The sequence below is a fragment of the Eulemur rufifrons genome, chromosome 1 (genome assembly GCF_041146395.1).
Source record: "Eulemur rufifrons isolate Redbay chromosome 1, OSU_ERuf_1, whole genome shotgun sequence".
Classification (NCBI taxonomy): Eukaryota; Metazoa; Chordata; class Mammalia; order Primates; family Lemuridae; genus Eulemur; species Eulemur rufifrons.
The window spans coordinates 90,971,592-91,043,680 of NC_090983.1; positions in this window are offsets into that span (position 1 = coordinate 90,971,592).

Here is a 72,089-nt window from a genome sequence, read left to right on the forward strand (position 1 = left end):
AATTTTGATGCCCTCACTGCTTAGCCGTGTGGTCATAGCCAAGAACGCATTGTACCCGTGAGTACATTTTCCTCCTCTGTAAAATGTGGAATCAGAGCCTACTTCATTGATTTTGTGAGATTAGAGAAAACATGCAGGTATGGTGGAAGGGAGCTGAAAAAAGGAGTCCATAGTTAGTAGCCATTAATGTCACTAATATTTTTTAGCAACCTGTTTTGTTGAAAATGGAAAATAAAATTTCTTTCCTTTCTGAAATAACAATTATGAATTAAACATAATTTTATTATGCTATTGTTTTAAAACATGTCAAAACTGCAAAAAAGTAATTCCGTGAAAAACACAGTAAAAGAAATAAAAAGGTACATTGGCGGTCTCTTCAAGTGATTTATCCAGACTTTAAAAGTTTCCTGTTAGCCTAGGCTGTCACTTTGGTATACAGGACTCATTTTAATATTTGTCATGCTGTCAGTGTTCCAGAATGAATTTACACTCTGAAAATAGATATCTCATTTCTATTTTGTTGAAGTTAGAAATTATATTTTCAAAACCTGTGAACATAAGGTTCTATCCTGACATATGCATTACACAACATCTAACTTGTATGTGATATTTCCGTGACAACATACTGAAAAATATTTGCCAGCAATCATTCTACAGTGTTCAGAATAATGTGATTTTTAAATCTCAGACAGTTTGTATTATTCGTAGATCACACATGCATTAAAAAAAAAGTTGAAAGGATGATAACTATGTGGCAATACTAGAATAGTAAAGGAAAAGAGTAAAAGTTTGATTGTTTGCTAGAAAGGATATAATTTGAAAAGGTACTTCATTTTTTTCCCTAGTATTTTCAAAATAAGAGAAAAGAAATAAAATGCCAATTCTCATTGCCTCAATTCCTCAATGAATGGCACAGAGATCCTGTCTACACACACACAGAAGTCATTTGTGAAATAAAGATAACTAGAATCCGATATGAAAATATAAAAAATGCAGTTTAGTCTTTCCTATGTCATGAAGTTAGGATTGACAAAATTAAGTTAGAGGAAAAGAAGGAGAGGGAACTCTTGAGAAAAGGACATAGAAGGAAAGAGAACAATAAAAACAACAACAGAAAATTTAGTTTTGTTCATCTTTCATAACTCTAAAATATTCATGAAGGATCTGGATAGAATATTGTCTAGAGTTGCCAATAAAAAAGGGTCATTCTATGGAGTGTGTGTTGAGGGATATAGTCTTGGGTCTTTGCTAGCACTATATTAAATTCAGGGGTATTCTGAACCTAGATTATTTCTGAAGTCTCCTGTCTTTCCTAGAATGAAGATGGGGACCCAGCCTTTGGACATCAGCTCTTAGTCTCCCAGCACCTATGTTATCATTTGGAAGTCCTGTCTACTCAAGAAAACTGATGAATGTTACACAGTCTTGCTTCCTACTCCCCTCATCCCCATACCCACTCCATGAAATTTTTGCTGCTGTTCCCAAAAAGCATTCAAGAAAGCCCTTTGCATTTTGTGAATTTCATTCTGAATGGGAAAATAGAGAGGTAATAAAGAAAAATGAAGCATTTAAATGTTCTGGAAAACATACAGAGTTCTCACCATGATGGTCTCTGGTTTGGAGTTTCACTTTGTTAGTGGATTTCGATAATTTTTATTTAAAATAAGTAATTAAATAGATTTTTTGATACTGTGGACTAAACTTTCTGGGTATTTGATTTTTCTCTCCTATCATCGTTAGCTTTGTATAATCACCTCTAAAGCAAATAAAAAGGAAGGAATAAATGTGCCCTTACTCTGTACATTTCTTGAAATCTTTCTGTGAGATTTTAGAACATAGAGGATTGCCTTTTATATTTAAAAATATAATACTTTAAAAAATAATCTGCATAGAATTCATAAAAAAAAAAAAATCCAGCCAGAGTTCGTCCTTCTAAAACATGGCTGTTAGGGCTTATATTTGTTCTTTTACATTTTTTTCATTTCTGGACTCTACTTTGATTCCCCTTTCACCAACTTTCCAAAGGAATGCAAGTGTTTGCCCCTTCCTCTAGAACTCACTAAGCCTTATTCAGCAGCAGGACAGGAATGGACTCAGAAATGTAGTTTAAAACAGAATTCCAGAGTCCAGACAGGTCTGGATGGACTGTTGAGTATAACATGCCCCAGCAGCAATGAGGTTAGGTATGGGGAAACCTCCTCGGACAGAAAGAGTCACGCAGGTTCTACAGATCTGGAAAGTGGTTTCATGAGTTGTGAGAGGGAATAAGGACAGCATTTGTATCTAGGAGATAATAAATATTCATTCGGATTCCTGGGAAGACCTGGGAGGCTCTAAGTGTCCCAGTGTATCCTTCAGTGATGGCTACAAAGATGCTCAAGGTTATTTTGCAGCTAAATAGAGAGGCAATGCCTGGAAGTTCAACTTACTTCTGTGAAAGTTATAGGCAGATAGGCCTCATTGCACTTTCTGACAAAATAAGAACAGGATTGGTTTGTAAAATTCGATTTAGCTGAGCAAAAGGAGCATGGCAACAAAACCACCCTGAAATCACATTTATTTCCACCCCACTACTAAGTCTTTTTTAAAAAATGCATTCAGTTTGTTAATAGATTTCACATATGCCTTGGGGTGCAGGACATACCATCCCAAAACATGACTAGAAGAGACTAGAAATGCCACTCCAAAACATGCTTCTTTGGAATATTTTGAGCTGAGTTATTCAGAGAAACTGTAGACATAGGAGTAGCTCTGAAAAGCTGTGCTTGTGCTTTTGTGAAAGGAATTTACATCTATAAAGGAAATCTACTTTAGTAAAAGTGTCACACCATAATTTGGATGTTTACCCTCAAAATCTCATGTTGAAATTTGATCCCAATGTGGAAAGTGAGACCTAATGGGAGGTGTTTGGGTCATGATGGAGGATTTCTCGTGAATAGATTAATGCCCTCCCTGGGTGAGGGAGGAGGGGGCGATGAGTAGTTCTCACTCTATTGGTTCCTGTGAGAGATGTTTATTAACACATTAACTGCCATGAGAATTGTGTTTAACTCACTCTAGTTTTGACCCTGGGGCTGCATGAAGCATATATAAAATCTTAGTTGTTGATGTTCTTATTGTTACAATTAATATTGACAATTTAATTCTAAAAAGATGGATTAAATGAATAGAAGGCAATAAATTTCATTTCTCTGTTTATATTTACCTTTAAATTATATTCAAAGTTTTTATTCTATTTTCCTACAAAAACACTGTGGTCTCAAGGAAAAGTTTCTGTTTTATTTTGTGTAGCAGTCAATGTCTTAAAAAGACTCTGGCAACTCCCCTCTCTCTCTTGTTTCCTCTCTCACCTTGTGATCTCTGCACACACCAGCTCCTCCTCACCTTCCACCATGAGTGGAAACAGCTTTAGCTCTTCACCAGAAGCAGGTGCTAGTGCCACACTTCTTGTACAGTATGCGGAATTGTGAGCCAATAAACTTCTTTTCTTTATAAATTACCCAGTCTCAAGTATTCCCTTAAGCAGCCAAATAAAACAGCCTAGCACATATCTGTATCAGGAAGTGGGCTGCTTCAAGACAGCTCTTACTACTTGAGAGAGGTGATTAAGCAAAACAAAGTGTTAGGTAATTCATATGGTTAATACAGGTGAGTAGGAAGTTGTCTGGAATAGCTCTTATTCTTTATTGATCTTTCCTTTGGACCTTGAAGCAAATCTCCATACAGACTAGCTCCTTGTAAAGAGCCATGTGTAAAACAGATATCTCTACTATTCCATGTCTAGGATTCCTGGTTTTGACCTTTGCCAAATCATTGCAATTCCTTAAATTGGCCACATTGCATTTACCTCCACGTTTTGCATATCCTATTTCCTTTCCTGCAATGACCTTTCTCATCTCATCATATGACGAAATTCTATATAAAACCCTTAAAATGTAGCTCATGCCCTCTCTACTCTGCCAAGTCTTTCTGTATGCTTCCTGTGGATGCTGCAACAAATTATGACAAACTGTGTGACTTAAAAACAACAGAAATTTATTTAGGCAGAAATCTAAAATCAAGGTGTAGGCAGGGCCACACTCCCTCCAGAGTCTCTACGGGAGAATGCTCCCTTGCTCCTCCCAGTTTCTGGTAGTTCCCTGCATTCCAAGGCTTGTGGCAGCTTAACTCCAATGTCTGCCTCATCTTCACGTGGCCTTCTCCTCTCTGTGTCTCTGTGTCTTGATGATGCTTCTAATATGGACACTATTGATTGGTTTTAGGGCCCATCCTAATACCTTACATCTTAATTACACCTGCAGAGATTCTATTTTCAAATAAGGCCACAATCACAAGTTCTCAGTAGACATTGATTTGAGGGGGCACTATTCAACCCACTGCATCTTCCTATCAAAGTTTGCCTGCTTTTGTGAAAGAATTGCATACCCTTTCCTTTGTGTCCCAGCATAATTTGGTATAACTCCTTTTGAAACTGTTACACTGTATCATATTTTTTATGTCTTCCCCCCCACCAGCTTGATAGTTCCTTAAATACAGAATATATATATTATGCATCATCGTAACCCTAGCATCCCACACAGAGTCTAGTTCACAGTTGGTGCCAGATAAATGTTTAATTGATTGTAAGTTCTTAAAGTCCCCCAAAATGGAGATGTCACAATGTACTCTCACCTTTACTGAGGATCATTATTCCTCAGGGCTACACCAATATATCCTGTCAAAAGATATGCGCATTTTCTCAGCGAATGTTCGTTTTGACAGCAATGATATTTCCACCTCTCTCCCATTTGTATCTTCATATGTTGCTACATATGCAGCATTTCCAGCAAAATTAAGCAGTGAGCTATCCTGTATAAGTTATCGTTTTTCAGAGGAATTCAATGTATCTCAAGAATGAACAAAGTGTTTCTTATTTATGTTTCTCCTCTGAAAAACTATTTCTAAATTAGTTTCTAAAATAACCAAATTAAACTGTATTAAACAGAGTATACTATGCATTATTTAATATGCTCTTGATTCTCAAAATCTTTATTGTGAGCATAAACTATTTTACTGAACTAAGATAAAGTGACACACTTCAAACTTTGAATATGTTTTCATGTTTAATAGCTTCATATGGTAAAATAAGACAGCATTGATACAGACCTAACTTTATGCCAAATGTTGAGCATTTTTTATAATTTAATCTTCACAGTAAAGGGATAAAGTTGGCACTATTAACCCTATTTCGCAGATTAAGAAATTGAGGTACAACGTCACTGAATGGCTTGCCCAAGGTCATATAGCTAATAAATAGTAGAGCAAGAATTCAATGCAGCACTATGGTGCAAGAGTCAGTACTTTAATAACTCAGCAATATTGCCTTTTTGTGCTTTCCTCAGCACACTGTCAGCCAGCTGGTTCTTGCGTTGACTACTATCTTTCACATAAAAACTTTACTTTCCCTCGTCATTTACTACTTCTGATTTTAAACGTGCTTGTATGCCAGGAGAGCATCAAGGTAGCAAGACCCGAGAAGCTGTGACCATGCACCTGTTGCTGACTCTGGTGCATGTGTAACATGTCGCATGCCACCTTTCTCGTGGGAGGGTCCTACGATGGAAGCTGTGTGCAGCAGCATCTTTCTTTACTTTCATAGGCAGATGGGCTCTGCTCAATTTAGTAAGTGTCACATAAAATTCCTAAATGGGTTACTCAGTCAATGCTTTATGAAGAGAATAAAAGGATGTGTACACACAGCCAGTGAATATGAACTATTCACTATTTTTATAGTATTTTTTTACCATATTTCTTTACAGGTTTCACTGTCTCAATTTTATTTTATTTTTCTAATCTTTTCAGTGTTCCTTCTATTGCTGAGGAAGAACAACAGAAAATAATTAAAAGTAGTATTCAAATGCAATTCTGATAAGGCAGAAGAGAGAGAGAGAGAGAGAAGGAGAAGCTAAAGTTAGAATCTATGAAGAACTGAAAGATTAAGATGGCCAAGTTAGGTTTAAACAAGTTCTATATGCCTTTGCTGTCTCTGTAGGTTGTCAATTATATGGTGGAATACAGATGGATCAGACCAACTGAAAAATAAAGACTGTAATATTATCTACATTTGGGGTTCATTCCAGCTAATTGAGGTTTCCTGGCAGGTTGTTTCCAGATACTCCTTGGGGAAAATAAATATGTCTCCATGTGTCACTTTTCCTCTTGATTAAATCACTTATATTTTTTTTTTATGTTTTATGGTAGAAATTTTGCTTCATTACATTTCTAGTCTTGTTTTCTTAATTATAATTATAAGAGCTTAATCTAGAAAAGAAAAAATATTTCCTAATTTGGCATGTCACATTAGTTTTAATATTAACCTTAATTTTCCTAAAGGACACTTAATAAAAGGCTAATTTTTACCTAGGAGGCTAAACATGCACCATAATGTGCCCCAAGCCTCAAGCATGTCAATTGTGGGTGTTCAGGAAATACTTGCTGAGTGGTTGACTAGTTTGAGCAGATGTCTGGAACTTGAGGCCCTCTTTTACTGTCCCCTTCACATTCTTTGTCACATGCCTTCTCTCTGGCAGTCGGCACTGCTGCCTTCATGTTCAGTAGCTGTAGCCTTATCTCTGTGGTAGTAGCTTCTCTTTTTCTTCACTTCCACTCTCGGTCATTAAGATTGCAGTGATCTGCCTATCTGGGCATTTTTAACCACAAATAACTGCGCTAGAGAAAACTGTTTGAGCTTAGAAACCAGCATATACAGAAAATGGTTTAGTCGTGCCTAGAAACGTCCAGGCTTTCAAGGTCATCTATGACACTCATCAAGGTGGAGGGACCATGAAATAACAGGGATGTGAAGGGCATGTAGGTGACAGTTATTAATATTGGAAAGATTGATTTCATATCCTTGAAATGTACCAAACTTTAATTCCAGGTTCAGCAAGTCCATAATTTACATAAGTACAGTCAGTGTCAGTTCATTAGCACGTCATTAGTAAGTCTGGGAAATATGTTTCAAAATGTTCTCAGGAAAATCATGGGGGAATGTACCAAAAAATAACTAAGATTATGTTCAAAGCCTACTTTTAGAGAAAAGAGTGTGTGTGTGTGCATGTGCATGTGTTCTTTTACATTTAATCTACCTTCATTTTTAGCAGTGGTTTTGGCCAGGTCTGTGTGGGTCAGCACATACCTAGGAGGCAACAAGGAGGTTATTGTTCATCCATTTTTGTTCCAGTCTTTTGTGGACTTTATGGGTACTGGACATTTCCACCATTCCTGGACTCATAGTTGCTTTAGGCTTATTCAAAAAATTTTTAAATCAGCTTGCTGAGTCCATGTTAACTACTACCTTTACAATATTTCCAAAGATTTCTAAGACTTCACATTTTTTAGACCTGAGTCCTTTCTGGTCATTTACTTCTCCCTATTCTAACCAAATTACTGGTTATTTGTTCATTATTGCCCATATCTTGGGGCATCCACCTCTACCCTTCTCACTGAAGTTGCCATCTCGGGTCAGGGTCTCTCATTCTGTGGGTCACCAGCCTGCAGAGACACCTCACTCTTGGCTGGCTGAGTGCTATCTTCTTGTCCTCTGTAAATATTTGTTGTATGAATGCACAAATTATGACCAAAGGCCAAGGAAAATCTGACTGGTAAATAAAATTTATATTTTAGCAAGCCTAAAAACATGTATTCAAGCATTCCTAAGCACTTATTTTATTTTGTAATTTTTGAAATGGAATATATACTTTTCTGATTAAATATATTTATACTTGACTGTTTTAATAAAAATAGATCATATAAATCATAAGGGTCATTCAGGCTAACTTGCTTCCTAAAGCAAAAATCCCTTTACAAGACCCTTCTCAGCATGAAAATATAGTTAAATAGAAAACGCGGTTAATACACCTCTTCATAGCTTAGCTTTGCCTAGCCTACCTTAAGCGTGCTCCAAACACTTCCATTAGTCTGCCGCTGGGCAACATTATCTGGCAACACATTTAGTACATTGGAGAGCATTAGTTGTTTACCCATGATTGCATGGCTTCCTGCTTCTACCTAGCATTGTGAGAGAATATTATACCACATATTGCTAGTCTGGGGAAAAAAAATCACAATTCAAACTTTGAAGTACGGTTCTGAATGATGTACATGGCCTTCACATCGTCATGAAGTCGAAATATAGTAAGCCAAACCATGGTTAAGTCAGAAAATGTCTGTACTCCCTCTCCATGTAGTAAAAGTTGGTATTGATTTTCACATTAATTTTAGAGCTTAAATTTTTAAATCTTTGATTTGAGAACTGCTGTTTAATTTGGAGAGCTTGGGCACAAAGTTTTTTGGGGAAGGGCTTTTCAAAGACAACTTTGACCTTTAATGGATTAGATCAAATGTCCACTGTCCTAAGGCTTCTTCTGTCTCTTAGGATTGGTGTGGTGTCTCTACTCCCACGTCTGTCATAAGTGAGCATCTGTTAAACATATATATATTATTTTATTATTAATATATTACAGTTAGGGAATTAAAAATAAAAAAAATTTTCATAAACGGGAAATTTAATGGCAGATGTGAGGAAGAGGACTGGGTTGAGAACTGCTGCTTCATTAGGCGACATGAAGGTCCTTGGCGAGACAAAGTGATTATAGAGTGGGTGAGGTAAGGAAGAAAGACTGTAAACGTGCTTCTCTGCCTCCTGGCTTTCAGGTAGACTAGTCCCACTTGGAATGTCAGTCTTGAAAAAAATATGACTTTACAGTATCTGTATTTGTGATGAAGCAATAGGATTTTATGTGATGACTCTTACCTTTTTTCTATAAAAATCCATAAAGCCAACCCTGTGCCTTCTGCTTAGGAATTAGTAAATTGCCTCACTCCTGGGCTCTTTCCAGGGGCTGTGCCACAGAATTGATCTGAGTACTGTCTGAGGCAGGAGCAAGCTGATGCCTGCTCCTGCCTCAAATCAGCTCCCCAGGGGACCAAACCAATAAAAGTCTACACCTTCCTGCTGTGACCATTTTTTTCTCCCTTTTTTTCTTTTTACAAGCATAAAAGTAGTCTGCAATTACCTGTGAAAGATTCTAACCAAACTGTGTCCACAAGGGTTTCTTTTGTTTGTTTGCTCATTAGGCTACATTTCTTTCTTCTTGATGTTTGTGGAATAGAAACCAACTAAGAATGCCTTACATTTCCTTCTTATTCAAACACTGCACAGAAAGAAGGACAAACAATAGCAAGATCTTATTTGATATTGTCCTATATTCTGATCTGATACAAATATGTTTATTTCTTAATGACTTAGAAATGCACTAAGTGAATGAATGCCACTTTTAAATACATAAGAATATCTGATGGAAATTCCAAGTTTATGCAGTTCTACCTCGATGCACACCACAGCTCTCGGAGGTGCCATGCACATTGTATGCTATGTGACGGCCCCTCGGGCATTACTCCAGGGGATGGTGTTGACATAGGATCTCGTATAAATAAATGCTCTTTCCCCATGATACTCTAAATTGTGGGAACTTATGTTCTAATCAGAGGCAGTACAGCACTAGTTAAGGCAATAGTGGTAGGTAGACAGCCTTGGTTAGCAAACTAACTGCCTGACTCCTATAGGTTGTATTACCTGGGATAAGTTATCCAACTTCTCTTCCCTCATCATAACATGGATTGATATTATCATTTTCTGCATAATATTTTTGTGATGATCAAACAACATAATGTATCTTAAGAATTTAGTATATTGATTTACATAAACACATTATTAAAATGTATTTATCTCATAAAATTATTCATGGTAACAGTGCATAGTTAGCTCATTGAGATAAATATTATGGGGACACTATTGTTAAAGTCATTATATTACAGAGACACAAACTAAATTTCCACATGAGCCAAAAAAGCTAAATTTTGAGAATGGGTGAATGCTTTGTGGTTGTTGCTTTTAATCTCTGAAAATATTTTGAAATTATTACCAATTTCATGACCTTAGAAGAATAAGTCATTATCATTTTGAAAATATAAATAATGTGTCCAATAGCACCTACATTCCATCTGTAAAAGGTAACTAATCATCCCTGAGCTTCATTCCACTCCTAATAATCCCATCCCCTAAGCTTAGTTGTGAATTTCAGTTTTAACCTAATTAGCTGGCAACGTAGATGCCTTGAGATTGTTATAAAATAAAAGAGTATGCAATGGTCTCATATCTCATATTATGAAAGCAGTGGAGTTTGTTGGTAAAGAGCAGGTTTCTATTGTTAGTCTGAAAGGATTTGAATTTTGGTTCTCCCATTACAAGTTATATCCATTTAGACAAATCATTTAACCCTAAATGTAAGTCATTTATTATTGCTTATGTGATACAATGCATTCCTGTATAACAGGGCAAAACCTCTCCTAGTAGAATACAGTGATTTTCTCATTTAAACCACCCACTAAACTCTATTTTATCAAGATGTAGTGCAAGTTGGTAGCAATTAGTCAAGGTACGGTTCATTAATATAAATAACTTAAAAATAACTAGGTAAAGTCCTGAATATAATCATCTACATCAATCCAATCTGAAATTTAAATCCACATTATCTATAATAGCCATTGATAATAGCCAGTTAAAAATAATATAATTGACACTGGCAACTCATTTGTTGTGGAGGTTAGGATGGGGTGAGGATCAAATGGGGTCTTGTCAAATGCTTTATAATAAACATGCTGAGGAGGCAAATTTTTTAAAATCAAGTGCCCATTGTTTAAAATGACTATACCTGAATAAACCCTTGTACTAGCTAGTACATGTGATAGTGACTATATTGATCAGGCAAAACTGTGTTTTTGGAGCAGTTCAAAAAGCATCACTGCAGAAAAAATCAATCTGAGAGCTTTTAGAGTCAATTAACGTGAATTCTGACCTGACTCACTGGGCTTGGCTCCAGGTTCAAGGTTGGGTCCTGGTTTCCCCAGGTTATACCCTCCTTGGATCATTGAGCCACGTCTCATAGCAATTGTAGAAGAACAAGAGGATGGAACAGAAACATGCAATGCCACTGAAGGCATAGGATAGACTCTAAACCAGCTCATTGTCACATTCACCCAAACTCCATTGGCCAAAGTGTTATGGCAAGTGTTACAGCGGGTGGTCCCGAGGACAAACCGAGCTGCACATGAGAGTTGGAGAACCAAGGTTTATTCGCCAGCGGGCTCAGAGGGGTCTCGCCACCAAATTCTGAGCCCCATCTCCCTAATTTTTCCCATTTTTATTAAGTTGGGGTGATCCAAGGGGAGGGGGTCTCAGGTGACAGTGCCCGCCAGGTAATGTTTAGTGTCTGCACCAGGCAATAGGATTAGTGTTATGCTGATGTGCCAAATGTTAGGTCAGTGATATGTTAATGTACCAGGTGTTAGGTTAGTGACATGGAATGTGGGTCCTCCGTGAGGGGTGGGGGTCTCAGGTGGCTGCTGTGCCAAGTAATAGATGGGAGTTTTCCTTATCAAAAGAGCTCAAAATCAACGAGGCAGGGAAATACACTCTGCCTCCAGTGACAGGAATTGCCAGGTCACATGACAAAGTGTGAGTATATATTAAGGAATGAAGAACTGAAACAAAAATTGAATCTACCACACACACTGTGAGTTGAAAGCTATCATTTCTGCCCAACTTTTGATGTTCTTATTTGTGAAGCAAAATTGAACAAACACACAGGCAGCCATCAAATGCTAGAAGACGGTTGTTAAAATTACCTTAACTCTTTTTTACATTGGTTGTCACAAGCTCTTACGTAAGTTTGCTTTCTTTCTTTAAGTGTTCCCTGCTATAATGATTAGATCGCCCTATCATCTCGAGCACCCTTCTCTGCATTTGTGAATATAGTCTGGGTTGCCTGGTTTGCTCTTAATACATTTCTCCAGCTACTGAACAGAAACTTTCAATTAATGTGGATGCCCTAGAGCTCTAGTTCCCTTCTTGCAGCTGAGGATACCTCTAGCCATTTAAAAGCCATAACTATTATTTGTTCAGACTGATCGTATGTTAATTAAAAATTTCAAACTTTTTTTATGAGATATGTTGCCAAAGCAAGTTTCTTTTAAGCATTATTTGACAGGCTGATTTTGTTTTTGTATCTATTGAAATTCATAGTGATTCTTGTAATCATACCTAGAAAACAAGAGACAGGAGTATAGAATGGTGTGAATAACAAAGAAAGCATTCTTTTGTGTTTTATTCCAAAGGCATTTGTTTTCCATCATTGTAAGATGATGAACTATCTTAACCTATTCATGCTCCATTTCTGCTGTCTATGACTTAAAGTTTGAATCATTTTACTCTAATAAAATCTGCTGAACTTTTTGCTTTTGATATGTTAGGGTAGTTACATTTATTATTTAAATTCCAGTTCTCTTTCATCCTGACACAAATTACATTTTAAAAAGTGTCATAATTTATATTGCATTAGATTTTATTTGATTAGCGTATAAAGACACAAATTCATGATCAATCCACGATTATTTATTGAAAACTACTATATTTGCAGAATTACACTACATGGTCTACTCATAACATACTTTGAGAATGCATAGAAACATTGATAAAGATACAGAAATTATTTGATTAAATATAGTGAGTGATAAATGAAACCTAGTGCTCAGAGCTAGGTAAATTCTAAAGTTTAATTTAAAAAGTTACAATTCAAGATATGATGTAATAATTTCTACCATATTAAAAAAATATGTTTGAGAAATATCAGCTGGTATATTTGCCTGCCCTCTTTTAACTCAAAAAAGTTATTTATGTTCTTTATTACTTTGTAAACATTTATTTGACCCATCTACTTAGTACTATGCAAAATACCAGTAAAAGAGTTGACTATGCACTTACAGATGACAATCTTTATATCAAACTATATATGAATTTAGGAGCACCTCTCTCACCTTGACTCTTCCATGGGAAGTACTTAAAATATTTTAAAAATATGAAAATATTATTAAATATATGTAGATTTATGAATAGATATTTAAATCTATCTTTCTCTGTATAGACATACACACAGTATGATTTTGCATATGTTTAAACTTTACATAAATGTATTGCAATGTGTATTTTATGGATTAAAGTCTGCATTTATGTATACAATAAAATATGTAGTTTCTATAATATATTATTCTACATATTTTTAAATTCTATATAAATGGTATCAAGCTCTATAAAACTTTTTAACTCAATTTCTATTTCACTCAATATTGTATTTGTAAGTCAGTCATCTATATTGATGTATGTGCTTTAATTCACTTATTTCACATCTGTTTTTTGTTCTATTATATGAATATATCACAATTTAGCCTTTCTCCTGTTCACTGACAAACAGATTGCTTCTAATTTTTGGCTGTTACAATGGCTCCTTGGATATTGTAATATATGATGTCTATGCATATATATGTGTAAGAATTTTTTCAGGGTATATAACTAAAAGTGGAATTCCTGGATTATATATAGGATATATTTAACAACTTTTAATCCATAAACCTCTTAAAGCAGGAGCACATCAAGATGGCAGCTAATATTTGAATAGTGATGTAACTGATTTTATCATATCTTTTTTTGAGTGTAGGGTTTGGTTGAGTAAAAATTCCTAAGTTTATCAGAGACCTGGTTGTCTCAGGGACATGGAAGGAAGAGACATAGAATGAAGAAAAAGAAAGAGGATGGACTGGGGTCTTTTAAGCTAATGTTACAGATTTTATAATTTTTTATGCTCTGGATTCATTTTTGCCTGAGCTTATAGCTACAATTTTTTTTTTATTTTTTATATGTGAATATATCAAGATACCAATAAATTTACCAATGAATGTTTATTATAATAATTGTTTCCTACAGTTATTCCTCTGTAGTTCTAGAAACCAGTGTCATTTACCAGACGTCACCTAACAGACAGATGCTTCTCACTGCATTAGAAACTGCTGTCATTAGCTCACCATTATCATGAGGGTCACACTAACACATACTCAGGACTATAAGCCAATGCCTTATGGAATTATAGACCGTTAAAATTAGAAAAACTTTATGAGTAATACGCTTCAATTCCTATGTTACAAATGAGAAATATTAATGCTCAACGATGATAAAATAATTAGCTCGGTGTTCCATCACTAGTGAGCCTCAGAGGAAGGACTAGGATTAGTATGCAGAGCACTGTTCGTCAGGTGTCCTAGTCCTTACTCTACTCTGGTATATTAAAACCTTCGCTATCTGCAGGGTGGTGTCAATTATCACTGCATGCCAATTTTTCCTGTTCATATTTTGGTCTCTCCTTAGATTATCACCAACATTTTGGTTGACTTAAATATTTTGGGGAAGATTTTTATTTTTATTTTTTATTTTTTTGAGACAGAGTCTCACTCTGTCACCCGGGCTAGAGTGCCGTGGCGTCAGCCTCGCTCACAGCAACCTCAAACTCCTGGGCTTAAGCAATCCTCCTGCCTCAGCCTCCCAAGTAGCTGGGACTATAGGCATGTGCCACCATGCTCGGCTAATTTTTTCTATATATATATTTTAGTTGGCCAGATAATTTCTTTCTATTTTTAGTAGAGACGGGGTCTCGCTCTTGCTCAGGCTGGTCTCGAACTGCTGACCTTGAGCGATCCACCTGCCTTGGCCTCCCAGAGTGCTAGGATTATAGGCGTGAGCCACCGCGCCCGGCCTGGGGAGATTTTTAATCTTAAAAATTAAATTGTTTTAAATCTACAACAGATGCTATTGAGAATACAGTCACATTCTCCAAATGAGCTATCATAATTGGAATATATGTCAAAATTAGATATATCAGGAAAATAGTTCAATTTTTTGATGGAAAAATAAAATCATAAAGAATATTCAAGTGATGGGAAAAGAAAAAGTTTATCGGAACACCTACCTAGATCTGACCTCTACCTGCGCGAGCAAAGGCTGCCTTAGCCAATACTGGGGTGTGATCTCTATGCCTGAAGCTGGTGCATCCTGCAGGCAGGAGCCCTGGGGAAGTGCAGACCATGTCCCTGGGGACACTGGAGAGAAAACCAGGGTAGATGAGCTCTGTTTTCATGTCTAAGGGATAAATGTGGAGGTAAAAGAGAAGATAAAGCCACGAGATTCAGAAGCCTAAAGTAGATGGAGTGAAAAGCAAAGGCAGGAATTTTGTTTTTGAAATATTGTTGTATTCATAATAATCGGGGGACATTTTTGGCACTCTGAGAATTATCGCCAATGGTTATAACAAAGACAAAACAAAATGAACAAAAGCACAATGAGAACAGCAACAATAAACCCAGCAGCTAAAAACCTAAAGTGTTCTTTGTTTGGGTTCCTTCTAGTGTTCAATAACTTGGTATACAGGTTGCGGGCCTCAGTACAGTGGTCGTTTCTGCAGGTTTCATTCTGAAAGACTCAATAATTGGAAGGTTTTTTTTTTTTTTTTTTTTTTTGCAGTATCTAATATAAATTCTGGAGGAATATGAACAACAAATTGCAGATGCTAGCACACTGGGAGGAGGAAATGGATCACAGTCCTCCTAGGACTATCATTACTATTTCAAAAAGACAAGACTCTGCTGTGCTGAAATGCACTTGAAAAAATATAGGTCAATAAACTGAGATGTTTGGGTCATTAGAAATCATTGTTCTTCAACAATTAAGCCGCATGCCAGATAATATTAAGACTGTGCCCTGAAACTTAATAATAATATTAAGACTGTTCCTGGAACTTAATAAAATGTACTTTCAGAAATTGAATTTCTCCTAAGTCATTGGGTGTGTTCCACGGCTGTTTTTCTCTGGTAGAGAACATCTGTGATGATTTTAAAAGACGAAACTTATCCTAGACAACACCTCTCAAGGTGCAGCAAATTTCATGCCTGAAATCTGGAGCCATCTGGATTTCTTAATTAAAGTAGTGATTCTAGCAACTTTTTCTTAATTAAACTGAAAGTTATAAATTTCCTACTTTCTATGTCTTTTATTGTTATTAGATATTAAATATTAACAGCATATTCAACTGAACCAAGACTGAGACTTCTTTGCTAAAAGAGAAGGTTTGGGTTTTACTGAGTTTTATGGTAATAACTAAGTTGATTTTGAAGTCTTTATACTTAATTTTATTTTTCTCTAAATGAATTTTGATTGATAAATCTAGTATACATTTAGAATATGGTCATCAATTTCCTGAACAATTTGTTGACTTATTTATATTTACAACACTTGTAATTCATTTCAGATACTATCTGAGTAGTTAAAAGTGATTTTAAAATGGTTTAAAGAATAGACAGAATTAGAAATGTTTAGATCACGGGCTTTTAGTGTCTCCACTATTAAAAGCTAGTTTCAGGTTAAAAAAAAATCCAGAATTTTTCTTAGAAAGTCTGTCAAACATTACAGGTTTAAAACATTTGTTTGAATAGAAATACAGGGCACTTATAAAAACAATGGCTTTTATTTAACCAAGAGTGATAGTGTTTAGGAGACCTTAAGGGCAATGTAGATGGTAAATGGGTGTAAACTTTAACCCTCAAAATTCAGTTTTTCTAGTTAGTCAAAACCCAACAAAGATAACACAGGGATTATTTTGACAAAGCATAAAATCTTGTCTCTGAGGCCACCAAAGAGGCAAAGAAAATTTTCTATAGCATGAATTATCAGTGGCCATCTTGATGTAGTTACTTTCATTGATGTAGTAATTATGATCTTAAACATTTAAACTTTAATAACAATTTTAAAACTAGTTTCATTTATCAAAGGTTACCAAGGTCAGATGAACTAAAAGGCATTTTGAGTTCTTATGCTCTGAATAAAATTTGATGTAAGTTTACTTTTTCTTAAAGCCAAGTAATTAGAGCTCTTTTACATATTTTGGTATCGAAACATTACATACACATGACATATATGGACAAGCAAACACAGAGACATTTTAGGTGAAGCAACACAGAAAGTTCTATAGTTTGAAAGATCAGAGTACAGCAAGGAAAGGAAAAAGGTGCAAGTTTCTGTTAAGCTTCTCCCAGAAGTCAGAAAGGAAGCCATTAAGATCTTTTCCCAGTGCGGGTAATTGAGAAGCACAAAAAGGGGTGGGAAAAGACCTTATCTCCCAGCAGACAGAGAAGCTTTGGAATGCACAGGGGGGTTGTATTTTACCTTTCAGAGGTAAACAGAGGCCCTGAAAATGTAGATATATTAAACCATACAGAAAAGCATTGCCAACTATAAAATGTTATTTAACTTTCTTTGAGTTATAGTTATATGAATACATTATAAATATCTGCCCCAAGGCTATGTGAGATTCCTAAAGTTCAAGTAGGCCTTGATATACATCATCAATAATAATTATATATACTGATATTGAGTGTCACAAAAATAACCAAATCTCCTTTACGTCTATAACCATGACTATCGTGCGATCTTTACCGTTCACGGATGATTATTATTTTACTTTAATTCTTCTTAAATAACAGCTTGTGGTAACTGTGGTCCAAGATTTGCTTCTTTAAAAATATCATGGAAAGAACTAAATTTTTTTTATAACTCTTATTTAAAATATTACTAATTCTCTTGCTTTGTTTCCCAAAGCCATGAAAATATTAAGTAAATAACAAAGTTATCTCCAGGATTCAAAATTATTAAATTCTGCCGGGCTAACCTTCTTTATCCTCTCTAGACATAAGGACTGTCACAAAAGGGACAGGCATATAAAATTGTAAAAAGCAATTTCAAGAAATGGAATTAATAAGTTCAGTTCCATTCCCTTGTAGTCTTGTATTCCACCCCCACCTGGCGCCTGTCAGCAATAGAATTCACTGGGTGACTTCTTAAAGGGACCGCAACACTTAACAGCCTAGAGACTAGATTTTATTCAAGAATTTCCCAGGACAAACTGGGTCCCCTTCAACCTTAAAAAAAAGTCCTTTTAAATAATTCTTGTGGCTTCCATCACTACTGTTGAGCTTCTAGGAATCCTGTTCTAGATTCATCTGTCCTAGAGTCATCTCTCCGGACTCAAACATATAGACCCTCCAGAACCTGCTCTCACCCATGGCAAACTCCCTGAAAGTCCTTTTCCATCATAGATACAGGCTCTGGTAATATGCTGTGGTATATATGGCTCTTTATCACCCTTTGCTTCCTCTATATACTTCTTGTGTCACTCTATGAATGCCACCACAGCCCAGCTTACATGCCAGGCTGGTCAGTCCTTTGCTGGGAACCCTAATAATAATAACCTTACTTTCCATTCCCCACTATGGGTGCTCTATGATGGCTCTATCTGCCTACAGCCCAAGAGGTTCTCTACCTTCTCAAAATTGTGAACTCTTCTCACCATGTGTTATCTTAAGTTTCTTGTCTAAGACCCCTAGCAGCTCTACTTTTAGCTCCAATTTCTAGACTCTACATTCTCCACTACCTAGTAACATTCATAGGCAACCACTCAGGCCCAAACTATTTCTCTCCAGTGAAACCCTCACCTCCCCTCTAACCTAACTTTCAAGACCCTCTGTTTTCAATCCCTCCCCATTAATGACCCAAATGAACTCAATCAAGTAGAGACATTGCATCACTCCTGATCAGCAGGAAGCAGTTACAGAAGAAAAGAGACCTCCATCCATGACCCCCAGTTTCCTGAGTTCATTTTTTTAATAGAAATTTAATTTAACCAAAGGAAGGTGGCAGTGAAAGGACGGTGGGTCTTGTGAGCAAATAAATCAGCCTTCTGCTCTTTCTCTGCTATCTCTCTGCTCTCTCCCTCCCTCTCTACCTAGCTAACAGGTGCCAAACTGAGCTCTGTTTTCACAAATTCTCAAAGGAGCCCGGGAGACAAAAGGAAATGTAAATTTTTTTTTACAGTTGCTAGGCCTAGTGACTAAAACTGCCTTTTAGCATCTGTTTCGATTAGCCCAGAGTAGTTCCTGAGAAGTTCCTGGATGACAGCAAGGCAGACGACCTCTAGACATCAAATCCAATCCAAAATCATATCTTGAGGGCAAGGTTATTTTATCCCTAAAGCAAAGGGAACTGATGCAGCAATTTCACACAGCAGACTCCATCATCTGCTTGCAGTTAAGAAGAGGAGAACCAGAGGATAGGGCACGTCACAACAAGTAACTATTCACAACAATTAACTATTTTTCCTTTCCTCCCCATAAAAGCAGCAAGCCAATTGGCCTAGCTGCTGGCATCTCCCTTCTCTGTCTTTGGGATGCCATACCGTCTCCCTGCTCTATCCCCCCCTTCTCTCTCTCTCTCTCTCATTCCCTCTGTTCTTCTAAAGGATAAAATAAAGTTTACTTATATATCTTTAAAAAAAAAAAAGAAATGTTTAGATCAGTGATCCTATCATTATCCTATGTAGAATCTGCAATTCTGGTACAGGCCCTAAATGACGCTATTTAAATTACAGTCACGCCACATAAACTTTGGTCAAGGATGGACTGCATATATGACAGCGGTCCCATAAGATTTTAATGAAGCTGAAAAATTCCTATCACCTAGTGGTATTGTAGCCACTGAAATGTCATAACACAACACATTACTCATGCGTTTGTGTTGATGCTGGTGTAAACAAACCTACTGCGTTGTCAGTTGTATAAAGTACAGCACATACAATCATGTATAGTACATGATACTTGATAATAAACGACTGTTACTGGTTTATGCATTTACTACACCTTTTGTTATTTTAGAGCATATTCCTCATACTTAAAAAAAAAAGAACAAACTGTAAAACAGCATCAGGCAGGTCCCTTGGGAGGTCTTTCAGAAGAAGGCACTGCTATTATAGGAGATGACAGCTTCATCATGCCTGTTACTGTCCCTGAAAACCTTCCAGTGGGACAAGCTGTGGAGGTGGAAGACAGTGATAATGATGATTCTTATCCTGTATAAGCCTAGACTAATGTGTGTGTGTCCTAGTTTTTATTAAAAAAAAAAGAAACAAAAAGTTTAAAAAATTTAAAAATAAATAAGCTTATAGAATAAAGATGTAAAGAAAGAAAATATTTTTGTACAATTGTACAATGTGTGTTTAAAGCTATGTCCTATTACAGGAGAGTCAAAAAGTTTATAAAAAAGGTTATAAAGTAAAAATGTTACAGTAAGCTAAGGTTAATTTATTATTGAAGACTTTTAAAAATAAATTTAGTGTAGCCTGAGTACACAATATTTTTAAATTCTGAGGAAGTGCACAGTGATGTCCTAGCACTCACCATCCACTCACTCACTTACTCAGAGCAACTTCCTGTCCTGCAAACTCCGTTCATGGTAAGTGCCCTATATAGGGTGTATATATTTTTAAATCTTTTATACCACATTTTAATTGCACCTTTTCTATGTTTAGAAACATAAATACTTACCATAGTGTTAACATTTTCTGTAATATTCAGTACAGTGATATGCTATACAAGTTTGTAGCATAGGAGTAATAGGCTGTACTCTATAGTACTGTATAGCTTAGGTGCATAGTAGGCTGCACCGTCTGGGTATGTGTCAGTGTACTCTAGGATGTCCACACAACAATGAAATCACCTAATGAAACATGACTTAGAGCATTTCCGTACCGTTAAGTGACACATGGCTGTATTTACCCAGTATATCTCCAAGGTGGAAAAGTTCATATTAGACTAGAATTAATGAACTCTTTCAACTTTTAGGGTAGTTTTAATGATGACTAAATTTACCAACTCAGATGAATGTTCAGTTATAGAAAATTTGGAGGAATACTTTGTATTGTAATGAGGAGAGCTGTAAGGTGAAAAGCATCATTAAGCTTGTTTTCCTCATCCTGAAAATTAGAGTTTGTTATAAAGAAACCAAATGATAGATTTGAAAACAAAATGAATGCATTGATCTGGATCCACTAAAAATGCAGAACTATATGGCATTCCAGGATCAGCCCCTTCATTTCTTTTGATTTTTCAAACACTTTTCTCTCATTTTTGAAAATAGTTTTTTCATACTTCCAACACATCTAACATCAAAAAGGTGTCTTTGATTACTTCATAAACAGACCAGATTAGAAGCCATACCTCCTTCTACAACCCACTAAAAATTATACATTTCATCTTTTCTCCATGCTTTAAAGATATTCTTGTTCTAAATATGCAATTTTAACATATAGTATTTCAACAGATTATTTTGTTCTTGAAATTTTTTGAGAATTTGTGACAATCCTGGCCTATCATTTAAACCAATGAGTTTTTGGTCTGAACAAGAAGGCGTCTAATAGTCAAATTCTTGCTAGAGACAAGAATATTTTCATATGTAAGGGATTAGTTCATAGGCCATTTAGAAACGTGGCATAATGACATGCATATGTTTCAAATTCATAGAATGTACGTTTTGATTTCTCTAAACATCTGATAACTCATCCAACTATATTCAGTTTTTCCATCTTTTTTGATCATTTACTTTTGTGCAAGCATAGTGCTGAAGACTGGGAATATAGGTATAAAAGATTTTTAGCCTGAAGGATCTCCTGTTTTATTGGGACTCACAGAGGGATATTGATGTCTGTCTGTGGTATCTGTAACAGATGGTCACAGATAAATAAGAAAATAGTGTGACAAGTACTATGACAGAAGCTTGCACAGAATTTCAGGAGTTTAAATTTGGGTAATCAAGGAAAAGTATATCATAGAGGTAATAGCTAGGCTGCACCCAGCATGACAATATGGAAAGGTCACATTTCAGATTCAAATTGCTCTGAAATTAAATTTCAATTGTCTCAGCTCTGTCAACACAATTTGGTATGTGACCTAATTACTCTTATTTAATCTGTCTTAGCCTAAGTTTCCTCCTTTCTCCTTAGCCTAAATTTTTCCCTTGTCTTAACCCAAATTTTCTTCTTTCTCCATCTTGAATCAAATTATATACTTTATAGTTTTGCTAGGAAAATTTTTCATATTAAGAAATAGTCAAGTTTTTAATGGTTTGCTAACTTCACACAGCTAGTGAGTGGTAGAAGAGGAATCTGGACCCAAGAAAATGTGACTCTAGACTTGGCTCTTATTGACAAGCCAATTACGTATCCCCTCAACGTGCTTATAAATGATTTCAATAATTCAAACTGCTATAACTTCTGCTCTTCTTTGGTGGGTCATGAACTAGAATGTGGGGCCCAAAAGCACCTTAACCTGTGAGTGGAAAATGGAAGTACTTCATTTATTTATTTATTTGTTATTTTATTTTTTATTTTTGTAGAGACTGGGTGTCACTATGTTTTCTCAGGCTGGTCTTAAATTCCTGACCTCAAGGGATCCTCCTGCCTCAACCTTCCACAGTGCTGGGATTACAGGCATGAGCCACAGTGCCCAGCCCTGAAATACTTCATTTAGACTGACTATAGGAATTGTGGGTAGTATGTTCGGTGGTATGTTCAGATGAACTGGCCAACATAGACAAGATGTTATTTCTGACCCCAAACTTACTATCCTCTTACTTCAATAGTATGACTATTTAACATCACTTGCAGCATTACAAGGGGAAAACTTACAGGAGTGACATGATTAAATACATTTATCTTTCTTTGTGACACATTTTTTAATTTACTGAGTGAATTATATTTCAAATATGCTATAGATATTATTCACCTTTAATTTACTACTATTAAATTATAGGGTAAATATACAAACTTGTAAAAAAGTATACAATGAATTTTCACAAAGGGAACACATCTATATAATCCTTATCCAGATAAGGAAATGGGACATCAGAAGTCACCCTTGTGTCCTTGGTTAACCATTATACTCTCTTCCTTATTTTAATGTAATCAGTATCTGGACATTTAATACCATAGATTTATTTTGACTGTTTTTGAATTTTAAATAAATAGAATCAAATAGTATATATTCTCTGGTATCTGACTTCTTTCACGAACATTTATGGTTGTTTTTTGCATGTAGCAGTATTTCATTTATTTTTGTTGTTGCATAGTATTCTATTTTGTGAATATGCCATGATAAATTTATCTAATTTACTCTTGATATATACTTGGGTTGTTTCTATTCGGAACTTAAAGTAGACTCCTAGGGCATCTGTAACAAAGAACCACAGAGTGTCTTAAAACAACAGAAATTTATTGCTCACAGTTCTGGGTAATACAAGTCTGAAATCAAGGTAATGGCAAGGCCATGCTTCTTCTGAAATCTGTAGAAGAGAAACCTTCCTTGCCTCTTCTAGCTTCTGATGTTTGCTGGCAATCCTTGGCATTCCTCGGATTGTAATTGGATCATATCAGTCCTTGCCTCCATAGTCACAGGGACATCTTCTCCCTGTCTTTTCTTTTTATAAGGACACCAGCTGCATAGAATGAAGGACCCATCCTACTCTAGTAAGATGTCATCTTAATTAGCTGTATGTCCTAAAGTCCTGTTTCCAAAACAGGTCATATTCTGTGGATTAGGACTTCAACATATATTTTTGGGAAGCAAAATTTCAGCCCTAACAAGGCTATTACAAATAAAACGTCTATGCACATTCTTATGTATGTCACTTGGTATACACATGAATTGATTTCTACTGGGTATATACCTAAGAGTAGAATTGCTGGATCAAAGTATATGCAATATTTGGCCTTAGTAGTTACTGCCAGGTGTTTGTACTAATTTATATTGCTATCAACAGCATGTGAGAGTTCCAATTCTCTTATCCTTTCCCTAACTTGAAATTCTTCATTTTATTTTATGTTGGACATTAAGGCTGGTAAATAGTGGTATCTCATTATGGTTTAATTTTCATTTCTCTGATTAATAAAGTTGTATTTTTTATCATAAATTTATTGGCCAATTAGATATGTCTCTTTGTGCTTCTTGCCTTTTTTTCTATTTGGTTGTCTGGTTTAATTTTCTTATTAATTTGTAAGAATCCTTAATAGAGCATTCAAGTAACTATTTTTCTCATATGTTGAAAATACGTTCAACCCTAAATCTTTATGAATGAACAGGACTTTTTTATTATAACATAATCCAATTTATCAATTTTTTAATTTATGGATAGTGCTTTTTTGCTTTTTTTTTTTTTTGGTCTTGTTTAAGAAATCGTTTGCTATAGATTTAGGAAGGTTAAATAGATTATAAAAATATTTTCCTAAATTTCTTCCAGAAATTTACTTATATCATTTTCACATTTAAATCAACACTATCTGGTACTAATTTTTGTGTAGAGTATGGTTAGGATTCAATATTACTTTTTCTCCTATGGATATCCAATGAATCCATCACCATTTAATCATTTATTAAAAAGTTCATGCCTTTCCCAGTGTAATCTTTTTCATAAATAATTTATTCATATTTATATGGGTCTGTATGTATGTTCTCCATTCTATTCTATGACTATATTAACCAAATCAGGAATTGAAGTGTTTAAAAATCAGTTCCTCTGAGGGCTTGCCAATTTCTGCTTCAACCTAGTCTTAGGAATCACACCTTTGGGGACTGCATGAAATCTTGCTGTGTTTACTAGAGCATTACATTCCTCCTCAGCCAGCCATGTAAGCCAGCTTTTGTTCCTCTAGCCCTAGGCTCTGCATAGCTTCCAGTCTTTCAGCCATCACTTTCAAATGGGTAAATACCTTCAGGGATGAGTGGGCCCTAATGTCTAGCTTACACCTCTAGAAACCTGGCCCTCAGAATGAGAAGTTCTTACTTCCTGGGGAGCTCTCCAATGGTCTCAAACAGATTTGTTTTATTATTTTATCTAATTTATCTTGTTTTAAGGTGGAAGGATAGTCTAAAGCAAGATAGTTCACCATTGGTAGAAACAAAACTATTTTTGTTGCATTTTGGATTATTTAATATTAGACAATCTCTGTAGAATGACAACAGAAAGAGTTAATTCCTCGGCCTATTTTTATTATGGTGAAGAACATTTGCATTTATATCCATGCTATTTCAACAAATTTAAAGTCCAAGAAGGAGAGAGAAAAGATGACAATAATAAATACATACACTATGACTTTATTTCCACTACTATTTCCTTGGAAGTGACAGACTAACACAGTCTCAGCTTTCATGTGTTTTGGCCCCAACAATCACCACTTATATCCAATACTTTATTCCACAATTTTATTACCCAGCCCATTGTATTTGCTTTGTGAGTCCAACTTAAGTTCCTGTCTCTGCATTATCTGTTCTCTTTATTATCCTCTGCCTTTCTTATGTCCATCTATTTTTTTTTTTTTTTTTTTTGAGACAGAGTCTCGCTTTGTTGCCCAGGCTGGAATGAGTGCCGTGGCGTCAGCCTAGCTCACAGCAACCTCAAACTTCTGGGCTTAAGCAATCCTACTGCCTCAGCCTCCCAAGTATCTGGGACTACAGGCATGCGCCACCATGCCCGGCTAATTTTTTCTATATATATTTTAGTTGACCAGATAATTTATTTCTATTTTTAATAGAGATAGGGTCTCACTCTTGCTCAGGCTGGTCTCGAACTCCTGACCTTGAGCAATCCACTCGCCTCGGCCTCCCAGAGTGCTAGGATTACAGGCATAGCCACCGCGCCCGGCCTATGTCCATCTATTTTTAATTGTAGGTACCCATTTATCTCCTGGGACATACAGAATTTCTTTTATTTTATTTATTTTAAAGATAAAAATTTAACTGCAAGGATTGCCAAGATCCTATTTGTTGTCAGTGATACACTATTAAGTGAGCAGATGGGACTACTAGAAACTAGAAGCATTGTCTTGAACAAAGCAGAAGTCCCAGCCCATTAGTCTTATCATTAGTATAAGTCTAAACATTGTTTAATAGGTAACATAGATTTATCAGTCAGGATCTTAACAGGAAACAGAGGAAACAATCAAATTAACAAATTATGTGGAGGGCTTATTTAAAAAGAATTAATTATAAATGTGTGGGTGGACCACAAGGGAGCGTGCAGAAGAACTAGAGGATCCACAGGGCTAGAAGCAGCAGCAGAGCTGTCACCGCCTCCAGGCCCAAAAGGCTGAGTAGAGGGAGGTTACTGGAGACAGGCAGGAGATAGAATCATATACAGTACAGCATCTACCATGAGAAAGAGCAGATGTGTCAATAAGGCAACTTCTTAGGGAGAGACCAAGCATCCTGGTATCAGACTCCTCCCTTGGATCTCCTGCCTGCGCTGCCCACTGGCCGCTGATGTAGTCCATTCAGGACAGCGCTGAAGGGCAACCAATAGAGTAGAGAAGGGTAGAGAGAGGATCTGGAGAAACAAAGGGAAGATATTTGGCACAATCGGCATATTTTGTACTTCAGCTCCCACTTTTGTCCTTTATCAAGATGAACAGTTGTGACCTTAACAAAGGGAATACATAATGTCCCGTCACCATGTGGTAGTATCAGTTCAGTCGCACTCTCACATGAAACCTAAAATGTTTGCCACATCCAGTATTCTTCACATAATGTACTAGAGGGGAGAGAAATGTAGAAAGTACACAATTAATTCAGTCATATGAAACATAGCTGCTATCATTTCTTCCTATGTGGTTGATCACCTAAATTGAAAATCATGGTAATCTTTTTCTACCACTAATTTCAAGTTTCCCTAGCCCTCTGTCAGCACTTCAGCTGACCCAAACCTTCATTTCTGCAGGATTTGTCTCCTTGGGTCTTGTCTTTGTTCAATTGACAAAATTTTCCACTGCTATGGACTATTAGATATGGGAGCACTGGGAGTGCCCCAGAAAATACCTGGGGATCCACACATAGTCTTGCGTGGATCACACAGCCCAACCTCCCCCCTAAAAATTAGAGTAAATCACTAAAACAATGATTCCCTTCAGGCAGAAGGTGCAGAAGAATGAGGAGTCCAAAAAGCCCAGACAACAGTCTTGATTTTCAATTCACTGGAATCATTTCTCTATCCTCTGGTGACATCATTCTTCCCTTAAGCACTAGGACTCTAAATGTATTAAGCTCAAAATCACAGAGACACAAATCAAGAATTTATCTCTTGGGTTATTAGGTATAATATTAATAGGGTTTTTACTCATCAGGCCCATTTATCCTGGATATGTGAGAGGTAGCAAATATCAAATCCTGTAGGACAGCCTTTCAATGTTGTTTGCTAGCCAACACTGTAAGTAGGACCATTCCACCAAGCCAGATGTTCCTGAATGATGAGGCCGTGCTGTAGACCAGTGAATTCCATAGAATTGCGTCCTCTGATGCACCATAAAATATGTTCCCTCTTTAGGTGATGTAGTGGGTTGAATAGGGTGCCCTCAAAATTTATGTACACTTGGAACTTCTGAATGTGACTTTATTTGGCAATAGAGTCTTTGCAGATGTAATGGGGTAAGGATCAAGATGAGATCATATTGGAATTAGGGTTGGCTCTAAATCTAATGACAATGTCCTTATAAGAGACAGAAAAGGATACACCAAAACACAGAGAAGGCAATGTGAAGAGGAAGGTGAAGAGTAGAATGATGCATCTAAACACCAAGGAATGCCAAGGATTGCCAGAAAACACCAGAAGCTAAGAAAGAGGCATGGGATGGTTTTGTCCTTGAAGCCTCAGAGCTTCCAGAAGAAACCAATACCTTGTGACTGTTGGAACGTGCTCAGGCCCATCATTCATACACATACACATACACACACAGGTTCTATTTTACAATGAAATGCTATTGGGCATGTATAATTGTATGATTTGGTAGTTTCTATAGTACCCAGTTCATGATGTTAAATGTGAGTTGTATAGTCACTTGGTGTCCTGTGTCCTGTGCTCTGCCATTCAGTCTCTAACAGGGTCAGTAACAAGCCAAGAGCTGTTTTTCAAATATAGTCAGGTTTCCTTTAACAACAGGGATACGTTCTGAGAAGTGCTTCTTTAGGCGATTTTATTGTTGTGTGAACATCATAGAGTGTACTTACGCAAACTAGATGTTATGGCATCTTACTAACATAGACTACATGGTATGGCCTATTGCTGCTAGCCTACCAACCTGTACAGCATGTTACTGTGCCAAATACTATAGACAATTGTAACAAGATGGTAAGTATCTGTGTATCTAATCATATCTAAACATAGAAAAGGCACAGTGACACTGCAGTATAAAAGATAAAAAATGGTACACCTGTATAGGGCACTTATAATAAAGGGAACTTATGAGACTGGAAGTTGCTCTGGGTTTGTCAGTGAATAAGTAGAAAGTGAATATATACATTACTCTACTACTGTAGACTTTATAAACACTACGCTTGGGCTACACTAAACTTATAAAAATGTTTTCCTTTCTTTAATAAATAAATTAACCTTACTGTAACTTTACTTTATAAAATTTTTAATTTTTTTAACCTTTTGACGCTTTTGTAGTAACAGTTTGAAACCTAATATCATTGCGTCTGCTGAGTCACAGGGCCCAGTCTGTCCCACTCAAAGCTTCAAAGTCCAAAGGCAACCAGCAAACTTTCTGTATCTTTCTTTGGAGCAGGTAGTGCAAGGTACAGAGACATTACCTTTAGCAAGGATACTTTGAGTTTCTAAATTCCCAGAAACTTCACTGATACAGCATTCTTATGAGTCTTTATAAGGTTTTCTTTCCACTCTCTAACACCTCATGTCTTACTAAGGGATCAAAAGTATTTATTGCTTCCTGTGTACCAGGTCTAGCTGGTATAATATAATCAGTACACAGGGCCCACATGACATTTTGTGGAAAACCTAGATCATCAAGATCCCTCTGTACTATATTATGACACAGAGCAAGTGAGATGACAAAATTCTGGGGCAAGACAGTAACCGTCTGGGGAAAGTTCTCAGTCCATCTTGTAACATGTCATGGCACTTCCTCACAGGTCTCTGACCCTCCCCTTGGTAAAGAAGCTTCAGAACTACAAACTAGCTTAGTTCTGAGAATGGAGAAAAGGCCAGAAATCTCCACTCGGGCAATTTAAATTAGGCTTTTTCTCAGATGACCTTGATTTTTTTCTCTCTTCTCCCCCATTCACGAGCAACACCTTATAAGTTTGCCCATCTATTCATTTCTAGGGACCTTCTGATAAATGTCATCATGACAAATCCTTATGAGGTAAAACATTATACAATTTCATTCCTCTGGTTTATTGTGGTAATTAGCCTATGTTGTCTCCAACAGCTATGAACCATGCTACTCTGGGGCCTCATTATTCATATTGAAATCAGGAACATGAATTGCATAGCTGTCCTCTACCGCAAACATCTTGAAGAACACTGGTGACCCCCTCACTGATCGCCATAAATATATGCCTTAATGTCTTGGTGCAAGGATTGTTTTTCTGAATCTTTCACATGTGGTGTCCATTGAAACATTTCCACTTCCCTGAACTTTGGAATCTGTCCTTTATAGTATGTCAGGTAAGTTCCAGCATATTGACACCATTAACTGTGGGCAGTCACTGAGTCCAAACAACTGTTATTCAACCTAGCGCCACCCTTGGGTCCTCAAGCCAACCTATTGTTTCTCAAATATGGGCAAGGAGACCCATACCAACACCAATGGATGGCGCCATTGAGTTTTACGTTTTCTCCATCTAGGTATAACAGCCAGTGGATCCTCTTCCAAACATTCCCTAGATCCCTGCCAAGACTGATTAACAAGATTAAAAAAAAAAAAAAAAAAAACACTCCTTGGATTATCAACTATTTGCTCCCAAGTAGGCTCACTTCTAAGTTGCATACGAGTCTGGAGGCAATGAGTGGGGCTAAGTCCTGGGAGAAATTAGCACCAACTCCTGTGTCATTTAAATGCTTTTATGCAGAGGAAGGCTGGTTCCATAGGGAGATGAAATTTTGAAAGGCAAGGTTTCAGCCCTGTCCATATACGGTGACATGATTTTATACTATAGATTATCATCTCAATCCATAGTCACTGTCTTCTCACTTTAGCATGAGAAACATGGTATGGTAGAATATTAAAGTAATATTGCAGTTCTGCACAGCCTCCAAACAGACCCAGGACCTGGACCTCAGCCATAGTTGTCCTGCAGTTACAAAAAAATGACTGGAAGCTACCATAGTGACCTTATGTTTCTCCATATTCTTTTAGTTTATGTTCATAGTTCTTATATTTTTTCCTTATGTACATTCTTAAAGTGCAATAGGAGAAGCCTGAGATTCCATAATCACTATTGTGTTATCTACTAAGTCACAGATCTGTGATCTCCCCATGTTTAGCTCTCCGTCTGCATTTCATCTCATGCTGCCCTCAGTGATAATTTGAGTCATCATGATGCCATCACATACCACAGATTACCTGTACCCCACCTGTGTCACATTCATCTCCCCCTCACCCAGCCAAAAGGTTATCATGAAGTACCCAAACCTATAACTAACACAACAGCAGAATCCAATACAGAGGGCCTCTTTCCTGAAGCCATTTCAGCACAAATTACTGTCTCCGTCAGGGAGTCAGCAGGAAACAGATGGCACACTCAAATTAGGATAATTTGAGGGGATTTTATTTACAAAGTGACTAATTACAAAGGTGTGGGTGAGGAGTGGGGAAACCACAAGAGATAGTTCAGGTACCTGAAGCCAGTAGCGGCAGCAGAGCTGTCACCATTAGCCTTGAACAGATTAAGGGAGGGGGATCTCCAGCCAGCCTGAGGCTACATCAATTAAAGAGAACCAGAAGGAAAAATCCCTTTACTCCAACCTCATCTGGCCCAGTGATTTCCTCCTGGTCTGACTCGAGCTTTCAGCTCAAATCTCATCTCCTCAAATAATTTTCTTTGTTTAGTCTATCTAAAGTAGCTTTACCATCTCCCTCCTCCACTACTCTCTATCCTAATTTTTATAGCAAAAAATATATATGAGCATTTACCTATGTCATTTTTATCCCACTACAATTTTATATTTCAGTATAATTCCATGATGTCAGGAACCATGTTTATCTTATCCTTTGTTGCTTCCTTAACAACCAGAAGAGGGTCTGGCCAATAATACACAATCAATCCGTATTTGGCAAACTATATAAATGAAGACATGATTGAAAAATATTTTTAAATGAAAGCAATGAGGACTGAGGCTGATAGTGGTCATCGATTGGAGAGCAAAATGTAATTTAGAGAAGGTGATTAAAGAGAGAAATTAAATTAGAACTGGGAAAAGAGATGAAGGAGTTAAAGATGATGCCAGTGTCAAATGTGATGGAATAAAAATAATTTGATAATGGTTTTGTAAATTAATCTCTGAGGAGAAGATTATGTGTTTATTCTTGGAAAGGTTTAAGGGGCTTTCTTAAATCTTGAGGCTTCCAAGTGAAATGCATGAAAGACATGGAGAAGAGAAAGTGGCTTTCAAGGGATTGCACCAGAAGTCAATAACGCAGAAATTACGTGGGCTATGACAGACACATGTTTTATGTGCCTCCAATGTCTGGTGTTTTGTTCAAACCAAGCCATGCCAATGAATGAATCAACACGAATTTACTGAAGTCCTTCTGCAGACCCAACTTCATGCACCACCAAATTTGTTCTCACAGTGCGATAAGAACAAGGTTTTTTTTTTTTTTTTTTTTTTTTGGCAAACCTTAAGATCTAGCACATCTACTTAGCCAGACAGCAAGTTAAATCATTCTCTTTCCTAAACCATGTTCAGATATCACGTTAGTACCACAAATAATCCAAAAAACATATATTTCAATAGATGAAATGAAGAAAAAAGAAAAAAAAAAAAAAAAAAGGATGCAGTGAGAAAGGAAGACAATGCTGAGCCCAGACACATGCCAGCACTGAGCCAGGTTATTTTCACGCAGCCTCTCATGGAGTCCTCATGACAGTTCCTGGAGCTAGATATTACTGTCAATTTGAAAATGTTTCAAAGTGGATGAGAGAGGACAGGCACATTTCCTGAAGTCATTTTGCTACTAGAGCTGGAAATCAAATTCTCATTTGACAACACGTCTCAAAAACTTTCCACCACTCTCTGGCTCCTCCACGTGAGAAGAAAGGGTGTCAGCCATCAATCATTATGTCTGCCTTACACAGGGCCAGGAGGCTTTTCCTGAAAGAACAAGTGAGAGCTGATACATACTCTGTCACCCTATTAAAGAAAAAATAGCATCATTTATTTTCATTGCCTTTGCTTTTCTCCTCCAGTGTATATTCTAATGTTTTAATAGAGTTTATTTCATTTAAATTTACTTGAGCCAGTAGTACAGGCTCTCTTGGACTTTTTTCTCATCTAAAAGTTTGCCCTTCCTGTCACCCTCCTTCTCCCACCCATTTATCTTGCTTTCCCCCCCACCCCCAACCCACCCCTAGCTACCCCTTAGTCTTGTCCTCTGTGTCTTCTGGCCCACTCAACCTCACTTATGGCTTTCCCCATTGCTGTGGGCTGCAGAGGTCCCAATGACAGCGTTCCCTCCATGGGAAGCCAAACGGAATGAGTGGAAACCAGAGTGATGCCTACAGTCTGAACAGATTTTGGAGAAGCTACATCATTTCTGACTCAGATTTTTAAAGTTTACCCATTTAATTCTTTGATAGCCTCTTTGAAACTTATAATAATCCTCATTACCAAATAACCTTTTATTATTAGCATAGTGTGTAGCAAATAGCACAAGGTATTGGGCATGCCCTAATGAATATGGTCATTGTGTTCCTTGAAGACTTACAGTATCATGGGCTACAAAGAAAGGCAAGGATGGGCGAGTGTCAGAGAAGTGCAGGGGAGGTGACTGATTCATCCTGCTGGTGTTGAAGGAAGTCTTCACAGAGGACGTGACACACAGACTGGGCCTTAAAGGATGTTTACCATCTGGAAGGTAGTAGAGCAGCGTAGGAAAGAGGCAAAGGGATGCAAGGGACATAGTAAAGTTAGGTAATTGTCTTTGTAGGCAGGAGACTTGCATGAGAATCCACTGTAAGAATTATAATTACTGACGCAACTGGCCTCATCAGTGTGGCTCTGATTCTGATTTTAACACAACACTCTAGTTACAGAATAGATTACTGAGCCTACAGAAACTGATTTTTTTGATAGGTCTGTGCACTAACTATATTTTAAAATGTGAAATGTCTTCTGACTTCCCCTTATAGTAAAATACATTTTGGCATTTTTGTGAGAAGTTAAAATTTTATTCAGGCCAGATTTTTCTTTTGTGTCGGTCTCTGAAATGCAACTCTTGTATGTGGAACTTGAGAGAAATAAACTTTCTTTGGAATGGAAAAATCACATTGGAATGCAATACAGCCTTTGCTGATTCCACCTTAAGTCATCCCCCTCCACGCAGTCCCTCATTGACTGGCAGTTCCACTGCAACAGCAAAGCAGATATCTCCTTGCATCATCTCACCACGCTTCTTCCACTGTAAAACATATCATGGCATCCCTGATACTGTCTGATGTGCTAACGCTCTTGCTTGCCATTATCCCCTAAATGTAGCATCATTGTGATTACTCTCGTAGTGCAAACAATCTATTGTGTAGAGATTAAAAATAATAGCTATCCTTCATGTATATTCTAACTACCATGCATTGCCTTGTACTCTGTAAATGCTGCTTGGAAATATGACTCCAGTGGCTAGTTACTGGGAAAATTTACAGCGTGCTTTCTAGAAACCTATAAAAAAGACAAATCTTGCTGTGGAAGACTTTGGCTCTGCTTTTTCTGGGTTGTCTGTATTTTATATGTTCTATTTTGTACTTTGTGATCCAGAGTATAACTCAATATTGTAGTGGCTTTCACATGATTAAAAATGGCATGAAGCGATATGAAAATATACAAACACAGCAGCTAAGCTCGCCTGACATACACATTGAGTGGGCAGAGGAGCATGTTTTTCCATGTCAGAATCTGACGCCATTTCGTGAAGTTGCTCAAGAGACTTGTGTATCTAATATCTGGCTTCCTTCAGTGAACATTTTTCATTGCTTACTTTTTTTCCCAAAAAACAAATGATTAGATTTTTAAATAAATAATAAGAAATTTTTATCTAATATGTAGCATAAAATGGTGTCCAGTAATCAAAATATCAAGTTTTCAAATGCTACAAAAACAAATTTTCAATTATTCACACAAATTTTAACCATTTTGATAATCTAATTATTATGACCACTTTAAGAATGCAGAATGATGAAGCTGTGATGAAGTAGATAACTATTAGACATTTTATAGCTTTTATATGCCTTACCTTTCATAATAGCCCTATTAGGGTGCTATTATCCTTACTTCTTGGTTGAGACAACTGAGATTCAGAGAGATTACTTAAATTACTTAAGGTTATATACCTACTAAATGACAGGCAAAGGGGATATTTAACTTGAAGCCCTTATATTTTGTGTAGCCTTTCACAGGTAAGGTTCAACTCTAGTATCCGAAAGCTACTCCAACCCCCTGGGAACCAGGCTGCAGAGCTCCCCCAGCCCCCAGTCCTTGAAAAAATTGTCTTCCAGGAAATTTAAGAACCTGGGCGCAGGCACACAGCAGGAGGTGAGCAATGGGTGAGGGAGAGAAGCTTCATTTGTATTTACAGCCTCTCCCCATCACTGACATCATCACCTGAGCTCCGCCTCCCCACCTCCTTCAATGGAAAAAATTGTGTTCCATGAAACCCACCCCTGGTGCCAAAAAGGTTGGGGACCACTGTCTAAAGGATCATTCCCATGAACTCAATTCATTTGACAATATCAAAAAATTCAGTACTTGTTCCAAGTGAAGAATAAATTAATGGGTTAAGGAGAGGAGTGGGAGATAGTATTCAATTTTTAAACTGAATCTAGTATTTGATTAAAAAAACACTGTCATACGGACAACCTATCAAAAATCCCAAAATATATGGAATTATCAATACTTCAAGAAAGTAACTCCTACTTAAGAAATGATTTGAAAATAAATAAGTGAGGAGGTAATGGTAAATATAAATTCTAATCCAGATCATTAGGATATATAGAATGGTGCTAAGGAAACTTGTGACAACATAAATTGTGTTATTGCCTAAATGAGCAATCCATTCAGATCAAAGTAGTCTTTATGATGTCTAGTAATTGAGAAGTCAAACCAGTATGAAAAAATTTGTCTCTTAAGACCATGTGATTGTCTTTTTTTTTCTAATATATTCTCTAGCTACAAAATTTATGTAGGTTAGAACAGAGTGTTTAAGTTCATTAAAATACAAGCTTTGTAAATAATAGAACTGATTGTCATTTATCATTTTAACATCATTTTTAAGATCATTATTCCTCATAAAGTAACATGCTAACTTTGATGGCTTTAGAAAACATGGAGAAGTGTATAGATTAATGTAAAAATATAGTCACTGGAGACATATACACATATAATCACTTGCATTAATGTTCTCTATAATTTTTTATATCAACATTTTCACTCAACTTTATATTATTTCATTTTTCCATATCGTTAAATATTTCCTCCAAAAACATGATTATAATGATATCTCAGATTTTATTACATGGACACACTGACTTATTTAATGGATGTCTACCAATGAGTATTTAGATTGTTTTCATAATTTTGTATATGATTAAGAATACTGATATAAATATTGGTGTCCCCAATCTTTGTTCACATTTCTGATTATTTTCTTAAGAGAAATTCATGGAAGTAGAATTACTTGATGAAAAGGTATACACATTTTGAATGCTTTTTGATATTGACTTCCATGGAATTAGTAAAAATTTGTAGCCATGTAAAAATGCTGGTATAGAATTGTGATTTTTTCAATATATATGAGACTGAATTTTTTCACATATTAACAATGTGCATCTTTTATTATACAATTTTCTTGTTCATATTCTTTGAGAATTTTTAATTATCTAAATTTTTAATAGTATATTTTTAAGAGTTTCTGTTAATCAGGATATTAACATTTTCATATTTTAATTATATCAAAATTGATCCCATTTAAGTTGTTTATGGTAATATTCAAATCATTTTATCAGTATTTTTAAAAAGGTGCTCATATTTACCATGGATTTCCTTCAGGTTTTATGCCTGTGCATTTATACTTAGCAATAATTTCCTAGCTTGAGTACAATTTTATTTGTGTGTCTTATGATTTCATTTGCATTTAATTCTTTAACCAATTCAGAATTTTATTGATCTGTGTTAGATTTACCACCTGTTGATATAAAATGTATTGACAAGTAAATAAATGAAATCCTTTACTTGGTCTTCCCTAATGAACTTTTGCTCCTTTCCAATCCAATCTCAACATTGCAACCAGAGTAATTTCATATCTCTAGGCCTCCTTTTTTCCCATATTAAGCATGTGACCGCAAAAAAGTCATAAACACAAACTCTAATTCTTGGGATCTTAGAATTTTCTTGAGAAGACAAGGGCAATTTATGAGAACAGTCAAACAAAATTGTAAGATGGCAGTTCAAGAAATGTTACCTGGAAATGTGTGATGACAAACATCAAATACATACAGATATTCATCAGAAAAACAGTGCTTGAGAGGGCTGGAATAGAATACCTAATGACCCAGGTTGAATTTACGTTAGATCTTGAGGTATAAACTAAAATATACTTGAGCAAAATTGAATTGGAAAAAAATGAATGGCAACAAGAGATGGAGAATAGTGTTAGTAATGTTAGTCATTTTGGGGGAAAATATGTGTAACATCTTGTTTTAGCAAATAGCCACTTTGTGGTTGCCACATACGTACAGAATATAATAGTAGGAATTGATAACAACAAATTGATAGTTTAGTTGTGCTACGGATTAGTTGTATGACCTGTGAAAGTTTACTTAGCTTCTCTAGATCTCCATTGTATTCTTAGTCAAATGAAAGAGGTAGATTTCTAAGGTCACTTGGAAAATATGCAATTCTATGAGTCCATGATCCTATAAATGCTTAGAATTTTAGAAAGTTTGGTGAACTGAAGACTATTAGAGAAACTCATTTATCAACTCTTAAATCATTCCACACAGCTGTGTGTCTATGCTTTTCCTGGCTAAGATTGGCAAGCCATTCCTATTTATCTTATACTCTTTCTTTCAATCCTAGCCTCATGATCTCATATGGACTGTTTTTTGGCTATCCTGCACTGAGAGGTAATAATTTTTATAAGTAAGTATTTAATAAGTACTTACTCATTTCAATGATTTGTACTGCTTATACATGAAAATAACTTAAAACTATCAAGAAGTGCCCTCAGAATGAACCCCAAATGTACATATACTGATGCACATTGGCATACAGGTTTAAAAAATAGTTTGGTATAGAAAAAAATTGGCACAGAAAACAATTTTCAGTAACCTCTGTTGGTCAGAATAATTGCAGGTCTGTATTTTACTAAATCAATTCTGCTTGCTATACATTTTACTCAGTTGTCGTGCCAACCTCCCAATTCTTCATAATATGAATATGACTGGGTGTTAACCTGGACATTTGGAAAGATAAGTTGTTAACCTCCAAACAGAAGTGATGATTTAGGGTGCATTGCCTGAGTTGCCAAATGTCTGTTTCAGTCTTTCCAACTTTATAAATCCTTCAAGTCTAAACTGCTTCCTTCTGAGAAAACAATTTTAAACTTACTCATGATGACTGCTGAAAAGCACACTATATTTTAGTAGTTTTCACTGGGAAAAAGTTCTGCTAACTTTCTGCAAGCCTTCTGCTAACATCAGAGTGGATGTTGAGTTGTATTGCTTATCAAGGAAATGGCATGTAATCGCAAATTTCAGGAATCTTTTCAAAATCTATGATTTTGAAAGGCTATATGTCACAAATTTTTCATGGTACCCTCTCAATTTCAGGTATTGCATTTCTTTCATTCCAGAAAACTCATTTATTTATAATTTAAAAATAATAATTTAAATAAATTAATGAATCAAAAATTTAAGGATTACTGATAGATAAATTTTCTGAGTTCAGAAAATAGGACCACTTTGCAAAAAAAGCCTAGGAAATGATTCTCTCCCTAGTTTTTCAAAAAGGCATGCTAATTAAAAAAAAAACAACATTTTTTTATTGCATGAAAGCCTAAACTCATTGTATTAATTAAATCTGAAAAGCAATTTCTCTCAATGTTCAATTAATTATGGATTGTATTTTCCTGAATCTTGTATTTTTTTCATTCATTAATCCTCTACCAAAACACATGTTCAAAGCACGCTCTGCAGACAAGTGTGTGTACCTTAATTAACCTTGTATTCTCTCACTTTGCTCCTGCTTTTACCCCTTGCTTCCTGGCTTCATCGTCTCTGGCATTAGCCACTGCCTTATTTATAACTTCTAAGCCTGTGTTTTACCCCTTCACATAGCAAGAAGTTCCTTCCATTTTGATGCTCATTATACTTCTGCATCGTTTTTTACTTGGCTCCTCTTACTCTCCCAATTAGTAACAATTCAGGTGTCGGGTGGACCAGTGTGGTTGAGTCTCTCACCTTATTTATTCCCAGTCACATGAGCTGTTTGTTTTTTCTACAGTTGCATAGGAGACCACAGGGTTTTTGGTGGAAATTGCTAGAGTATTTTAATACAAAAAATTTAAAGTAAGACTTCAGTATTAACTATAGCTCTGGTATTTGCCAGATCAAAAACTTTGAGTATCTTATTTAAACTCTCTCATTCTTATGCCATATAGAACTTTTTGAAGTTTGCTTCATTGGGCTATAGCAATGATTAAATAAGATAATATTTGCTGAGTGCCTAGTACTATTTTTGACCAAGAGTATGTTCTCAATAAATGGTAGAACTAATCTAGGAAATTTCAATATTGAATATTGTGATTTTTTTTTAAAGATAAGATAATTGAGATTTCCTTAAAACTATACGTGACATAACAACACCTCTTTGGCATCACTCACTAAAAAAACAGAGCAGCCACTAACTATACTCTGAGAAATGCCTATTACATTCCTTGTAAGCTTGTGAGAAATATGATCTTTTCCCTTAAACCAGACCCAAAGTCTGACCACACCTTTTAGAGAGACAATACTATAATTATGACCTCTTCAGCCAGGACCAATATTAAATCAGCCTTAAAGAGAGGAATATTTTTCTAAATATGAGGAAAATTTATTCAAAGTCCTTTGTTCTCAAAGGATTTGTTGATTAAATTACTATTAGTTCTGCATAAATGGGCTCCATTTCCCCCTGAAGTGGTATTTTCAATATATTTTTTTCTTTTGTATAAATTAAAATTATAAAGTAAACTTCTCAACTAAAGAAGTTTATAGGCTGGACGTTAATTTTTCTCCATTTTAATCCTAGCAAAATCAAGGACTTAGAATAGAGAGCCATGTTTTTTTGCCATCAATCAAAGTAATCCAGACTGTTTATTTGTTTCACCAGCTTCTCTTTATTTAATCCAATAAAAAATTAATATTTCCACATCTTTGCTGTTGTGAATTGTGCTGTTGTAAACACATATGGTAGTAAAATTTAATGCAATTCAAACAGATGGGAGAGGGCAGAGGAGATGGGTAAATTCACTCCTAACGGGTACAATGCACACTATCTGAGTGATGGACACTCTTAAAACTTTGACTCAAACTATACAAAAGAAATTCATATCCAAAACATTTGTATCCCTGTAATACTCTGAAATAAAAATTTTTAAAAAATGAAATACAAAACTTTTAAATTAAAAAAATAATAATATTTCTTCCATAAAATTCAGGTAATAGGGTAAGGGGTGATTTGGAGAGGGAAAAGAATAAAAGGAAAAAGAAAAACTTGAGTGTTGTCTTCTTTATACTTTTCCAGTAAAATAAATGGAAACTGTAGAATTCTAATAAGCATATTAATAATATCACAGAATATTTCAGCCAATATGGAGAGAATTGCCAAAACTCTAAACTCTATATTGTCTGGTGGAAAAGAAGACTGAAAACTAACTAACAGATGGAATAATATTGCTACCTCTTATAAGGAAGTCATTGAAGAAACTCTCAAATATGGTGGGGAGGAAGGATTGGCAACAGCGGCCAGTGCTTAAACCAGTGCAAGGAGAAGGGGCATTCTCACTATGCAGAGGGAGACAGCCTGGGCATTTTTTAGCTAAATGCTGACAGCTAAGTCAAAGTGTCTCAAATAAACACAAATGACTTTCTTGGAATATAAATAATACCCAGAAAAGGCTATGCTATGATCATAATTTAACAAGATAATGGGATCACTCTGATAATATCTGAAAGAATACAGAGAGAAGGATACTCACAACCACTTAAAAAAAAAAAAAAAGTAAATGTTTTCCTTTCTTACATTTAATGTGAGTAATTATCCTTTCTTTACCAGTGGCAATTCCAGTTCTGTATCCTTTCTGCCTCCTAACTATAATTACCAAGATGCTGAATCACCTAATTGCCTCAGTTTCCTGACAGCACCCAACAGAAGAATGGCCTCTGTTTTCTAAATCATCAGACAGGAAAAAATACTCCTGGAGTGGTGAAGTAAAGAACTACTAAAACATACTCACTCATTTTTATGAGTTTCTTTTGAAATAAGCACACTGGACAAATTTGTCAAAATTTATTTTTCCAGAACTAGGAATTAACCAAAGCATGCAACATGACAAGAAATGTTTATTCAAAAAAAAAAAAAAAAAAAAAGACTGAATCTCAGTTATAACAATAAGCTTTGTGGCACTTTAACTTGCCTATTACTACACATTTCTCCCTAGTCCTCAGGTAATACTGGAAACCAACAGCCTCACAATCATGGTACTATAAAAACCAACAACCTAGCAGCCACTAGAGGCAGAGAACAGGTTTGGAGCTCACCAAAACTCAATTCCCAGAGAATTGCCATCATTTGACCCGTCTGGAAGTTCCCTGAAAATCCCTACTCACAGTGTTTGTCTTTACGTAGCCTGAGTCAGAACTTGCTTGGTATGAAAAGTCATTCCCTGGTGCATTTGTCAAAAAATAAAAATAAAAAATTGATGGCAGTTATTCAATATCAGAGCTGTCTAAGGGAACAATAAGAGTTGGAGCATAAAAGAGGCAAATCAAAAAACAGAAAAGGAAAAGCTGAGAATGAGATGTCTACAGAGGCTTTGAAAAGCTCCAACATATACCTGGGAAATCTAGAAGTTCATGCATACATGCAGAGCTGAGAGTATGCCCAGGAAATATTTAATAACGTCTTAATCTCTCACCTGTGGAGGACCTTGAGGCTCTGCACAAGCAGGAGGTGAAGACTAAGGCAGAATTGTAAACTGTCAGAGCATTCAATGCACACACACAGAGTCTCTATAAAAAAGCTAGGCAACTTAATGGTTCAAAGCATTTATGGAATTCTCTATTAGCTGACAACAAAGTCGACTAAGCAAGGACTTTAGTAACCACATATGACAAAGAATAAACACTTCACAGAATTAATTCAGGAATGTCACTAAATCAGCAAATAATGGCAGCAACAACAAACCTAGCAGGGCAGAAATACAATTTTCAGAGTTAACATTATGGTATTTTAAATATATAATATTCAAAAAACATTATGAGACATGTAAAGAAATAGGAAAGTATGGGCATTATAAAGGGGGAAAAAAAGAGTCAATAGAAATAGTCCCTGAAGGAAGAAAGATGTTAGACTTGTAAAGATGTTTAAATTAGTTATTACAAATATGTTTAGAGAAGCAAAGAAAATTATGCCCAAATAAATAAAGTGAGAAAAAAATGTCTCATGAGATAGAGAATATCATCAATAAAGACATAGAAATAAAAAAATCAAATAAAAATTCTGGAGTTGGAATATATTAATATAATTAAAATTAAAATGACACTGGAATGGTACATGAGCAGACTTGAAATGTGAAAAGAAAGAAACTGCAAGATCAAAGAAATTAATTGAAATTATCCAGTCTGAAAAATGGAAAGAAAAATAATGATGAGAAAAACATACCAACATTTACATAATGGCAGAAAGAGAAGACAGAAAAAAAGGGGCAGGAGAAAAATGAGAAATAATCCTAGCTTCACAGTAATCACATGAAATTTAAATGGATTGAACATTCCCATTCAAAAGCAAATATTGGCAAAATGAAAATCCACAAATATGTGAAAAGTTAACAATACACTCCTAAATAAACAATGGGTCAAAGATAAAATCACAAAATACTGTAATATGAATGAAAACAGATATGCAAAAAAATAAAACTATGAGCTATAGATAACTCAGTGCTTAGAAAGAAATTTATGACTGTAAATGCCTTTTTTTTATAAGAAATACACAGACCTCAAATCAATAGGCTAAACTTCCATCTTCAGAAACTAGAAAAGAAAAGCAAACTAAACCAAAAGTAAGCAGCAGGAAGAAAATAATAAATAGTTGGCTGATAATAAATGAAATACAAAATAGAAAAAATCAATGAAACCAAATGCAATTTCTTTGGAAAAAAATCAACAAAATTGACAAAGCTTTACCCAGACTGACCAAGAAAAAGTAGAAAAGACTCAAATTACTAAAATCTTGAATAAAAAGGTGATATTACTAATGACTTTACGGAAATAAAAAAATTAAAAACAATATTATGAGGGAATACTATGAAGAACTATATGTGAAAATATTAAATATACTAGACTTTTAACAAATAAATAGATTAAATTTCTAATAAAAACATTTCCCATAAAGAAAAGCCTAGGACAGATAGCTTTATTGGTGAATTCTACCAAATGTTTAATGCAAAATTAATAACACTTCTTCACAAACGCCTTCAAAAAATGAAAGGGTAGGGATCACTTCATAACTCATTCTGTGAGGCCAGTATTCTATCGTTACCAAAACCAGACAAAAACATATGAAGTAAGGAAAACTACTGACCACTATATCTTTTGAATATAGATACAAAAATTTTCAATGAAATACTAGCAAAATGAATCCATCAAGATTGGTCTATTTTTTCACAGTACCATTCCATTTGATTTTTCTTCTTTGACATGTTGTCAATGTACTATGTATGAAAATGAGTTTTAGTATTCTTAAAGTTTTCCTACTCCTTTATCATTAAAGTGATTTTGATGATTATGATTTATTTTCATTTTATTAAATCAATCGTTGCTTTGTCATATATCACAGATTCTAGAAAATAATTTCCTATAGGTGTTAATCTTTTTCTGAATGTAATTTATTGTTTCCAGTTTGAGAAATGGTGCCTGATTCATGACTACTCCATTTGTTTATTTGTCGATATGCTCAAGAAATCTTGACTCAATGCTGCAGTTTACATTTTGTGGGCACCTAGTACTTGTTCATTTGGAAACCACTATAATTTCATAAATTTTGTGACACAGCCTTAAAATGTATTAAAGAGCAAAATTGGAAATGGCATAGAGTTGATTTTAGTAAAGGATGTGTTTTCTTTTATGAATATCTTATATTCTAAATCAGTGTTGTTCCACTTTGCTGGAACAAGGAGAGTTGAGCCCTGTGGTTAAAGCTACAATTTTGTAACAGATGTGCACATCTAGAAATGCCACCACATGCAAAAAGAGAGCAAGAAAGTGGCTTCTGCCATTCTCATGGCATCTGACCTCCCATCAGTGCCTCCTATTGGCAGAAACTAACAAGAAGCCAGCTGCCTGTTGTCTACCTTTCCATTAGAACCTTTAAACTATTAATCATATCAGTTTAAAATTTCATGCCAAATAATCTCAACATCTGTGTAATGGTCTCCATATCTGTCTATTATGTGAGTCTTGTTTAGAGGATTATTTTGTTTCTTATAAGTCTTTTTTGTGTGTCTATTCGTATGCCTCAATCTTTACTTTTTAAATCTAGATCTCTTGTGTGGGACACTAGTGACTGTGCTAAATAGATTTATACCTGAAAATGGCTTTCATTCTGCTTTGCCTTTAGTATGGGGGCTTGGTCTAATTCATTTAGGAGGTAGGTTGAGTTTGAGACTTAATGTTACTATGGTTATCCTCAGGCCACTATAACCTTCAAACATCTCCAGTGACACCTCATGTTTAGTGTGAGAGCTGTATTGCCAGATGGTTTTCTCAATGTCTGCTCCACCTTGATTTTTAACTCTTCCCTTTGCACTGTGTCTCAGAAGGATCTTTTTCTACAATGCTGCATCTCTCTCAATTTTTCCTTTCATCCATTTATTCATTCATTCAGTTATTCACGAATACTTCAGTAAGTGCATGTTGTCTATGTTATAAGGCAAAGAGCTTTCAAACTGGGGAGTTACTTTTTATTCCAAAAACCTTTAGGAGTATTTTGATTTGTTACCACAAATAAGAAAATACTTTTGGGAATTAAGTTTTAAATTTCACTCACAGATTAATTTAGTGTGAACATAATTTTAAGTACTAAATATTCTAATCCAGAAAAGAGAGTATTCACTAACTTTTAAAAGTCTTCTTTTATGCCCTGAGGTGACATTTTATACTAATAGATGAATAGATTTATTGTTGAACAAAATTTTATTCCCTGAGTTACTGGAGCTTTCCTCATGCAGAGATCTATTGATAATAACACTTACTGAATAAAAAGGAATAAAGTTAATTAAAACCTCACATACTTTGCCAGTATGACAGGCCCAAAACAATTTGAATGAAGCTGAATCAATAAATCAAATGAGTGGTGATTTAAAATATCAACTGCTGCTGTTAGGAGAAAATTTTCTCTCCATATTAGATTTTTTGTCTAGAGTTAAACAGACAAAAATCAGTTCAAAAAATAGCCAAAATGTGTTAACTTCTATAAGATTATAACATATTCATATGTTCTCTATAATATTTTTGACTTACATATATTGAAATATTGCATATGAAAAATAAATATTAACAATTATTTCAAAGCTTATTTTAATTTTATTTTGTTCTAATTTATAGTACATTTTATTCTAGATAATTTCTATTTTTAGAAATTTTATTCATGCCTTCAGTTATAATTATTACTTCTTTCCATATGATTTCTAAACCTTTTGGGAGATATATCTAAATATATCTACATCTATATTTATACCTACACCAAATTCAACTCTGAAAATCTCTCTCTCTCTTCTCTCTCTCTCTCTCTCCACGGAATTCCAGAAATCTGTAGGTTAAAGTTTAGTTATCTCTTCTGGCATCCAGCACTGCATTTTAAGCTATTGACCTGATAGTTTTGCTGTGTATGATGTGCTGGATCTCTAAATTCAAAATGTCCTAAACTTTAAATTTTTCTCTTGTGGACTCAAACATTTCTCTTGACTCCATTTTATACTAATAATAGCACCAACCTCATATTTTGTAGTTATATTTAATTCAATCTCCAGCAACCAAAGGCCCTAAAATTTTTTTTTCACAAATAAAAGGACTCTGGCCAAATGTTAGTATTCATAGAAAAAATTTTTTACTGAATCTCTACCTTCAGTTATAACACAAAAATGTAATTCCTTTTATATTTCATTTGTTCATTCAGCTGATACTATTAAACACCTACTCTATACCAGGCACTGAGAAAACAGTGGGGGACAAGGAGGGAACAGGAGGGGACAAGACCAAAAAGCCCCCTCAGCTCAGAGATCTCAGAGTCTAGCTGGAAAGACCAATATTAAAGAGGTACATTGGGATTCATTGACACTCATCCATCCTTAGTAAACTTATTTACTCCTATTTTCCCTGAAAGAAAAGCTAAAACATCACCTCTTTCCAAGGAACTTTCCTTAGCCCTTCTACAAGTCCTAATAGCCTGGTAGTTTCCACTGCCTTTATAATGCCAACCCTTTATTCAATTTTGAATTATTTAATACTACTGTATTCATTGTATGCTCATCAAGGATACTGAAATCCACATATCCACAATTCCTGGAACTAATAGGAAATCAATAAATGTGAATTTTAAGTTCAAGTTGAGCATTCCTAATCAAACATTTTGAAACCTAAAATGCTCTAAAATTTGAAACTTTTTAAGTGCTAACATAATACCACAGTGAAAAAGTCCACAACTAACGTCATGTGACAGGTCATAGTTAAAACACAGGTGTACAACACACAGTTTATTCAGTGTCACCAGAGGAAAAAAGACCCTCCCAGCCCCTTTCAGCCGTAATACATCTTTTCCATGCATTCCCAGACTCCCCCAAACAAGCATGCCCACATATGCAGGCCAGATGCTTTAAAGGCACATTGCTCACAATGCCTCACATGAGGTCAAGACACATTTGCATTAATCACTGTGGGGTTATTTTTGTTATTGTTGTTTTAGTGCTTGCTTGTTTTTCTTATTCTATGCTCTGTAGTATAAAGATATTTTTGAAAATGTCAAAAGAAAAAAATCCCTACAGAGACCCCTAATAGTAGTGATAATAGTGATAAGAAAAAAAAAAAAAAAAAAGAAGAGTTTATGTTTACCTATAGCACAGAAAGTGAAGCTATTGGAGAACCTGGACAGTGATGTAAGTGTGAAACATCTTACAGAGGAGTATGGTGATACAATGACCCATTATTACCCAAAGAAACAAAAGGAAAAACTGTTGAAGTTCTATGCTGAGAGTGATGAACAGTAATAACAATAGAAAAACACTGCATAAGGGTAAAAATGAAGATCTCAATCATGTACTAAAAGTGTGGATTTGTTCACAGTGAACACATGATGCCTAATAATATCATTAGGTATGATGATCATAAAAAAACAAATATCTATTACAATGAACTGAAAATTGAAGGAAACTCTGAGTATTCAACAGGCTGGTTGAAGAAATTTAAGAAAAAACATGGCATTAAATTTTAAAAGATTTATGGTAATAAATCATCTGCTGCTGATGAAGCAGCAGAGAAATTGCCAAGGTCATCACTGATAAAAGTCTGATGCCAGAAACAAGTCTATGACACTGAAGAAACATCATTGTATTGGTGTTATTGCCCCATAAAGACACTGTCTATATCTGATGAGACAGCTTCTATAGGAATTAAAGATGCCAAGGACAGAATAACTGTGCTGGGATATGACAATGAAATAGGCACACATGAAAGTAAACTCGCTGTGATAGGCAAAGTTTTCTTCCTCACTGTTTTCAAAATGAATTTCTTACCAGTCTATTATTATGTTAACAACAAGATGGATCCCACAGACATCTTTTCTGATTGATTTCACAAACATTTTATACCAACATCTTGTATTCCACTGAAAGGAAGCTGGACAGTATGATGACTGGATGATTTTGTTACTCCTGGACATCCTCCAGCTGAAATTCTCATCAAAAAGAATATTTATGCAATGTATTTTCCCCAAATGTTACCTCATTAATTCACCCATGTGATCGGGGTATTTTAGATTAATAAAAAGTAAATGTAAATACACTTTCTTGAACAGCATGCTGGCAGCGGTGAACAGAGTGGTGGGTGTGAAAAGTTTTAAAAATGAGTTAGCATGAAGGATACTGTATATGCTGCTACCAGTGCTGGAAACACTGTGACTAAAGACACAATTGTGCATGCCTGGCATGACCTCTGGCTGTGTGTATGTTCAGTGATGATGGTGAACAAAGTGGTAACTTTGAACAATTATGTATGTGAAGTGAGAAAAAAAATAATGTGTGACCTTCTTATATATGCAAAAAAATATATATTCAGAGTCTTTCAGGAAACTGGACGAAGTGGGTATCAAGTTTTGAACATCAGTAATGGAGCTTCAGTTGTTCATTCATTGACTGATGGCAAAATAGCCAAAATGGTTCTGAATCAAAGTGATTGTGATAACTGTGATGATGAAGATGGTATTGTTAACCCTGCAGAAAAAGTGCCTATAGATGACATGGTGAAAATGTATGATGAGCTTATTGAAGAACTAAAGCAGCCTTCATTCGTAACAGAATAAGAAATTGTGTCAGATTATAAAATAGAAAAGCGATTTCTAAGGAAAAAAAAAAAAACATTGTTAATGAGGCAGATGAATCTGGAGGAATCATTTTAGAAAACCATTCAACAGAGTACCTCCTCACTCCTAGAGGTCCCAGTTCCTGATCCCTCAACTGCTTCTGGTGTTTCTTGTCATCCAAGAAAATAAAATGTAATATACTGTAACTTTTTAGTCAAAATGCAGCATCGTAGATGAAGACTGAAAGCCTGCGGTTTTTTATTGTTGCTGTTGTTTAACAACTGATACAGGTATTCTGGTGATGCTACTGTGCTGCTTAGTTCCTTGAAGACATTATTCTTTTATTGTATTAATGGTATGTCATATTTGTTACTGTTAAGTACTTATGTGTGAATAAGTGTAAGAAAATGATTGCTTATTGGTAGCATATAAATTCAGCATCGGAAATGATGGTAGTGCCAAACAACCATAGATTGTTCACATGGATGGTTGATGTAGTGACATCTTGGTTTTCTGATGGTTTAATGTACCCAAACTTTATTTCAATGCCAAATTATTAAAAATGTTGTATAAAATTACCTTCAGGCTATGTGTGTGCATATATATGTATATACATATATGTATATATGAATTTTGTGTTTGGAATTGGGTCTCATACCCAAGATATCTCATTATGTATATACAAATATTTCAAAATCTGAAAAAATGCTAAATTCAAAACACTTCTGATCCCAAGCATTTTGGATAAAGGATATTTCACCTGTATAAAACTGAAGTATGTATGTTTTATCAGAAAGAGATTGTTTTCAAATTCCTTTCTGCTGATTTCCTGACATTTTCATTGTTTTTATTCTTCATTACCAAGAAATTATAGAGTTGTCATCCTGCCTTATAATTATTCACTAACATAATGTGACATGTTGGATTATTTTATTACATGATATGAGGATAACAATAAAATGAAGCATGATAGATGGTAAACAAACACATCCAGGAATTACTCCAAAGTAATTCTTCCCATCATCTTGTGAACGCATGTGGTAGGTAATATAAAATAAATAGAACCTGCCTAATGCATTCTGATGGCCTGCTTTGTTTTTGCTGGTGGTTTTTTGTTTTGCTTTGCTTTTGGAAATTTATGGAAAATAGTGACTAAAATTATGCGACAAAATAATAAATGCAGACTACATGCTATGTAAATATATATTTTAAAGAAGGGAATGGAATTTTATTGGTTGATTTTTTTTTATTTATCACACTAAGGTGTAAGTTTAAATTCTTCCTCTAATCTAAACCCTTTTTAAAAAATGACAATGTACTACCACTGAAGATAACGTAAGAATGTGCCACATAATTAAATAAGGTTGCAGAAGTATGATTTTTCTCTTGGCAATTTGTTTTAATGAATTGCTTTTTGGAATTCCCAATTCTCTAAGCTACAAAAGGATTATGTTTGTTCTGGGACTGCTAGGTAATTATATTGTTATTCTTAAAAAGAGAAGTGTATCACTGTCACAAATAATGACAATTAGAAACCATCTTAGTCTTAATAGTACTCCTGCTTATTTCCATGCAAGTAAATTATCATTAGTGAAGAAAGTGGTATATTTGGAAAGATAGCATTTTTATAAAATCAAGGTTAGACTGTCCAAGGCAGTTATTTAATGAGATACTGCCAGTAATTCTATTTTATTCATGATTAATTGCTTTGTTTTGCTTTCCCAAATTTATTTAAAGAAAAAGTCATGTCACACACTTAAAATGACCTAGTATTTCTTTTTCTTTTCTTTTCTTTTTTTTTTTTTTTTGAGACAGAGTCTCACTCTGTTGCCTGGGCTAGAGTGCCGTGGCGTCAGCCTAGCTCACAGCAACCTCAAACTCCCAGGTTCAAGCAATCCTTCTGGCTCAGCCTCCCGAGTAGCTGGGACTACGGGCATGTGCCACCATGCCGGGCTAATTTTTCCTATATATATTTTTAGTTGTCCATATAATTTCTTTGTATTTTTAGTAGAGACGGGGTCTCGCTCTTGCTCAGGCTGGTCTTGGACTCCTGACCTCTAGCGATCCTCCCTCCTTGGCCTCCCAGAGTGCTAGGATTACAGGCGTGAGCCACCGTGCCCGGCCGACCTAGTATTTTTATTTTTTGTTTATATAATTAGTTTTAATTGATGTATAATAACTGAATATATTTATGAGGTACAGTGTGATACTGTGATATATGTATACAATGTATAATGATTAAATCGGGGTGATTAGCTTATCCATCACCTCAAACATTTATCATTTCTTTGTGTTGGGAACATTCAAAATCTGCTCTTCTATTTGAAAATATATAGTAAATTGTTGTTAATTTTAGTTACCCAATAGTGTAGACCTCATATTTCCTATCTAGCTGTACTTTTGTATCCGTTAACCAAGATATGGCTCTCCTCTCTCCCCTCTATTCCTCCCCACCTCTAGCAACCACTATCCTACTCTCCACTTTTATGAGAACAACTTTTTTAGCATTCACATACGAGTGAGAATATGCAGTATTTATCTTCCTGTGTGTAGATTATTTCACTTAATATAAGTGCTCTAAACTTATTTATGTTGATGCTAATGATAGAATTTTGTTCTTTTTTATGCCTAAATAATATCCTTGTGTCTATATGCCACAATTTTTAATCCATTCATCTGTTGATGGACATTTAGATTAATTCCATATTTTGACTACTGTGAATAGTGCTGCAATAAACATGGAAGTGCAGATATCTCTTTAATATTGATTTCCTTTCCTTTTATGTATCCAATAACGAAATTTCTGTATCATATGGTAGTTCTGTCTGGGTTTTTGAGAGACCTCAATGCTATTTTCCATAATGGCTGCATTAATTTTCCTCCAGCAGTGTGTAAGGGCTCTTTATTTTTCTCCACATCCTTGCCGATACTTACTGTATTTTGTCTGAGATGATATCTCATTGTGATTTCAATTTCCATTTTTCTAATGATTAGTGATGTTGAGCATTTTTTAATATACTCATTGGCCATTTGTATGTATTCTTTTGAGACATGTCTAATCAGCTTATTTGTCCATTTTTTTCAGCATATTAAGGGGGTACAAAGGTTTAGGTTACATATATTGCCTTTGCCCTGCCCAAGTCAGAGCCTCAAGCATGTCCATCCCCAAGATGGTGCACACCCCACCCATTAGGTGTAAATATATCCATCCTCTCCTCTCCGTTCCCACCTGCCCAATGCCTAATGAATGTTACTACTATATGTGCACATTAGTATTGATCAGTTAATACAAGTTTAATGGTGAGTGCTTTTTTTCCCATTGTTGTGATACTTCACTTAGTAGAATGGGCTCCAGCTCTATCCAGGAAAATACAAGAGGTGCTAAGTCACCATTGTTTTTTGTGGTTGAGTAGTACTCCATGGTATACATATACTACATTTTCTTAATCCATTGATGCATTGATGGATACTTGGGTTGTTTCCACATCTTTGCAATTGTAAATTGTGCTGCTGTAAACATTCTAGTGCAGATGTCTTTTTTTTAGGTTAACTTGTGGTTATTTTTTAAAAAAATAACATAATTCTATGTACACATTCTGTTTCATGGTATTCTTATGTAACAATTTCATATGAAAATCCTTCCACATTAACTGGCATAAATATAATGCTTTTTTTAAATGGCTAAATACTATTCCTTGAAAAGGCTACACCACCATTTATTCAACAGATTCCTATTGATGGGCTATCAGACTGTTTGTAGGTTGCAGTGAGCTATGAAGATGCCACTGCACTACAGCCCAGGTGACAGAGAAAGATCTTGTCTTAAAATAAATAAATAAAGAGAGAGAGAGAGAGAGAGAGAGAATTTGGGGGGCTCATGGAACTGCTCTGTATCTTGATTGTGGTGTTGGATACATACTCTATGCATTTTTGCAAACCTGAAGAATTCTACACTAACACTGGTGAATTTTACTCTATTTAAAGCATACCTTGGTGCATTCCCTTCAATCAGAAAACCCATGTCCAGGAATCTATTCCATAGAATTAAAAAAACTCCAATACAGAAGCATTTTTTATGTTACACAAAACAGAAAACAGATGTCTTTTTTACAGAATGTCTTTTTTACCTTGGGTAGATGCCCAGTAACAGGATTGTTGGATCAAATGGTAGTTCTACTTTTAGCTCTTTGAGGTATGCCCACATTACTTTCCACAGAGGTTATACTCGTTTGCAGTCCCACCAGCAGTGTATGAGTGTTCCTCGCTCTCTCTGCATCCACACCAACATTTATGATTTGGAGATCTTTTGATAAAAGCCATTCTCACTGGAGTTAAGTGATATCTCATTGTGGTTTTGATTTGCATTTCCCTGATGATTAGAGATGTTGAGCATTTTTTCATATGTTTTTTGGCAATTATTCCGTCTTCTTTTGAAAAGTTTCTGTTCATGTCCTTTGCCTACTTTTTGACAGGGTTAATTTTTTTCTTGATGATTTTCCTGAGTTCTATATAGATTCTAGTTATCAGGCCTTTATCAGATGTGTAGCTTGTGAATGTTTTCTCCCATTCTGTAGGTTATCTGATGGTAAAAAATATTTGTCCATTTTTTAAAGTGGATTTTTTTTCTTTACTGTTGAGTTTCTTGTGTATTCTGGATATTAATCCCTTGCCAGATGAATAGTTTGCATATATTTTCTCCCATTATGCAGGGTGTCTTTTCAATCTGTTTATTGTTTCCTTTGTTGTACAAAGGCTTTTGGTTGTACAAAGGCATTTGTCTATTTTGCTTCAGCTGCCTGTGCTTTTGAGGTCTTCTCCATAAAATTTTTGCCAAAAACAATGTCCTGAAGAGTTTTCCCAGTTTTCTTCTAGTAGTTTCATAGTTTCAGGTTTTACATTTAAATCTTTAATACATATCGAATTGGTTTCTGTATATGGTGAGAGAGAGGGGTCCAGAGCTATTCTTTTTCATATGGATGTCTAGTTTTCCCAGCATCATTAATTGAAGAGACTGTCTCTTCTTAAATGAATTTTCCTGGCACCTTTTTTGAAAATCAGTTGGCTATAGATGCATAGATTTATTTTTAGGTTCTCAATTCTGTTCTATTGGTCTGTGTGTCTTCATTTTATTTTATTTTATTTTTTTTAACAAATACCATGCTGTCTTAGTTACTATAGCTTTGTAGTATATTTTGAAATCCAATAGTTTGATGTCTCCAGCTTTGTTCTTTTTGCTCCAGGATTGCTTTCACTATTCAGGGTCTTTTGTGGTTCCATACAAATTTGGGGATTGTTTATTCCTATTTCTGTAATGGATATTATAGGCATTTTGATAAAAAAATTGCACTGAATCTTTAGATTACTTTTGGTAGTACTTTCATTTTCACAGTATTAGTTTCTCCAGTTCACAACCATAGGATGCTTTCCCCTTTGTTGCATCCTCTTCAATTACTTTCATCAGTGTTTTATAATTTTCTTTGTAGAGATTTTTCACCTCTTTGGGTAAGTTTATTTCTGGGCATTTATTTATTTATTTATTTTGTAGCTTTTGTAAATGATATTACTTTCTTGATTTCTTTTTCCAGTAGTTCACTGTTGATATGTAAAAATGCTACTGATTTGTGTATGTTAATTTTGAATTCTGTAACTTTATTGATTTTTTTTTATCATCTGACAGTTTTTTGGTAGAGTCTAGGTTTTCCAAATATGATATCATGTCACCTGAGAACAAGACTAATTTTAGTTCTCCCTTTTCAATTTGGATGTGCTATATTTCTTTCTCTTTTTTTTTTTTTTTGCTAATTGCTCTAGTTAAAACTTCCAGTACTGTATTGAATAAAAGTCATGAAACTGGGCATGCATATCTTTTTCCAGATCTTTGAGAAAAAGTTTTCAACTTTGCAACATTAAGTATGTATTAGCTGTGGGCTTGTCATATATGACCTTTATTATGTTCAGGTATGTTCCTTCTATATCTAATTAGTTTAGAGGTATTATCATAAATAAATTTTGAATTTCATCAGAAGCTTTGTGCATCTATTGAGATGACTATATGGTTTTTATCCTTTATTCTGTTGATATGATATATCACATTTATTGATTTACATACACTGAACCATGCTTACATCTCTTGGATAAATCCCACTTGACCATGATGAATGATTTTTTTAATGTGCTACTGGACTCATTTGCGAGTATTATTTTGAGAGTTTTTGCATCAGAGTTCATCACTGGTATGGGGCTATCGTTTTCTTTCTTTGTTATGTCTTTGCCTGGTTTTGCTGTCATGGTAATGCTGGTCTCATAGAGTGAGTTTGGAAGAATTTCCTCCTCTTTGATTTTCTGGAAGAGTTTGAAAAGAATTGGTATTAGTTCCTTAAATGTTTGGTAGAATTCTGCAGTGAAACTATTGAGTCCTGGGCTTTTCTTTGATGACAAACTTTTTATTATAGATTCAATCTTATTACTCATAATTAATCTATTCAGGTTTTCTATATCTTCTTGGTTCCATCTTGGTAGGTTGTATGTGTCTAGGAATTTATCCTCTAGGTTTTCTAATTTTTGTTGCATGGTTATTTTTAATAGTCTCTAATTATCCTCTGTATTTCAGTAGTGCCAGTTGCAGTGTCTCATTTTATTTTATTCTGATTATATTTACATGGTTCTTTTCTCTCTTTTTTTTTCTTGGTTAACATAGCTAATGATTTGTCAATTTTGCTAATGTTTTCAAAAAAATAACTTTTTTTGTTGTTTTTTTATTGTTTTCTTAGTCTCAATTTTATTTATTTTTGCTCTGACATTATTCTTTCCTTCTAGTAATCTTGATTTTGCTTTGTTCATGCTTTCCTAGTTCCTTGAGGTGTACTGCTAGGTTGTTTATTTGAAATCTTTCTACTTTTTTTTTTTTTTTTTTTGAGACAGGGTCTTCTTCTGTTGCCCTGGCTGGAGTACAGTGGTATGATCATAGCTCACTACAGCCTCAAACTCCTGGGCTCCTCCTATCTCAGCTTCCTGTGTATCTAAGACTACACACATGTACCACCATGCTCAGCTAGTATTTTAATTTTTTGTAGAGATGGGGTCTTGCTATGTTGCCCCGGCTGGCCTCAAACTCCTGACTTCAAGCAAACCTCCTGCCTCAGCTTCCCAAAGTTCTAAGGTTATAGGCATGAGCCATTATACTCCACTACTTTCTACTTTTTTGATGTAGAAATTTAACATAAATTTCCCTTTTAACTTCTTTTGCTATTTCCCATAGGTTTTTTAATGTTTGTGTCTATTTTCATTAGCTTAACAAAATTTTTATATTTCCTTCTTAATTTATTCATTGACTCATTGGTTATTCAGTAACATGTTATTTAATTTTCATGTATTTGTCCAATTTCAAAAATTCCTACTGTTATTTTTTTCCAGTTTATTTCATTGTGGTCTGAAAAGATATTTGATACAATTACAATTCTTTTTAGTTTGTTGAGTCTTGTTCTATAGCCTAAAATGTGGTCTGTCCTGGAGAATAATTCCATGTACGGTTGAAAAGAATGTGTATTCTATAACTGTTGGATGAAATATTCTATAAATTTCTGTTAGGTCCATTTGGCAACTCTGGACACTTACTCCAAAGAAAAGGAAATCTTATGCCCCCTGAGTTGCTGTAGTCACATTTTGAGACTCTGGAGCCCCCAGCAGAAACTTTATCCAAATAAGTGTGGACAAAAATCTTCCAGAGATAATTGCTACAATTATGGAAACTCTAAAAATGAAATGAAAATCGTTTTGTAGCAATGGTCCAGACAGAATTAGGTATCATTATATAGTTATCTTCTTTTTCTCTTTTTATGGTTTTTTATTTAAAGTCTGTGTTATCTGATGTGAATATAGCTACTTCTGTTCCATTTTGGTTTCTGCTTGCATGGAATATCTTTTTCTATCCTTTATATGTACCTTTACAAGTGAAGTGACTTTCTGGTAGGCAGCAGATAGTTGGGTCATATTTTTTTCATCCATTCAACCAGTCTATATATTTTAGTAGGGAATTTAATCTATTTATATTATAAGTTTTTATTGATAACTAAGGATTTACTCCTGTCTTTTTGTTAATTTTTTTGGTTGTTTTCTATATCCCTTTTCCTTTCTTCCTTATTTTTTATCATTACAGTTTGATGGTTTTCTGTAGTGATAAGGTTTGATTATTTTCTCTTTCTGCTCTGTGTATCTGCTTTACCTGTCAATTTTATACTTTTCATGTTTTTATGAATAACTTATGGTATTTTATGGCACTATAGATTGACTATAATTAACAATTTATTGTATATTTTAAATAACTGAGCAGATTTTGAAGGTTCTCAATACAATGATACATTTTCAGGATGATGAATATGCAAATTAGCCTGATTTGTTAATTATATTAATACATTGTATACATGTATTGAAATGTCACACCATACCTCAGAAATATGTACAATTATTATATGTCAATTAAAAATACTAAAAACATCAAAAAAATATAACTAAAGCTGGTCATTAAAATAGAATTTGATAGTGTTTGGAATCATGTTATTTTGCTGCCCCTATGATCAGAGTCTGGTCAATAACTGTGAATTTGAGAGAAATAGAAAATGACAATAACAAAGGAATAAATGAGTGTTTTCCCCAGAGAACTGTCCTGTATATTCTGATCCCACCAATGTAAAGTTCTCTAGAGCTGTCTTTAAATTGACTTTGACTTGTTTCAATCATTTAATCAAGCCATTTTAGCAAATTCTTTCATATTGTATCAGGGTGTTTGAGTAGATAAGCACTCTGAAAACACATACACATATGAATAGAAACTCTAGAAAATATTATAATTTCGGGGGGGTTAATTATAGAAATCTACTCTAGATAACATAATTTCAGACATACACATAATAATTTGCATAAAGATATTTTTATAGTTTAACAATACTGGGAAGAATGTTATAAATAATTGTGACATGTAGTTGGATGAACAAATAAAATAAGAGCATGTATAGTCCAAGAAAAAATAAATACCAATCATTTTGGGGATAGTAAATTTTAATTTGAATGTAACATCAATGATATAGAAACACATTTGTAGCTTGGGTGTTATTCACAGAACAATTGTATCTCCTGCTGTTTGTTTTTACACATATTTGCTCTTAGTTTTTCACACATATTTCCTTGGTATTAGATTATTTCCTTGAGGAAATATTTACAAACTGTTTTTAAATTAGGGACTATTCATATACTGAACTGTGCAATTATATTAATAAAATGGCTGTCATGTGATTGTCTTATTTGTAAATCTGTTCCTGATGGCTCTATTTGCAAACATGGCCAAAAATATAAAACATATTGAATGTAGCCTCCATTAATTTTCCAGTCAGGGATTTTTGTGGTGAATGTATGTGCGCGCATGTGTGTGTGTTAAGTCATTTTATTTGGGTGAAAACACTTCAATCACCCAAATCCAAAGACTTCATTAGCTTTCAGGAAATTACCTATTAACAAAAGAATACATGCTTCTTTTCATACAAAAAAAAATTCACTTTAACCATAATAATGATTTTACATATGTATGCTATCAGAATATAATAAGATTGGAAAAGAAGGATCTGACTGGAATTTGAGGAAATAGCAAGAACATATTAACTTCTGAGACTGAAAGTAATAGAACCAGTATAAGAGGGATCAAAATAGCCAGATTCAGACACAGATTTCTTAGTGTACTATCAAAGAAACAAGAATGCTAACTATACTATAAAGTGAAGATTAAACCAGTTGTCTAATATTAGAACAAAAAAGCATGAAAATGGGAGGTGGAGATACAAGAAATAAATATATGTCACTTTGCACTCTACATTTTATAAGAAATAGGATGTTCTAAGTAAGCAAAATAACTTTTAGTTTTTAAATCAATGCATTATTCTTATTAGCAGCTAGGGTGGGTGATTAGGGGGAATGTAAGCCAACCCAGAAGGTATTACAGGTTAGAGCCCTGATACTACACACTGAAATGTGCGTCCTCAAGTCTTCTGAGATTGATAAGGCATAGAGACCACCAGAAATGGTGTGGAGCACAGAACAAGAGGAAACAAATGTCAACCTTGCCCTGGGAGAGGCAAGAGTCAGATTCTGCCATCAAGCATTGAGTCTAAGTCAGGAAATGTAAGCCAGAGACATCAGGAGCATAAACCTAGTAGTTACAAGAGTAAATACTAGCAAGAGTAGAGGAGGTTAGCAACATAATTTTCAGGGCCCAGTGCAAAATGAAAATGTGGTGCCCCTTATTCATAATTATTAAGAATTTCAAGACTGTGACAGAAAAGCATTAAACCATGCATGAACTCTTGCAAGAATAGAGCCCTGTACAGTTGACCACCCATAAATATTTCCCTGGGGAGAGTGAAGCAAAGCCAAAGGATTCACATCAAGGCATCCTTTCATCATTTAAAAAAAAAAGTGAAAAAAATATGAAAACACCAGGCATGATGGCCTGTGCCTGTAATCCCAGCATTTTGGGAGTCCAGGAAAAGAGGATTTCTTGAGGCCAGAAGTTTGAGAACAGCCTGGACAATATAGCAAGACCCCCCATCTACAATAATAATAATAATTAACTGGGCATGGGAGTATGTGCCTACAGTACCAGCTACTCAGGAAGCTGAGGTGGGAAAATTGTTTGAACCCTGGAGTTTGAGGTTACAGTGAGCTATGATCAGTCCATTGCACCCTAGCCTGAGTGACAGAAGAAGACACCCTTTCTTAAAAAAAACAAAAATTACAACACTTAAACATAACAATAATGTTATTCTTATTACTGTAATGTTTAGGTTATTTTCCCCCTTAAACTTTATAAAACTTTCAGTGCCCCATGGCAAGATAATGCATAGGCAACACTGTCTTATGTGACCAAGTAGAATTAATTTTATGTCTTGTTGTTTTAGGTAATTATTGAGTACATGGTACAAAATAGTGACTTTGTTATGCATTTGACTTTGTTTATTTAAGATTAATTATTTTATAATCTTAGTAATCTATTTTCATCCATAGAACAACTAGTAATAAAAAAGAAATTTTCATTATTGAAATTTGAGGATTGTAAGTACATTAAAAATTACATTTTGGTTTGTTTTACTAACACTATACATAAGACTATCAGTAAATCAGTTAACTTCAGTTTATATAAAATTTATATTACATATGTGGCCGTGAGTGAACCAAGCTACATAAAATTGATGATGCATGGTTCCTTATTTGTAAATCAAGTTTCTCTAAATATTGATATATATTGTGTGCGTGTGTGTGTGCGCGCGCGCGTGTTTGCATGCTCATCTGCATGTTTTAAAGAATTTCACCAAAGGTGGAAAGATCAGGAAATTAACCTGAGCTACTTAGAATTGCTTATGTGAGTGGTAAGAGATATGGATCCTGTTTCAATCTTCTACACGTGGCTATCCAATTTTCCTGGCACCATTTATTGAATAGGATTATTTTCCCCAATATAAATTGTTGTTTGCTTTGTTAAAGATCAGATGGTAATATGTGGATAGTTTTATATCTGGGTTCTCTGTTCTGTTCCATTGATCTACCTCTCTATTTTTGTGCCAGTACCATGCTGTTACTATATCTTTGTGGTATAGCTTAAGGTCTGGTAGAGCTATGCCTATTTGTTCCTTTTTCTTAAGGTTACTTTGGCTATTTTGGCTCTTTTCTGGTTCCAAACAAAGTGTAGAATTATTTTTTATAGATCTACAAAAAATGATGTTAGTATTTTGATGGGGATTGCATTGAATCTGTGAATAATTTTGGATAGTACAGACATTGTAACAATGTTGATTCTGACAATCTATGAGCATGATATGTTTTTCTATTTGTTTATATCTTCTGCAATTACCTTGCTCAGTGATTGGTAGTTCTCTTTGTAGAGGTCTTTAATAGCGTTGGTTAAATATATTCCTAGGTACTTTATTTTCTTTGTTCCTATTGTGAAAGGTATTGAGTCTTTGATTTGATTCTCCACTTGTCTGTTGTTGGTGTATAGAAATGCTACTGATATGTGTACATTGATTTTGTAATCTGAGACTTTGCTAAATTTATTTATTTATTTATTTATTTATTTATTTTTTTGAGACAGAGTCTCACTCTGTTGCCCGGGCTAGAGTGAGTGCCATGGCGTCAGTCTAGCTCACAGCAACCTCAAACTCCTGGGCTTAAGCGATCCTACTGCCTCAGCCTCCCGAGTAGCTAGGAATACAGGCATGCGCCACCATGCCCGGCTAATTTTTTGTATATATATATTTTAGTTGTCCATATAATTTCTTTCTATTTTTAGTAGAGACGGGGTCTCACTCTTGTTCAGGCTGGTCTTGAACTCCTGACCTCGAGCGATCCACCCGCCTCGGCCTCCCAGAGTGCTAGGATTACAGGCGTGAGCCACCGCGCCCGACCTAAAATTTATTTATCACTTCAAGGAGTCTCTTGGCAGAGTCATTGGGGCTTACTAGATATAAGATCATATCATCAGCAAAGAGTGACAGTTTGACCTCTTCTTTCCCCATTTGGATACCCTTGATTTCCTTTTCTTGCCTGATTGCTCTGGCAAGGATTCCAGCACTATGTTGAATAAAAGTGATAACTGTGGGTGAATGTTTTCAATTTTTCTCTGTTCAGTATGATGTTGGCTATGGGTTTGTCATAGATGGCTTTTATAATTTTGTGGTATATTCCATCTATGCCTATTTTGTTGAGAATTCTTATCAAAAAATGGTGCTGAATTTTGTAAAATGCTTTTTCTGCATCTACTGAGATGATCATATGGTCTTTGTTTTTGCTTCTGTTTATGTGATGAATCACATTTACGAATTTACATATGTTGAACCATCCTCGCATTCCTGGGATGTAGCTCACTTGGTCGTGATGGATTTTTTTTTTTTTTTTTTTTGATGTGCAGCTGAATTCAGTTTGCTAGATGGATAAAATATTTAAACCTAGGCCATAAAACCATAAAAATTCTTCTAGAAAATTTTTGGACAAACTCTTCTAGATATTGGCATAGGCAATGAATTTATGAAGAAGTCTCCAACGGTGATCGCAGCAATAACAAAAATAAATAAATGGGAATTGATTAAATTAAAAAGCTTCTGCACAGCCGAGGAAACAATCATTAGAGTGAATAGACAATCTACAGAATGGGAGAAAATATTTGCATGCTATACATCTGATAAAGGGCTAATAACTGGAAACTACGAAGAACTTAAGCAAATCAGTAAGAAAAAAATCAAACAACCCCATTAAAATGTGAGCAAAGTATATGAACAGAAGCTTTTCAAAAGAAAATAGACAAATGGGCAATAAATATATATAAAAAATGCTCAACAGCACTAATTATGAGGAAAATGCAAATCAAAACCACAGCAAGATATCACCTAACTCCAGTGAGAATGGCTTTTATCAGAAAAGTCCCAAAACGATAGATGCTGGCATCAATACAGACAAAAAGGAATGTTTGTATGCTGTTGGTGAGACTGCAAACTAGTACAACCTCTATGGAAAATAGTATGGAGATTCCTCAAAGAACTAATAGTATAACTGCCATTTGATCCAGCAATCCCACTACCAGGTATTTACCCAAAGGAAAAAAAAAAAAGTCATTTTATCAAAAAGACACTTGCACTCAAATATTTATTGCAGCACAATTCACAATTGCAAAGATGTGGAATCAACCCAAGTGCCCATCATTTCAGGAGCAGATTAATAAAATGTGGTATATGTATACCATGGAGTACCACTCAGCCATATAAAATGAATTAATACCTTTTGCAACAATCTGGATGGAACCGAGACCATTCTCCTAAGAGAAGTATGGCAAGAATGGAAAAATGAACACTACATATACTGGCTATTAAATTGGAAGTAACTGAACAGCACTCATATGCACAGTAGGAAGTAAAACTCAACAGAAGTAAAACAGGTGGGAGGGAGGAGAAGGGGTATGGGTGAAATCATGCCTAATGGGTACAATGTACACTATCTGGGAGATGGGCACACTGATAACTTTGTCTCAAGCAGTACAAAAGCAATCCATGTAACCAAAAAATTTATACCCCTGTAATATTCTGAAATTAAAAAATAAAATAAAATAAAAAATTATTTATGTGTTCCAAGTGAAAGAGAAAATGCCAACAATCTTTAAAGAACAAAGAAACAAATAAAAAAAACTAATATTTTTCTTTTCTAATTCTAGGGCTATTAAACCATGTCTAGCAGCTAGAAATTTATGTATTTCTAAAACAAATAGAGGTCTTTCCTGGGGTTAATTATAAAGAAATGAAAGTGGTATCTGTTCTGATCACATCACAGTTGTCATTTCTCTAACAACACATTACAAATTAGAGGAGATAAAATGTCTCAGAATTGTTGTAGGGGCCAGAGCCTTTTCAGATTATACTTTCTGTGCCCAGTAAATGGCTGTTACAGGTGATTAATCATGAGTGTTACATGATAATATAAACATGCAACTTTTTGTCTTCTGAAAAACACTTTACAAGCCTTTGTATTTGAAAGGCTAAAGCGAGGCATCTCAACTCTGGCTATCCATGAGAATCACAAGGAGAGGTTATAACAAGGACAGATATTAAATAACTGATAAGGATCTGGCATAGTTGTTGAAGTATTGTTTAAATTCCCCAAATAATGTCAACATTTAGGGCAATTTTGAAAATCACTTGTCCTGGATCTAGATGTGTCTAATTTATATTGTCCATTGATGTAGAGAAGAGAAGGAGAATTTGTGCTTTGATAGGTACAGGTCAAAGTAATTTAAATTCCTAACTTGGCATCTCTTTGCTTTGTGTAGTTTCATATCTTAAGTGTCGGAACTTTAGGGATGAAAATCTGAGCTTGATGGATCACATTTATCCTCCAGTGGCAAAACCCTAGAATGGGATGGCTTATGTGGGTTAGGGGTAAAGTCACAAGGTTTTGCACTTACTGGAGCCTTGGTGAAGGTACACCCAACCAACCTGTGGGAGGTAGAAAGGGCATCAGTGAGAGGGTTTCTGAAAGTTGCTAGGAGCTGCTATTTGAGATAATGATGAGTCAAAACTCTGCATAGTGATTGATTCTGAGTTAGTGCATGTTTGCTGATTAAGGAGAGACCAAGCAGACAGTTTCTGCTTCCTGTGCCTATGACTCACCCCAGTGAGGAGGAAAGTCAGAAAACTAAGTTCTACAGTCATGAAATCCACAAAATAATAGTTTTGTTAACAAAGTACAAAATCACTACAGTAAACAGCCATATATAACTTGAAACCACCAAACGGCTTTTATTATAGCATGATCAGAGTTGCTAACAGCACAGATGCTGGGAGCCAAAAGCCTGAATCTAAGTCTTGGCCCTACTGCTTATGAGATGTGGAACCCAAGGCAAATAAATTGCTTTGATTTTCTAGGCTCAATTCCCTCACCTGCAAAATGGGAATATTAGAATTACCTAATTTGAGGGGTTGTTTGGAGGTTTTGTTAAGTTAAAACAGGAATAGTGTTTAGTATGTAATGAGTAGTCAATATATGTCAGTGATTATAATTATTTTGGGGTAGCAAATCTCTGATAGTCTAAAAAAGACAGAATATTCCCAGTAATTTAGCATTTGCTATGCTAAATAGCTTATAACTCAGAGCCAGTGGGACAAACCCGCTATCAAGAGCTGCGAAGGGGGTGACTTACCACCAGGCGCACTTCCATCTGTTGCTGTTGATTAAACATGCCATTGGAATTAAAGTTGTCACACACTAATTATAAAGCTGGCGATGGCTAATTCACATGCCTTTGAAATATGCTCCCAGACTAGCAGGTAAACAGTGTCGGCAATTATAGCATCTCATTAATTCTGTAAAAAGTAATAATATTAGTTGAATTAGGTGGTTAATAGTCCCCTTTTCCAGAAAAAACAAAAATTGTGTAAGAGTTGAAAAGCTTCCAATCTGCTCCCAGATGTAAAATTTAAGTATAAGGGAGAATCCTGGAATTTGAAGCAGGGAGGTTTCTCTTGGCAAGCAACCATTATGCTAGCTGAGCTTAGTTTAATGACTCAAATATCACTTCGATAACAGAAAAGCTCAGTTTGTTCTGGCTTCAAGAAAAAATTATGCCCAGGAGGGCCAGACAAATGGGGAACTTTTTTGCACTTCACATTCACTGTAGACATCCTGAACTTCACTGGGCTAGTGCTACAAGTCAACACCAATTAGGAGGATTCTAGGATTTCACAGGTTATTCAGGCCAGCTGTTCAGTGTGCACCTGATTGTCTGGGTGATTAATGCCCTAGTTACGAATGGGAGAGAAGGGAAATTTTGTCTGCAAACAAAAGGGTCATGGAAGATTCTTTGCTTACTTATTTGTTGTTAAACATGTTTCTCACAGTGTTTTACAACAGAAAGCATTTCTAATTTTTTTAAGCAACAGGACACTTTCCTTATACGTGTTCTTTCATGTTTACACCAGCACATTTTAGAATCTTCAAAGTTTGCAGATGCTTTATAATGTTCCCTTTTAAAGCTGATTTGTTATTAGAAAAAGAAATATCCTTTGATTCCCTAGAGTACATTTATTTGTCCTAAATATAAATACATTAATTAATATACTCTAAAGGCAAAATCTACATATTTAAAAGAAATTAAAATCAATATACTCATTGTTCCTTTTATTTTTACAAATAATTTATGGCAAAATTCTGCTTGTAATTAACCTAGCCACGGTGTATCTTTTTAGTTGTTGTTATTGTTAAAATAATTCACCACTGATTAAAATAAAGGGAACTAGCATTTATTGAGTACTGACTACCATCCAGTCTCTTAACTTGCATTATTTTATTTAATATTCATATTTAAGTTGGGTATTTTAATTCCCATTTTAAGGAAGAGGAAAGGGAGGCTCTTATCATGTAAGGTGCCCAAGGTCACAAAAAAAAGAAGGTTGACTCCAAATGAGAAATGTTCCACTACATCTTATTACGTCAGGTCTCTAGTGTTTAAATATATCAATACAGGAAAGAAATGGTAACAACAAACAATAATATAAGAAGTAGAAATATGAGATTTGGTGTGATCTGAATGGCAGATTAAAAATTTAGTTGATCATCAAAATGAGGAACTTTAAAATATTTTCCTTTTGGTTGATTTTGTGGTACTAATTTTTTTTTAATGAGGAGTGCTAAATATATTTATTGAAGCTAATATGTTTCTTGGCCTAGATGAAACAGTACACAAGAATGAAAACCACTGAGATCATTTGAAAGCAACATGCTAAAATGAAAGAATTTTTGGATGAAGAGTCAATTTGAGCTTAACACTTTGTCTATAAAATGAGAAAAGTGATACCTCTATTTCCAATGGAAACTAACATGTACCCAGTTCATTATGATTCATACAAACCATCAAATCTGGCTTTGGGGAAAGCAACACTCAAAATTAAATTTTCAACACATTAGTATTGGCTATGCATCTCCTAAACTATTTATTAAAATCTTTCCTTGATCTCCATACTCTTGTCTCTGTATTTTCCATAGCTTTAAATTCAATATAAACTTCCCTTCAAGAAACTTTTCTCTTGTTTATTGGAACTGAAGTTTTATAATGATTCCTGGCTCTCACCTTGATAGTAGCTCAGCTATTTCCTTCAGATTTTGACCTCAAGAAATCCCAGGTAAACATATGACCAGTCTGACCTGGCTTTTATAACCCTGTATCTCATTACAGTCCCCTAGAGGTGTCATTCCTACCTAGGATTTTACATGTGATGTAAGGGCCAAACAAATGAAATCAGGTCTTATAAAAGAACTTTGGAAATTATCAACTTAAATTCATATGCTAAATATATGCCATTATATCAATGTCATTTTGGTTGACTTAGTAGAAATTAATATATCCAAATTATAGGAAACTATAGGATAAATCTTTAACAAATGTATTGCCTGGAAGAAATCAGGGAAAATGAAAACAAAGCCTAAGGATTAAAAGATATTTAAAAAGATATTAAAAATATTAGGCAAAACTAATGATAAGTGGTACATATAAAAATTCTAGATTTTATTTACAGATAAAATAGATATTATTTTTATTATTTTAGTTTGTACTTTATTTTTAGAGCAGTGTTAGATTAACAGCAAAAGAGTGGCAAGTATGGAGAATTCCCATATAATCCCCGCTGCTCTAACCCCTACAGCTTTCCCCATTATCAACATCCCACACCAGAGCGGTACATCTGTTACAATCAATGAACTTAGATTGACACGTCTGACATACATATTATTAATGTTGTTTACCCTTAAATATTGGATGCAAATGAATTCTGTATTTATATACTATTGACGTTCATTTGAAAACTTATGATTGAAAACACTATACAAATTCTTTATTCATCATAGGAGAAAGCAAGTAGAGAAAGTTTAATATTAATAATACACAATATTTGGATAATTATAATGTCTTATTCTATAACTTCCATTTTCAAATAGCTTTTAAGGATTAACTCTTTCCATAGTCTGGTTGGAAGCCCACACACATACACACACACACATAACGTAGACTTTACCTGCCCACCAGCCACATGAACCAGCCACGGTTCATGTCTGCAGGGTCTATCAATCTGAATCTATTCAAATATGTACATGTATTTGACCAAGATGTTTCTAGGCAACAGTCTTAGAATCATAGACCCAGGTATGAAGGAACTTTGGAGATCATAACCAAATTTCCTTACTTCAATTCATTTTTTTTCTCATTTGCTATCTCCAATCTCTAAAACTAGTATATGTGTGTAACTATATTCATAGGGTGGTTCATGGAATTCATTACCAAAGCAGATGAGACACTTATACTATATCTACCCTGTAATATTCTCAGAAATCTGGGTATGTGCTATTAATCTGCCAGGCTGATTTTCCTGCCTTGGTGGCTTTCTACCTCACTTAGAACCAACAATTTTATTTCAGCATGAATATTGATGAATAGCCATAAGACAGTGATGAAGGACTTTTAATTTCATAACATGACTTCTGCTTTGGGAAATCACAGAATGCTACAGATTAGTGTGTGCAATTGGAATCAGGCGACATAATGAAAACAAGTAGACTGATATCAGATGAGCCAGAAATTGTTGGGGAAAATCTCCCTTCACTCTGTTTTAAATTGGCAAAACAAAACAAAACTTCCTTTCATAAAATGTCACTTTTTATAACATTTTTAGAAATGTTTGAAACTATGTAAATTTTGAATAATGTATTAGAAATTTTCCTGCCACCCAAATTCCCTATTAATAAATGCAAGAAGATCCAGGCGTCCAGAACTAAAGTGAAATATGTGAACAGGTTGCTCTGTGTTAGGCCAGAGATGCCCATTCAGCAGAGGCAGTGCTTTGGCAGCAAACCAGTAGACCTGATCTCCCACTGGAAAGAATAACGAAAAGAAAGTCAGAGGACCAGTGGGAAAAAGAGAGGAAACAAAGTGTAGAAAAGAAGGAAACAAAAGGGTTTAACATACAGATCGTGGTTTATTCTTTTCTTTTGATGCCACTAGTTTCCAAGAAATATTTAAATGTGCAATTATAATATATTGTACCTGATGGTAATCAGTTGCTTCAATACTAGGCTGAGAATTGTGTGTAGCTGAAAATAGACATGGGAGCTGTTCTTGTATTGATTTGTAATAATGTGTGTGTCTGTGTGTGTGTGCATCTATACATGTTCTTTTAAATAGTGACATTATATCTGTTTAAAATGCATTTATTTGACAAAGAAAGGTGAATTCAAGAAAAGAAGATAGAAATAGGCTTTTATAATTTGTAAGGATATGCATATTCATATTTCTTTTTGAAACAAAAAAATAACCCAAATAAAACCATTGGTTTTATGTTATTTTCTTGTTTCATTTCATTTTATTTTTTTATTTTTTATTTTTTATTTCAGCATATTATGGGGGTACAAAAGTTTAGGTTATATATATTGCCCTTGCCCCCCACCCCCGAATCAGAGCTTCAAGTGTGTCCATCCCTTAGATGGTTTGCATTGCACTCATTATGTATGTATACACCCATCCTCTCCCCCACCCACATTTACCTGACACCTGATTAATGTTATTCCTAAATGTGCTCTTAGGTGATGATCAGTGAAACCAATTTGATGGTTAGTACCTGTGGTGCTTATTTTTCCATTCTTGGGATACTTCACTTAGTAGAATGGGTTCCAGGTCTACCCAGGAAAATACAAGAGGTGCTATATCACCAATGTTTCTTATAGATGGGTAGTACTCCATGGTATACATATACCACATTTTATTAAACCACTCATCTATTGAGGAGCACTTGGGTTGTTTCCATATCTTTGTAATTGCGAATTGTGCTGCTATAAACATTCGGGTGCAGAAATCTTTTTTATAGAATGTCTTTTGTTTTTTAGGGTAGATGCCCAATAATGGGATTGCTGGACCATTCATTTTATTTTTAATTGATAAATAATAATTGTACATATTTATGGGGTACAATGTGATATTTTGATACATGTAAGCATCGTGTCATGGTCAGGTCTAGGGTGATAGGAATTTCAGTGCTTGGGTCACAGGTGCTTCTGCTGCCACGTTGGTAATGGTGTGCATGGTGCAAGTGACTGTGGAGAAACTGCATACTGAACCTTGGGAAGGTGGGTAGTCACAGCACCTATGGAGTCTGGGGTACAGGCTAGCCTACTTTTATAGTGGCTCTGATGCCTGAGGTGTGGTTCCTCCTAAAGAAGTAGTAGAGCTGATATCTGAAGCATGCAGAGAGACCACTTCTCCAGGGCCTGGGGAATGCACCAGCCCACAGAGGCAATGGCTCTAGTATCTGAGGTATAAGCATGTGAGCAATGTAGCCACAGAGCCAGGGCCTGCGGTGCAGTGTCAGAGGCTCAGATGTCTGTGATGTAGGCACTCATGTACTGATGGTAGAGCCAGAGTCTATAGCTTTGGTGTATGCAGAGCAACCGAGGCTCCAAGTTCAGATGTGGGACTAGTTATAAATGTTAATGGCTTTAGTGTGTGAGGTGCAGATGTGCACAATGCAACTGTCTGGAATACGGGCATCTGTGGAACTGCTGCATGCAGTGTTGGAAGGGGTGGTGGCCTTGGTCACAGGACAACAAAACAGTGGTTTATTATTGTGGGTGGTGGGTGCAGCAGCTTATCCTTCTCCAAAGGGTCAGTAGTAGTAATGACTGTTAGTTACCTCAGTGGCAAAAGATATCAACTTCCTTTGTAGAGCAGGTCACTGGAAATCACAGTGGCACCCACTGCAATGCTGATGCTAATAGCTCCTGCCTTTATTTTAGCCATCTCTAGTCATCTTTGGTATGTCCATTTCCCAAACTATCTTTTCTATGAGATTATCCTGTATATATTTTTTTACTCCATGTGTTGCTGCATGTTTCTAATTGGAATCTCGACCTCCACTAAGATGATTTTCATTTTGTGTTAGCTGTCTATTTGCTGTCTTTTGTGAGGGGATGAATGCTGCTATCTCCTCTGTCATATTGCTAACATCATTTGAGCATGATTTTAGATGTGAGTTTTTCATGAATGTGCTTTATCATGTTAAGGAATTTCTCTTCTATTCCTAGGTCTCAGAGCTTTTTGTTTGTTTTGTTTTCTTTTAAATTATAAACTGAGGTTGTATTTTTGTCAAATGTTTTTTTTCATTAACTTATATAATCATATGTTTGTTACCTATTGTTTTATTTATATGTATTATATTGATTTATTCTCTTATGTTGAAACACTGTACTACTTGGATAAATCCCACTTGGTCATGTTGTATAATCTTTTAATATGCTGCTAGATTCATTTCACTAATATTTTATTGAAGATTTTTGCATGTATATTCAAAAGTAATATTGGTCTTTACTTTTCTTGTGCTTTTGCTTTCTACTTTGGTATCAGGGTAATACCAGTGTCATATAATGAGTTGAAAAATATTCATTCCTATTGCATTTTTTTAATTTGAGAAGGATAAGTATTAATTCTTTTTTAAATACATATATGTATAATACATAATTTTTTTTTTTTGGTAAAATTTACCAGTGAACATACCTGATCCTGACAGTTTTTGCTGTTGTTGTTAGGAAATGTTTGGTTACTAATTCAATCTTCTCATTATTGATTTGTTCAAATTTTCTATTTCTTCTTGAATCAGTTTTGGTAATTGTGCATATTTAAGAATTTGTCCATTTTATCTAGCTTATCTAATTTGTTGGTGTACAATTGTTCATAATTTTCTCTTATAATACTTTTTTTAAATTTCTGTAAAGTTAGTAGTAGAATCCTAGCTGTCATTTCTGATATAAGCTTTTTCTATCTTCTCACATTTTGTGTAGTCAATCTAGCTAAAGATATGAAAATTCTGTTAATGTTTTCAAGGAATTAACTTTTGATTTTTTGAGTCTCTCTATTGTGTCCATATTATCTATTTTGCTTGCTCCACCCTAATCTTTATTATTTCCCTTATTCTGCTTGCTTGGATTTAATTTGCACTTCCTTTTATTTCTTTAAGTGCTGATGTGAGATTATTCTTTTTTAACATAGATTTTACAGCTACAAATTTCCCTCTTAGCACTAATTTTGTTGCATATAATATGATATTTTATTCATCATAAATATTTTCTAATTTTCATTGTGATTTTTTTTCTTTGACCCATTGATTGTTTAACAGTGATGATTTCACAGGCAAATTTTACCAGATCTACAAAGAACTGGTACCTATACTGAACAGATTATTTCATAACACCTAGAAGGAAGGAATCCTCTCCAACTCGTTCTATGAGGCAAACATTACCTTGATACCAAAGCTAGGAAAGGACACAACGAAAAAGAAAACTATGGAACAATATCCATTATGAATATAGATGCAAAAATACTCAATAAAATCCTAGAAATCCTAGCAAACCGAATTCACTTACATATCAAGAATATAATCCACCACGACCAGGTGGGCTTCATACCAGAGATGCAGGAATGGTTTGACATACACAAATCTATAAATGTGATTCACAATTTTACTTTGATAGACACAAAAACAAACACTATATGATCCTCTCAATAGACGCAGAAAAAGCATTTGACAAAATTCAACACCCTTTTCTGATAAGAACACTTAACGTAATAGACATAGATGTGACATATCTCAAAATTATAAAAGCCATATATAACAAACCCATAACCAACATCATACTAAATAGGGAAAAATTGAGAGCATTTCCTCTTATAACTGAAACCAGACAAGATTGTCCACTGTCACCACTTCTATTCATCATAGTGCTAGAATTCCTAGCCAGAGCAATCAGGCAAGAGAAGGAAATAAAGGGTATCCAAATGGGGAAAGAAGTCAAGCTATTACTCTTTGCTGATGATATGATCTTATATTTAGAAAACTCCAAAGATTCTTCCAAGAGACTCCTGGAACTGATAAATAAATTCAGCAAAGTCTCAGGTTAGAAAATCAATGTACACAAATCAATGTACAAAAATGTATAGCATTCTTATATGCCAACAACAATCAAGCTGAGAATCAAATCAAAGACTCAATACCTTTCATAGTAGCAATAAAAAAAATAAAATAACTAGGAATATATTTAACCAAGGAGGTGAAAGACCTCTGCAGGGAGAATTATAAAACACTGAGGAAGAAAATTACAGAAAATGTAAACAAAGGAAAAAAACATATAATGCTCATAGACTGGCAGAATCAACATTGTTAAAATGTCTAAACTACCCAAAGTGATTTACAGATTCAATACAATCCCCATTAAACTACCAATGTTATTTTTTTGCAGATCTAGAAAAAATAATTCTATGCTTCATTTGTAACTATAAATGAGCCCAAATAACCAGGGCAACCTTAAGCAACCTTAAGAAAATTGGGAGGCATCACTTTACCAGCCTTCAAGCTACAAAGCTACAATAACCCAAACAGCATGGTACTGACATAAAAACAGAGATATAAACCAATGGCTCAGGACAGAGACCTCAGATATAAAACCATTCTCATCTTGCCATCTGATCTTTGGCAAAGCAGACAAAAATGTACACTGGGGAAAAGAATCCCTATTCAATAAATGGTGCTGGGAAAATTGGATACCCACATATAGAAAACTGAAACAGTAGCTGCACCTCTCACCTCTCACCAAAATTAATTTACGATGAATAACAGACTTAAACCTAAGGCATGAAACCGTAAGTATTCTGTAAGAAAATGTTGGAAACTCTTATAGACATCAGCCTAGGGAAAAAAATTATGAAGAAGACCCCAACAGAGAGCACAGAAACAACAAAAATGAATAAATGAGACCTGTTAAAATTTAAAAACTTTTGCATAGCCAAGGA